At 34.3% G+C, this 71,088-nt stretch overlaps 2 protein-coding genes and 1 long non-coding RNA gene across 6 annotated transcripts in view; 1 reads left to right on the top strand and 2 right to left on the bottom strand.

The window, feature by feature from the left end:
* Positions 1 to 21,795: 21,795 nt before the first annotated feature.
* On the bottom strand, positions 21,796 to 37,764 carry LOC127868790 (uncharacterized). Of its 2 annotated transcripts, XR_008044246.1 has the most exons (8): positions 37,579 to 37,764; positions 36,517 to 36,687; positions 33,968 to 34,138; positions 29,537 to 29,665; positions 26,053 to 26,276; positions 25,526 to 25,682; positions 25,132 to 25,352; positions 21,796 to 24,418 (listed from the first exon to the last, which is right to left on the bottom strand). It is a non-coding gene; the product is annotated as an uncharacterized LOC127868790 (long non-coding RNA). The 2 variants fall into 2 exon arrangements; XR_008044243.1 differs by lacking the exon at positions 37,579 to 37,764 and having other exon boundaries at positions 36,517 to 36,720.
* A 7,905-nt stretch (positions 37,765 to 45,669) lies between these two features.
* On the bottom strand, positions 45,670 to 54,981 carry LOC127868782 (L-rhamnose-binding lectin ELEL-1-like). The gene is made up of 3 exons (XM_052410858.1): positions 54,927 to 54,981; positions 50,346 to 50,421; positions 45,670 to 46,295 (listed from the first exon to the last, which is right to left on the bottom strand). The coding sequence occupies exons 1-3, from the start codon at positions 54,927 to 54,929 to the stop codon at positions 46,006 to 46,008; spliced, it is 369 nt and encodes a 122-aa protein (XP_052266818.1). The 5' UTR covers positions 54,930 to 54,981; the 3' UTR covers positions 45,670 to 46,005.
* Positions 54,982 to 64,111: 9,130 nt separating this feature from the next.
* The window catches only part of LOC127868748 (uncharacterized), a 22,355-nt gene continuing 15,378 nt past the window's right edge, over positions 64,112 to 71,088 (top strand). Inside the window, exons 1-3 of one of the 3 annotated variants that reach the window (XM_052410785.1) lie at positions 64,126 to 64,176; positions 68,758 to 68,777; positions 69,459 to 69,537. The gene's annotated coding sequence lies outside the window, so the exon portion shown is untranslated. Of the gene's footprint in view, positions 64,177 to 68,757; positions 68,778 to 69,458; positions 69,557 to 71,088 lie in introns of all 3 variants that reach the window. The other 2 variants (XM_052410776.1, XM_052410793.1) reach the window with 2 other exon arrangements.

Below are 71,088 nucleotides of genomic sequence, written 5' to 3'. Positions count from 1 at the left end.
ACCTATATTTATTAAAAGTAATTTTATTTTGAAATAAAATATTGTCACGCGTAAAGATGAAGCATTAAACAAAACAATAGTGCCCATCACACAAACATGATGTAAAATAATTATTTTTACAAAGATTTATGTAGATTTGGGTAGATTTGGGAAGATTTGTGGTAGATTTAGGTAGATTTAGGTAATTCGTGTCGCCCAGCAGCGATGCAGGCTAGTTGCAATAATACAACTCCCAGCTATATTGACCCTCCGGGTCGCTGGGCTGTACGTATGTACTCATAAAAGCTCAGAGCATTCAAGAAGAACTACGATGCAGGCCAGGACATTGAGTGCTTGGCCTCATGACAATAATGGAAGTGTTCAAGGAGGTCAGAATACACTAAATAGTTTTCCTGTATAATTCAATGTGAAAGCGACAACTTTAGGCCAAAACAAATGCAACATTTTGCACATAGAGACCCCCATAACCATACCTTTTCTTAAAGGCCATTCTAAGCGGAATCGATTTATGCAATAAAAAAGATATGTCATGTTCAATGCAAGAAAGAACTTGACACAAATCAAAATCGACTGTTTTTGCAACTTTTTTTCCCGGCCGTTTCTTAGTGGAATGTAACCTTTTTCAGTGCGATGGTTTACTATAGTCTTCAAGTTTATCATATTTCCGGGATTCAGTAGTGAACACCTATTCATGCCCTACCATTATCTCCGAAAGATAACACCCGAATAATAGATAAAAGTGTAAAACATGCCTTCCTGTCAACAATGGTATTTTTTTTAGAGAGTACAGCCCGTTTCAACCTTCATGAAACGGTTATTTAGTGTACTGTAACCTAGGACGGCAGTACTCAGAACGCTCAACGTACTGGGAAAACCGTTCTGGGGTTCGGGTCGACGGCTGGCGACTACAACCACGGCCACAAAGGAGCCGCAGCGCGCTAAGGGCGGGAATATATCTGTGTACATTGTCAATACTCCCTGTCCTTTTGAGGGCAACCAGACATGAATTGTCTTTAAATAATTGACAATTAAGGTATCATTGGCAAGCGTGCACTGGTATTTCTGGATCAAAATTATTTCTTTGGCGAATACCCGGGGTAAATTTGATCTACTGTGGCTAAAAATTAAATATGTTCACATCAACGGTCACATGTGCAAAACTGCACATAATAAAGTCGCGAAGACTCAGCGATGGCCTGCAAATACACTTATGAATTGCACACACAAGCCCAGCTGTAAGTCTAAATGTTACCATAAGATAACCACTTTGAATCTGAACTTAAGTGAACTCCAATCACAAACGTCGATGGCTTTGTATACTATGAGGCCGAGGTAATTCTGTTAAAAATGGAGTCAACAGTTGACAAAGACATACAGGCATATACATTTATATTTTTAGCAATTTAAATTTAGAATTAATAATAAAAGAAAGTTGAAACAGTAAAGACACGCGTATTGAAAATAGAAAGCTATTTTTAACATGTATAAATATTTAAAACACTGTTTACCGTTACGTACTTATTTAAGTTAAGTATATAATATACTCAAATTGAAGAATCGTATCTTATTCAAATAAACCTGAATGTTCTAAAAATGTGTATACATATAGCGTTTATTGCTATTACTACAAACAAACAGTTATATATGGAGAGACACTATTGATAATACAATTCTTTTCTCAATTGAGCTGCTTAAAAAATAAATGGTGCAAGATTTTTAATTGTGTTTGCGCTATATATTAGAACTATCTAACATATGTACTGTTGACAAATTCATGCCTTATATATCATTGATATTAATAATTTACTAACGGCTGTAGGAAGCATAATAGCATGTATACAACACAAAGAAACCCTGGCACATCGAATTTGCTGTTCGGGTTTCATATATTGTTATTGCTGTCAAGGAGATGGATCGGCTGGTCATTTTCGACAACGCCTGATTCACACGAAGTCGTCGTTATTGATTTGGCTGTTTAGAATCATTCTGAGACCGGTATAACTGTTTCTGTGTTCATTAAGACCGTTTTCTTCTATTCAATATTATTTAAAACATTACATATTATTTTACTAATTGATTTTTGAATAAAACATAAGTATAAACGAATATGCTGTTTTAAAAGATAATATTGTTGTAATTAATAGTTTTCACAATTAGGTTTTGAAAAAAATGCACGAGCTCCGGATTATTAAAAACACTTCCTAAATGGTTGTTTTTAGAAGACAAACCACCCAGAAATCGAACTTGTTTCAGAATAAATTTATATAAACATACCACAACACATATGGAAAAAACAATCAACAAATTAAAAATCAATTAAAGCAACACATCATATACTAACTAACTTGAAAATTTGTAATTATGAAAAATGCCACTTCACAAATTAAAGAGAGTATGCACGATTTTGTAAAATCGTTATGAATTTACATTAAATGTGTAAAAAAAATTATCATACATATATTTCAATATAAATTAAAATAAAAGTTAAGAAGAACATGTGTCGAAAAATGCGAAATAAGCCAGACATTAAATTCTGAAATCGAAAATGTCTGTTCAGTCGAATTCGCCAGCATGTATATCATGCATGTACAAAGTGAACTTAAATTTAGTTTAAGTGCACATTCGTTCATACGACACAAAGACGCAATTTTGTTTTACGGATCATTTTAATTTCCTGCAACACTATCTATTCATACGACACACGAACACTAACTCCGATCCTATCCTAATAAAACGACGAATGCTTCGATTATTGTAAGCAAAAATGTACGAAATATCTTCGTCACAATCGGCTCGGGGCGCTTATTTGTCTTTGCTGCATTTTAAGAAATTCGTATTAAATGAATATTTTTTCTTGCCTTTTTATCAATATATTGCAATTAAACACATATAAAAATCGCGCATACTCTCTTTAAATTTTTTTTTGTGACTGGAATGAATTAAAAAAAGCACCAATCTTGACGCACTTCGTTTAGTATTTTAGTCCGTTTTTAGTATTCTTAATATTAGCACAAACCGATTACCTCCTTGTGATCAGATACTCTTAAGAAAAGAACTACCAACATTGTATCATAATGGTGGCTGACGAATATCTGGTTATTAAACACAGTTTTTGATATCTCAATATCTTTTCATAGATGTTGTATTGAGCAGTCATTTCGTTGAGTAATTTTACATCAATAACTGTAACTGTTGAATCTATTAGATATGTAATATACATGTATTGTAAAAATTATAAACAATTTTTCCAAAATTAAATGTACCACATACGCATCCCTTCTCAGAATCGTTCAAGCCTGTTGCGCTTTCAGATTCGTATTCTCTGATTGTGTGGGTAACTTATATCCCGCAGATAGATGTTTTGGGACCTGGTATTTGATGTTGCGTTTGGGGTTTGGGTAGCATCGGTCTATGCTTACGCGTCGTACCTCTTTATCATTCAATGTACGCCTTTATTTGCTATTAGTTCCCTGTCATTATTCGGTTATGGGTTCGCCGACCATTTTCTGTGGCATTTTCACGTCTTATTTAGGTGTGGCGTCCATGTCTTACCGTGCAAATACTCGTCAACTGCCTTCTTGTCAGCTCGTCGGTTTAGAAGATGTGTTGAATCTCTAAATGAATCCCATGGTATGCGTTTTCCAGAAGTTACTGCAGTCTTGTTCAGTCGGTAAACAACGGCTTTCATGAAGACCAATACGATTTTCCGCGGATTTTGTTCCTTCATGTATTTGCTCCATGCTATTCCCACAACTTCGTACTTAAATACAACTTCGCTGTAACAGAAACGTTTAAAAGAGTTAAATGCATAGAAATAGGGCCTGTAGGACATGTGAATTATGGGCTGGCAAGCAAACGGATCAATGTTTTTGTCTCTTGCCATGTCATAATTTCTTCGAAAGTAGCCTTGGTGTGCCCCTCCAGCAATAAAATGACTTGTTTATTGCCGTCACCATGTTTATGTGTGTGATTAAATATTTTAAATGTAATCTTTCAACGTGAATGTTGTCGACCATCCCTTTATAACATGGTGACTGTTTGATTATCAGTTCATTCATGAATGTATTATTATGCACGTTTGTGCTAGGTAATGATTTTAATGTTTTCTTAAGTTTTTATGAAAGTTTACATGCAATACATAATAAACCCATTTTGTTCAATAGTTTTAAATGCATAAACAATTTCATTGACTTTAAACTTCGATGCAATTGTTCGAATTTTTTTATTTTCCCCGCCGAATTTTTTTTCGGAGGGGATATAGTAATTGGTCCTGTCCGTCTGTCCGTCCGTCCGTCCGGCTGAAACTTTGTCCGGAGCATAACTCCAAATCTATTCAATGGATTTACTTTGAACTTATAAAATATAAGCAGATGGCAACTAGGAGAAATGCAGTGACCAAGAACCACAACTCGATCTACCTTAGTTTTTGAATTATCTCCTCTTTTATATAATTTTAAAGAAATTTTTTGTCCGGAGCATAACTCTAAATCTACGGAAGTGATTTACTTGAAACTTGAAATATAAACAGATGGCAACTAGGAGAAGTGCAGTGACCAAGAACTATAACTATAATTACCATAGTTTTTTAATTATCTCCCCTTTTATATAATTTTAAAGAAATTTTTTGTCCGGAGCATAACTCTAAATCTACTGAAGGGATTTACTTGAAACTTGAAATAAAAACAGATGGCAAGTAGGAAAAGTGCAGTGACTAAGAACCATAACTCTATCTACCTTAGTTTTTGAATCATCTCCCCTTTTATATAACTTTAGAGTAAATTTTTGTCCGGAGCACAACTCTAAATCTACTGAAGGGATTTAATTGAAACTTCAATCTTAAACAGATGTCAAATAGGAGAAGTGCGGTGACTAAGAACCATAACTCTATCTACCTTAGTGTTTGAATTATATCCTTTTATTTAATTTCAAAGTAATTTTTAGTCCGGAGCATAATGAATTATCTCCGTTAATTTGTTTTTACAAATATTATTCTACTCTCTAAAACAAATGTTGTCATACAAGCAAACACAATCCGGCGGGGATTTGGCACTACTGTGACAAGCTCTTGTTTTTCTTTATTGTTTGAACAATCGTATTATCTGTAACCATTACATATAGGCGGACGTAAGTATGGCGGGAGTTGATGTCCAGATGCACTTGCACACGCGATGAGTGTTGTGGTTGATGAACGTGGCCATTTGAAAGCTTGTCTTTTTCGTAAGAAGGGGCGATCCATTGGGGAGGACAATGCTCGACAGAGATGCCGGTTTCTTTAAGATTATGGATGCACTTTGGCATTTCGTGTTACTCTTATTTCACTACAGCCGTATCTAGGTTATTGGCGTATTGTTAAATAATTTTTGAAGTTGAGTGTGTGGCCCTATTCGACTCCAGCGTTAAAGCTTTGAGGATGGCAATTATGGATTCCCATCGTTTTACAAATCCACAAAGCCAACAGTAAATGATAGGCTTGTCTTGATCGCGTTCCCTAGGTGGTGCGCTTATTCACCAGCCATCCGTTGCATGGCTATATTGCTGAAACCATAGCCAAGTTTTATATAGTTCTCAGCAGGCTCCACCAATCCAAACTCCTTATCCACGGTAATGATAGAATCTTTGAGGTAGATATTCGGTCCCACACGTTCAATGATCCTTCCCCAAAAGTTATTTAGATTTATAAATAAAATCATCATTTTAACAACAAAATTGTGTAAACAAATTCCAATTATCGACGGTGAAAATGTAAAATATAACACGGTTTAGTGGTATTGACACTTAAAAAGATATTCTGTACTACATATCTGTACTCATATGGATAATTGCCAGCAGCACGGCAGAATCAAAAAGAGTATGCGTAACTTGGAAAATGAATGCATGGGCTTGCCTATTTGGGTCCTGTTTGTGTGTGTTTGGCCCTGCGTCCTCCGTCAATTTGTACGCCTCAAGCATTTTGTTGTGTAAATAGTGATACTCATGTCTCTGAATGATTATGTATATAGGTTTTAATTGCTTACATCCCTTGTTCTAAACTTTGTCATTTGCAAATAACAACAACTTCCTAGATACTGTTAGTTGTGTAGACTAATTTTGATTTAAACGCACGAGCATGTATATTACCGATGAAATGTTTTGGTATCGCGAATAAACATAATGATTATTTTTTGTTTAATTCTGCTGAAGCTTTAATCATGTAGGCCTATAACTTTTCAATCGGAACAAAAGGAATACCATTTATGAAACATGCAGAATATTGAAATCAGTAAAACATGAAAAAAGATATGTATGTACTACACGTGTTTATGTTAAAATATTGATTATTTCCAAATAATTACCTAATGTATATTGTTTCCATCCAATAAAGTATATGCGAAGTTCTCCAGACTCTTCAAGAATCACAAGGGTTATTTCATTTTTTTAACCTTTCTTAATTAGTATCGCATTTCAGAAACAAAAAGCAGTATCGCATTTCAGCAACAAAAAGCAGTTTGTATTTTCCTTAACATATTTACTTTTATGATAACGGACAGTGTACCCGACTCTCATGGTGCACAAACTCGTGTTAAAAGTCAATCCAACCTTAGAATTTCAAATAAAAGTTAATGTTCAACTTAAAAACTTTCTAGATTCCGAACACATAAGTGACGACAGTTTTGATTACCTCCTAATTAAGATCCTTAATGCTGGTCGATTCTTACTTTTACCGAAAATACACACACCTGGTAACAATAGACGCCCCATAGTGTAAGGGATTTGCCACCCCACTAAACATATTTTATAATTTGTTGACTACATATGATCTCTAGTTGAAGAACTACCCTCCTAAGTTAAGGACACTACGGAATTCCTTTAAACAGGTATTATCAAACAAAATTCCTAATGACACTTTACTAGTTTCCATGAATAGTAAACATACCACATGAAGACGATTGAAGCATGTAGAGCTGCATTGGATACACGTGGCACAAAAAAATTCCCCAACGGACGACACTTTAGTGAAATTGCTAACATTAATTCTGAAATGTCACAACTTCGAGTTCAATGGCAACCATTACATAAAATCCAAGGCACTGCGTTGGGAACAAAAATGGCACGGGACATCTTGAAGGAAATCTCCTCAAGTCGGTTGATTTTAAACCACATATGTGGTTGCATTGCAACGACAATATTCGCATACCGTGGTGCCAAAGTCAAGAATCACTCAATACTTTTCTTACACAGGAAATCAGTGATAGAGACTATCCGACCGACATACTGATTCCAGTATATCGCTGCAAACGAACCTCAAAATACTACCTTTTCGGAGGTATATCTATGCCAAAAACTTAAGGTATTCCTGTAAATTAATATTTTAATCTTGGCTACACGGGTCCGTACTAAATTCCTATGGTATGATCCAGGGTAAGTAAATTAATATAGGAGGAAAGCGGGGCTCATCCATTAAAACAAGGATACCAGTAAAACTGATGGATGCTCCCCAATGATGCTTTGTCGATATATGGGTTAATTGTGTGGAAAAAAGTGAGACCTTGAGAAAATCTAATATTAGCCTCAGTGACCTTGACCTTGATCCCCAGTGACCTCAAACGTCATCAAACGGTAGAGGTCCATGCAAGGTATATACATGCCAAATATGAAAGAGATCGGTAGAGTATTGAAGGTGCTATGAGAAACTATAACAAAAGTGTGACCGTACGGAAGTACGGAAGTGCGGAAGGACAAACTGGCAACTATATGCTCCCCATATATATATATATATATATATATATATATATATATATATATATATATATATATATATATATATATATATATATAATATATATATATATATATATATATATATATATATATATATATATATATATATATATATATATATATATATACACCTAATTAACTGGCAATTATTCGAGGAGGCTTTCTCGTCTGGTCGGTGCTAAAAATATTCGAGTTGTGAAAAAAGGTGTATATATATACACCTAATTAACTGGCAATTATTCGAGGAGGCTTTCTCGTCTGGTCGGTGCTAAAAATATTCGAGTTGTGAAAAAAGCGCAATCAAGCAGTCAAACGACGCTCGATTAGGTGTGAAGTTAGTTGCAGTTTGAGATACACTGCAAATTGTCATCCTTTGAGAAGCAGATCAAAGCTACACAGTTTTAATGATAATTAAATAATTACCAGCAATCGATAATTATCGCGAAACGTCTTCCGCCATCAGTTCCGGGAAGCTAATGGGTTGCGACAATCTTCAATCATTTACTTTGCGCAACACAAGTCTGACTAATGTACATAAAATGCAAAGTGTGTAGTGATTATGTTGTTTTCCGTGTGTACTTTTTTCATTCGCATGTACGTACCTTGTGTACTTTAAAAAAAAATAATTCTACATGTACAGTGAATATTGATGAGATTTTTCTGATTATATTTATGTTTTGTGTGTATGTTCAAATAATTAAATGAATTTACGATCTTCTTAATTGTTTTGTTTATTATACTGTAACCTTAAGCGATTTTTACAAAAGCCTTTTTTTCTCTAGCACCGTCTTACATGTAAACAAAGCGTTGGTCAGAAGTAAGCATTATCAACCGAGACAGTGAAAACAAATAATACCATGGATTACTCGAAACCTGCGATTACTCGAGCTTCGCTGTCGGTCCCATGCTTCCTCGAGTTATCGCAGTTTTACTATATATATATATATATATATATATATATATATATATATATATATATATATATATATATATATATATATATATATATATATATATATATATATATATATATATATATATGGGAATTACACTAACGCCTTAACTTTATGGTGATAACATATTTTTAGGATGGTTTTAATTGTTTGATAATCTATCAACAATTTCTTTCCCCAAACTTGAAAGATTTTTCGCTTTTGAGATAAAAATGGCTAAATTCAAGGGAACAACTCTCACGAACTAAAAACAATCACCAACGATATGTGTTTCAATATTAGTATCCATAAGTCATATGGTTTTCGTTTAAAGCTATTGATTTAACAAAGCTCTCATAACAATATAAAAGCCAATTTAGACACTTTTAACTTTGTTAAGTTGGTAGTACCTTTACTCGGCGTCTATGGGGGAAACCTAAAGAACGCTCCAAAAGCGAAGATAAACTCTTTGGCCTACCAGTCAATATGTGGAAAAACATTTTCACTACGGCACACGGATCATTCATATGGAAACCATTTTCCAATGAAAGGCTCTATCACATATTTTGAAAATTGTTGTTGTTACGTCTGTTGCCTATACTGTTGTTGTTGGAGCAGCAATTTTCGCATGGTCTGCTTCTCTCAGTTTTGCTCACTTGCTAAAATTTCTCACTGTTATGTTGTACTAGAGACAGCCCACTCATTGATAATAAAACGTTGATAGAAAAGATTAACCCATTTATTATGCCAAGTGGACTATCACATCCTTCTAAATTGGATCAATTTATTTCCAAAATTAGGGATGTCTAGTATATTTATTTCTTTATTTAGAATATTTCTTACAGAAATTCCTTTAAGCAAACAGCGCAGACCCAGATGAGACGCCGCATCATGCATAACCCATTATATTTACAGACATACGTTTTGTCTTAATCAAACTACACACTTTTATGAGAATCTTTTTTACCACCTATGCTTTTGTTTTAATTAATAAAACATATTTTATCCCATTTTCAACGAGACATTGACGGTAAAACACCTTATGGAATATACTAGCCTGTATTCAACCTTGTGGGATATACCTGTCGCGTGCACGGACTACTTTTTACTACTGAATGATTTTTCATAAGAAATAAAGTCAAGAAAACTTTAGCTTCAAAATTATACGACCTTCAACCTTTACATCTAGTCATATGACATAATTTTTCGCCATCCGTATAATGAATCAGCTGATTGATGGCGTCATAAAATGACATACTTATTGCGTCATTTTCCCCAATTTTTGACGATAAACGCGACTTATTTCACATGTACATGTACTGTATATCGACATATTTGAATTGTCAATTTATCACATTTTCCTTATTTCGTGTAATGTGCATTGTTTATAATATATACTTTTGACATTTAATGTACAACAAGCCATACAAATTTCGCACAATTCATAAATAATCTGCAATATTTACTTTCCGATTTAATTCACGTTAGGCATAGAGCTGTGTAAAGTATAAGATGGTAAAAATGGCACCACACTGGAATTCGGAACGTCCCATTTTGTACACGGGTTGTATCCACTCATTTATCTGTTGTGTAATGGAATGTTTTCCATTCTTTGTGCATTTATATATTAAACTATTTTATTGTACAATAAGGGCATTAACCATAGACAAATAAAACATTGTGCAAGTTTAAACATAATTATGTTTGTATGCAGAAATCTGCAAATGCAACCGAGTTTACCAACGGCTATTATTTGATAAACTGCTCCGGTTCATTTTAACAGCAGTAATGTACATAGAGTACATGACGTAGCATGTGACAAAGAAGAAAGTTTATTGAGTTCGTAAACTCATTTGAATATAGTGATAGGATGGCATAAGGGTCTTTATTTAACTATGCTAAAATAATTATTAAAGACCCTAGATGCAAAATCGTCAATTATTGAGTTAAATGGATTATTAGATGGATTTGAAAGGAAAATTAAAGGTAAGTTACTAGTTCGAACGCGTTTTGGTTTATGTTTGTACTTTTGTCGTTCCCTGTTCTCGGGGAAATGATTTTAACATGGGCGCCATTGATGCATCGGATCACACACGGCATACCCATAACATTATGTAAAAACATGTTCTGCGCGTCCTTAAATTCGTCGTGAAGTCGGAAAACGCATTTCCCTGTAGTCAAATAAAGTTTCAGTCGCTGCAATTGTCTGTTTACTCGTCGAAATTGACATCGACATCATTTTGTCAGGAGCAATCGACGCCATATTGTATTTTGATCATTTTCTTTCGAAAAAAAAATGAATTATAGTAAAGTAAAATCTTTTTTTCGCGGTCGTAATGTGTTACAATTCGCATACTGCGTAAAATTGAATCGAGGCATATGGTGATATTTTTACTTGTTTTCCAGTTTGTGTGTGACTTTTTTAAAGACTATTTTGCGCACCAGAACAAATACATTTATATCACTACGCATGGTTACATTCGTTAGATTTTAAGCGCTTTTAAGACTGAATTAAAATTATTGTTAAGGTTAATATTTGATCTCTTTTTGTTAAATGTCACGTTGAAAAAAAATCAAATGGGATAAATAGAATACTAGGATTAGCGTTGAATACAGAGCAGTTTATGTTGCTCGGCTCGAACACCGAAAGCGCTCGCCAAGGCTCGCGCTCCCGGCGTTCTAAGCCTCGCAACATAAACTGCTCTGTATTCAACGCTAACCTAGTATTCTCTATGTACATGTACAGACATTTGACAACCACACAAACTGAAGACAATGTCATAAAGTCTTTTCTCAGCAACCAAGATTCTGTTTGTACACATCTTGTAATTACAGTCAAAATACATCATTAATCATGTTTGTAAATAATTAATACGTAAAACTGTCTGGCAAGTGTACTAATCAATAAAACCTAAGACATATTACAAAGTTACACATATTTTGTAATTAGTATTCTAAATAATATCAGTATTTACCTGTAGCACCACCTGGTGCATCCTTATATAATCGGCATACCTGTTTCCCACTTATTGAATACTTGTAAAGTGCAGTACCAGATGCAATAAACAAGTCACCTTGGTGGTGGGCAATACCTAAACATGCATGTTGTAACTGAAGTTTCCTGGCTGGAATAAGCTGGTTTTGTGTGATTGTGATAAACTGGACATTATGAGTATTACTGTTATCATCATTCACAGTCACTGCCACCTCAGTGGGTGTGATCTGGCACATGTACTGTTGGCAAGTCATCCCCATGTGACTCACAACTTGGTAGAGCTGGTTCAGCAGCTTGATTTTATTATTACTTAAAGTCAATAACCAGGACCCGTCCATCTGAAAGGGCACATAAAGCTGAGATCCTTCATGGAAAATAATCACTTGGAATGCTCAAATTGTGCTCAGACTTCCCCCGGACAGTGAACACCTTGTCAGACATTCCCAGCACTGTCAATGCATTCTGTATTATGTGATTATATTTTACGCTGGCTATGAAGCAGAGCTCCTTATTGTTCCCAATTTTCTGAATGGAGTCAAGGCATTGTGTCATGTCATTCTGAACCCTAATGCAGGTTTGTATACATCTTATAATGGACTCCTTAAGGAAAATAACTTCATTTCTTATTTCTTTCAAACTCCTTTTCTCGAAATCTACAAAAACGGAATATATTTTCATAGTCGGTTATTCCATCTAATGTTCATACTCCTTATCGACAAACTCAGAGTTTATCATCTGACGCATTTCCTCTATTACGTTTCGCTCATGTTCTCTGTATGCTTTTTGCAAAGACTTCTTGCTGGTTTCCTGCTTTTTCTGCATGCTCTTCAGTCGGGAGAGAATGAATTGTATATTCAATGACAGATGATTCATGTCTAATGTTCCCTCTTTGCCACACTCCGATATTGACATTAGCACTGTGCACTGTCTGTAACAAAGGAATAGAGCTTTCAATGAATTGAATATTTCAGTACATGTACAACTACAAGAAATGAAAAGATGTTTACAATCTTAATTATACATACTTTCAAGCAACAGCGAATAGAGTGGGTACATAACTTTAAAGAAGGTTCCAATTCTTAATTAAAAACAAATTATATTACTTATTTTGCGTTACTCAAATGTTATTTAACAATATTAAAACTTGAAAAATTGTAAAATCACATGCACCTTTTTGGTGTTTAAATAGCATGTTTGTATATTTGACATTATCTGATTTTTCAAGGCAAATACCTTTTATTTTTCTATTTAGTGAGTCAAATCTTAATGCTTGTAACATATATTACAGATCGACACACAAATACAGTTTAAAGGTAATAGATGGTCAACCACATTGATAACACAATCGTCATTGTAAAAATGTTTATTTGTAATCAAAACTATTTTATTGAATTACTTTTAATAGTGTTTATTCATATTTATACGATCATCTCTGTTCACAATGCATGTGATAAAGTTCAACGCAAATAGAGCAGCACAGCTGACAATGGCTTTGGCAAAACAGTCTGAGTTTTAAAGTGTATTCGTATGAAGTACCCTTTGGGTGAAAAGAACATACACGCCAACAGCTAAAAATAGATATCACCACTACTGTGATACTTTGTCTGACCCAAAGTGTTTGATAAGAGCTAAATCAAACTGACCAATGAAATAACGTCTTGCAAAACGGCAAATCGGCGAATATTTTAATTGAAGCTTTATTCGTTGTAACTTATGAATTGTCACTTTATGTATATATAATTATAACTAAATAAAGAATTATTAATCTAGGTGACAATTTCAGAAATCTGATTATTTTCCGTTGTCTCAACTTCTGTTCGTTTTTTTACAGACGGATAAGTGTCATAAAACCGGGTATACCGTGAAGGCAGTGGACCATTAAACAAGCGATACAGGATTAATAGCACAATTCTTTAACAATGGATTCCCTATGATCTAATTGCGATAAAGCAGATGATATGCCAATAAGTGTAAGTTAACAAATTAAATGAACGATTCACTAACCATTTATTTACTCAAATCGATAAGTGTGACAAACAGCTTGCGATCTCTATAAAACTCTTTACAAAAATGCTGGTGTACTATGAATAAATCTATATCAACTAAACTAATCAAGTATTATTATTTTATTTTTTTAAAGATCCATGTATGAGAAATTATACATTTGTAGACCACACTCGACATCAAAATACAGGTTGACATGATTTTGATATATGAGAGTCGGTTTGTTACGGGGAAAATGATTGATTGAAAACTGACCCAAACAAATAAATGTAAAAGCAGGCATAAACGTATACAAACAGTCATAATTTGTCACCGCTGTGACAAAATTGTTACCGCCGTGACAAAAAAGATATCACCGCGGTGACACAATTGTCACCGCGGTAACAATTTCGTCACCGCGGTGATATCTATTTTAAGCTGTAGGCGTATTTGTACTTTTTACCCAAATGGTATGGCATATATTTGTGTTTTTTACATGGAATACTTCAATCCTGATCCACGTCCTCTAAAACTTGATTTCGTAATGAAATCCTTGCAAACTGGAGTGCGTAATTATGTTTATAACCCTAACACAAACTATTTTAAAATTGCCATATTGAAAACAATGGCTTTACAAAAGAAACCTTTTTTACTAAAATAACTTGCTAAATAATTATTTTTCAATATATGTGGCATTATCTTGATTGCTCCAAAATATTTTCCCAGTGGTTCGTGTCAGTCAACAGTGTATGTTTTAACTAGCATACTATTGTGAGACGAACTAACAGCAAACCAATGTACACTAAATCTCTTGTGTGACAATTGGGGACATGTTCGTTTACTTAATTTTCACAATACAATTTGGATATGAATACGAGTAAACGCATACAAAAAATGATTAAGATATCGTTCCGACATCTCATCAAAATTATATCTGATTTGTGCATATATTAAATAGATGCCCCAGTTAGAACAGAATTTATTAGTTTAGTTTTGTATTATTGTTAATAATCATATTATACAATGGCATGCTAAATATACACTTTAATTGCAAATACTGTATTCCTTTACCTTAATAATGAGCGGGACTTTTTTTTTCCTTTTTACCTTGACCTGGATCTCATGCAATCCCAATTTATAAGGTATGCTTGTATGCAGATTCAAAATTGACAGGCTAAAACCAGCAAATAAAACACTCAAACCGATATGTTTCTAAATAAGTGTGCGAAATGACACTAATGATGAAAACTGCCAATGAATATTTATGTGCATTTATGAGTTATAAGTATAATAAAATAGATAACTTGGTATCCTCATTCCGATATGATTAATATACATGTTTTAGCCGCCGGCTTTACTAAAAATATTTTTCCTCAACCTTAACTAAAGATAAGAAGAGGGATCATTTTCTTACTTTATGAGTCCCCCCGCCCACTAAAAAAAATTACAAATAGTGTGCTTAAATGCGTTAGATGAGTTATTAACACGAACGTTCGCAAATACAACTGAAAGACTCTGATATGTTTGAAAAAATGTTAATTTCAAAACAACGAATACTAAAATTATGTTGCTCAAAATGACCAAAATAAGAAGTATTGTTATCTTAGTATTACTAACGAAAGGAATGCATTTGTTTCAGGTACCTGTGAATTGTTACAACACAATCAGAGCAGCAAAGGTGACTGTGTTCACCGCAAAACTCTGTCAAAGTTTTATCCTTGTGTACCTCACACTTCTTAAGAAAATCCTCCGCCTCCTTGAAACCTGGCCATTTTTCTTTTTCTTCCCTACTAAATGCCACATGTTTTTTAAACAACTGACTATGACGGATAACACATATTTTACAATATAAGCTTAAACACGTCTCACAATAAATGTAGGCAGATTTATGAAGATTCTACTCCTCACAGGATGTGCAACGAAATACGTCAACCCTAGATGGACGTTTTTCAAAACTAGAAAATGAACCTGTCCCCATTTTGTTATTCTGTGTATAAAGTAAAGCCTTTATGTTTAAAAAGTTTAAGTATATTTTTGGTAAAATGTTTCCACAGAACAGCGCATGCAGCTAGGTTTAAAATGAGCCTACGAAGTAAACATTACTATCACACACAAATCAAGTTCAAAGGCAATATTACGAATGCTTCACAGTCCATTAGTACAGTAACTATGTCAAATTTAATGTGAACTTCAGACTTAAAGTTCACCAAAATGTAAGACAATACTTAGGCATGTAGTTTTTAACGCTGTGTATAAACAGGAAGTAACTCACGGCTTCAATTTTATAAGTTAATGTCAACGTTTAACGTTCAGTATTCTAATAAAAGTTCAATTTATGAATACTTTACAGTTGCACTTTTCATAATTGTAAAAATATTAATTTCCTATTTCTATAATAAACTTTATTACTTCCTGCAATGGAATTGTCAATAGATTCAATTTAAAGTTTAAATAAAATAATATGCATACATGGTTTCTATTTCATCAGGATATTTGCCTCATATTAAAATGAAATATGAAATTGCAGGGCGTCACTGAATTATATAAATTGAGCTATCATTAGAACAAATGTTCTGATCAAATTTCTTAAAGATTGGGGTATAAAAGTGACGTCTATAGAGTTAACAAGGGTTAACTTTTGCCATATAAGAAAAGAAAATCTCCACCGCCAGACGGCGTTGTTTTTCAACGGACAGGAACCCTTTTTAAACCAAGCCCAGATATCATAAAAATCATGTGCTGACCAATGTTCATAAAGATTTGACTAAAATTTGACTTCTAGAGTTATAACAGGATTTTAGTAAAGTCATACACATAAAAATGCACCTCCCTCTAGCGACTACGTTTTTTGAAGAACCATTATCATGTTTGAACTCAGCCGAGCGCAAATTAGAACAAATTTTCAGACCATCAGACCAAGTTGCTTAAATATTTGAACATACATGTGAACTCTACAGAGTTAACAAGGTTTTACTTTAGCCATAAAAGAGAAATGTCCCGCACCCTGCCGGCATGGTTTTTCAACAGACCGGAGCTATTTTAAAACTCATTCAAGATATGATTAGAACAAATATACTGACCAAGTTTCATGATGATTAGACTATAGATGTGACTTTTAGAGTATAAGCAAGGTTTTACTTAAGCCATTTAAGTAAAAATGCCCCAGCCCTGGTAGTCATGTTTTTTAACATACCAATCTCGAACTCATAAAACAAATCATTATAACAAATATTCTGACCAAGTTGATAATTAAATTTTACTAAAGCCATTAAGGAAAACTTTCCCACACCCTGGCGTCAATGTTTTTCAACCAACCGAAACTATTTTCGAACTCATTCACGATATTATTGTCATAAAACTTCTGACGATAGTTTTATGAAGATCAAAACATTAATTAAGCCTATAGAGTGTACACAGGGCAAAGAATGCCGACGAAAGATAGACAACGGACGAGGCTCGCCTGGCAAAATACGATCACGTGGTGCTCAGTGGAGCTAAAAAAGAAGACATATACCCTTGAACAAATTGCATGCAATCGGTTGCATCCAAAAACCTTCCTTCATGATAATCCACCATGCAGGTAAGGAAGAGTAGTGCTAACACGATTGAAACATTCTACCGTGAAAAAAAGACAAAGGACCATAATTCTTCAAATATGTTTTTGATTTTCACAAACTTACATTTTAAAAACTTAAGTTAAAGGAACTTGATTTCATGAACTTCATTCCATTAATCATTTCTTGAAAAGGACATCCAACTGATTACGATTTTTATGAATAGTCATGAGCAGTTATTGAATCTTTGACAAGGACATAGTTATTTGCAGAATCTGACTGTAAATTGCTTTATTTAACACTTAATATTTTTAGACCACAACTTTAATATCATTTAATTAGGTGTACAAGAAATCAAAAATTCAAACTGACAACGAATACATATACTGTGCTTGTAATTCGATTCCATTTCATTAATAGGGCTATTTTGCATGAATGTTTGGAGGGTAAACCTGTAATGAAAGCAATTCAACTTGTTTCAATTTAAATGTACTGACACGACAAAAGATTAATAAAAAGCAGTTATTTAAACATATATTTATGCGGATCAATAAGTTAGAATGGGTATAACCGTATCTTACCATTCTGAAAAACCATATAACTTAAATCTTGATATTGAATATTATGTGCATATCAAACCATGTGTTTATTTGATCGAGGCTATTTTAAATAAATACATTCACTGGTAGAAAAAAGTCAGTTTTGAGCTATGTGAAGTTTTTATAATTGAATAATAATTTCAAATATAATTTGATCATTTAAAAATTTGAAGTTTGTTATATCCGCACAAAATCGAACCGGCTAAACCAATAATGTGTCAATCGTATACTGAAAATAATTATATAAATAAATTATTAGGTCGCGAAAATGTATGAAAGTATCGAAATAACACCATATTTGCAGAGTGCAAAATATTCGCCCCAAACAAGATCTGTATGTTGTAGTAAAGTTTTATTTTATTATGTCCTTATTATGTAACATTAACTGTAATATGTAAATTTTCATAACACAGATGTTTCATAATTAACATAACTGTTATAGTCATTTGCACTTATGATAAGCCTATCAACTAAGAGATAGCCTAAAGAAAGACAACCTGTAAATAATTTTGCAGTAATTATCTCCCTGGTTTAGCTCGCTGACTCAGGTTCTCTAATGTATTTTTAGTTCAGCTCTGGAATTTGTTAGACCCCTTGGTTTCAAAACACTTAAAGGGTAAATACTTCAAAATGCATATTTTTCTAGTATAATGGCATTTTTGGCTAAGTTGTTATTTCATGTGTAAATCTGTAATAATCGTTTTGTCACATTTGCTATCAGTTTGTTGCACATTAATCAATAAAGGGTACTATAACTGATAAGCCATCTTTGAGAAAACCCCTGCAGAGTTCCCCAGAGCTGAGATATTGATAATTGATTATTGGTGTGTTTTTGATAACTGAATGCATGCGTAACTTGCATATTTTAATAGAAGTATGTTGGTTATGTTTAATTTAAATAAAAGTGTTGATTTGAGTGTTTTTATTATGTTTTAATCTATGGGTAGAGATTATATTTTTAACCAATCAAAATGTCTGTAAATGGACTGTTCTGAGGGAAAAAGACTGTTCTGCCAGTGCTCTCAGAACTGTATAAAATAAGCTGTTTGGCTGTTATAATCACTTCTTGATGCTTTCTTAAAAAGGTAACAACTCTAAGTAAAAGGTGGGACATTTTATAAATAATCAATTAATTAAACTCTAAATTATTGTAAGACCAGCGTCAAGACATTTTGGCATTATTTTCCAAATTATTATCATTATTTAGCTAAGTTGTAATTGGCATTTTCTAAATTAGAAAGACTCTTTTGTTCGAAATAACTTTTGTAAATTCTTCTTATTTTTTACATTTGAGTCACTGGAGTTTTCCACTCTCCATAAATTGTGTTTTTTTAGATTAAGTTAGACTTATTTTCTAAACTCAATTTTTGAAGCAACTTCTAGACTCACAGTTACTAATATTTATATCAGTTTTTTTGGCATATTGTGAACTTCTTTTTACATTCATTAAGGTATTTGTTGTATTTTGTTCAGTTTTAACGATACTTAGATTCTTTAGACTTGGCTTGTACCTGTTCTTAATTCTCGGTCGTTGTTCTTGATTTTCCTTGTTCTTAGAATAAAAGTTAGTTATTTTCGTTAAAGCTGCTTTGGTTTTCACTCATAGATTAGTTCTTTGAGTGTATTCAGGCGTATCTGACTGGACGCCTTTAGTTAATTGAATTACAACCAGTCAGTGGTGTCATCCTGACCGGAAATAAGCGTTCTTCAATTAGACTCGATAAATATTTCCGTATTACATAAGTGCTTAAATAACTCGTAACCGTCCCGTGACCGGTTCACTTGCGTAAGCGAACGAGACCGCACTACCACAATTGGTTTACATACCTAGTGTCCATTCTTCTACATTGGTAACAATCATCATGGCTGAGGACAGACTTTGTTCTTAAGTCAGAAATCGTTTTGGAATCAAGAGAAACCGCATTTCCGCATAAACCGATATTTATTTCAAATTTTCATTATTATTTTGAATTTTCAATCAACATATTGCGACCAATACCATTTATATTTTAATAAAAAAAATTAAACAAATCGAGTCTGTTGTGCCTTAACAAGCGTGAAACAGATGCTTTTACGTTAGATATGATGTTTCACAGGATGCCACTATCATGTGCAACAAAAGGCCAATTAATGAACTGATAACAATAACATTGCGGCTTGTTTGAACACAATGTGTTGACTACACATGCTCGAATACTTTACCAAACGTAAAACAGATAAGCAAAGTAAGTATTGAGATTAGCCACTTTGAACAATGTGTAGCCATTTTCGAACATTTGTCGCATTTTTAGACTATGGCGATCGACAAAACGCCTGGATGGCCGTGTGCTTAAACAGACCAAAACCATTCCTTAAATAAGTATGTTGCTGGGAAGTGGATGGGGACGAAACATTTTGACCCATGTTTTTTTCTATTAAGAAATAAATTTAAATAGTTTAACTGTCAAGCGGCAAAATATGTGTCAGTTATAAAATATTATACATTTACATCATTTGATTGGACATATCACCATGTAACACGTATTATCCATATTTTTATTGAATTAGTTTGTTGTAACAAACGAAATTAAACATAAGCATACCACTGGTCATATTCGTTCAAAACTTTAATTTCTACCATTTGTTTTACCTAACACTGCCTGTCACAGTGTGGAACAAATATTTCTTCAACACAACAACAAATAAATTAGCAAAAGTTAATCCATTCATTTTTTTAACTAGATTATTTAATCCGGAATACACTTCGCTTTTGGTCTCCTCGATTTAGGCAAAAACCAGTTATTGCAAACAAAAAAACTTCGTTTTTAAGCATTTAACGTATAATTTCATAAGTACGGCTTTTATTTGTTGATGAACGAGTGTTTTTTAAATTTGCCATACTGCAAATAAAACATCACTTCCGACATTATTGCAGTGTGTGCTATGTGTTGCCGGACTTTATATTTTGTAGGTTCTATCGTGGAAGAAAAACTCGTTTTGGCTTAAATATACATTTATTAATGATATTATATATCACTACCATATGAAATATGTACACTCGATGAAAGTGAAGCATCGAATGAATAATAATATTATAAATAATACACAAAAACAAGAAATGCATGACCCGGTGCATTTTAACGATGACCATTAAAATACAAACACTACAAAATATAACTAAAACAACGATGCATAATGGAAATAATAAAACATAGTTACATGAAACAAATATTAATTAATGACAGTATATATAATTTAAATATCAAAGATGTAAAAACTTTGAAAGTAAATCATTCGATGCACGAGATCGACATTGAACATTTAAGTTCACGGGAAAGGGAGAAGTGATCCGAGTATAAGTCAAATTATAAACGTGCAAATGTGTGGATCAGCTGAACTACATCTATTATCCCATAAAAATCGTGATTTACATTATTTATCCTGTCACATGCCTTTAAAGCAGCCCGATAACCAGGTAACCTAATATCCCAAAAGATATTAGGCTAGATGACCACGTGATCTCAAATATCCGTCAGTTGCTCTCCGCGCATGCGCATGCCTGTACTATTTTCTTTTAATAAAATATACTTTATTTCAATTTAAAAAAAACAACAAAATAAATGTAAAGTACTGTTTGTTTAAACATTATTGTTTGAACGGCATAATTTAGTCTTTGTGTATTGAGTTAATAACAATTGACTCGATTTATGTGTTGTTCAACAAGATGAAAGCTAGCCTAAGCGTTTTGCATGACGTGCGTCACAATTTTTTTTGTTCGAGTGTTTTTTTCCCATATTAAATATTTAAACACAAAATAATCGAAGACTAGATATTTTAGAAACATTTCAACGAATGTTGTAAATGTGACAGGATATATATAATAATAGGTTGGTGACGCGGATGGAGAATGGTTATCTGGCTCGTCGGAGGATCTTATCGGGTTCGCCGAACTTCCTCCGACTTGCCAGATAACCATTCTCCATCCACGTCACCAACCTATTATTCTCTATATATTAACCATGTATAAAGAAAATGGTTTTACAATTAAGCAACACAATGGTAGAGCACTCGCCTTGTAAGCGAGAGGTACTGAGGCCTAGATTGGCTGCGCACTTTTCACGTCCTGCGACCATGGCGCCAAACGTGGGACCGTGGCACAATCAGTTCTCCAAAGAAAGTACCCGTGGGTTCGTCGGGACTCGTGAAGTCGAGTACGTATTCCAACTTGGCAGGGGAGAACGTAACGGTACCGAACGTAAGCGGGCTTAGTGATTTAGAAGTGTTAGAAGCACGGTTAGCTCACCCGGTAGAGTACTGTCTTTGAGAGTGGGAGGTTCGGGAATCGAGTTCCGGACTGGCTTAACACTTTTCATCACCCGGCGACATATGTTTATTATCTTAGAAAAGCCAGGTACCAGGCCTTTTCAATGATTCTTAATAATCAGGTCCAAACCTTTCATCGGACGAACATTAAAATACCTTTTATTGTTTGCACCTATTTTAAGAAAACGACCTTGAATTTTCGACCCGAGATAAAAAATGTTTAAGAAGTATAAAATACTATCAATTGCTCATTCTTATGATATTCTCAGGAAAAAGCACACTTTGTGTAAGGATTGTTTTGGGTGGAGATGTATTGAGAAATAAACGAGCCTTCTCAACAGGCTTTGATTTGACCACAGCTTAGACGTTGATTGCACATAGAATTTCCTATCAGTAATACAAACCGTTTTGTGTTTATTCGCATATTCGCAGGTAGTTTAACGAAGATATGTCATTTGACCAGCTGACGTTAAACAACATTTCCGGTACATTTTAAGTAATCGCTGTTGATCAAGTTCATACTATTTTTTTATACAAGGGCATGATTTGAATACTTATATACGACTCTCCTTTATAAGGCCTATATTAGCGAAAGCCAAACATGCAACGGCAATGAAATAAATGTATTAAGAATAAAAAATCTATCATATTTACATAAAATAATATAAAATAAAAATACATGTTTTGACATTCTAGTATATTTACATTGTTATGACCCCCTTTCTTCTTAAAAAAAAATTGCTTTCATACACGTTAAGTCTAAACAAAAACTGATATTACCATTAAACATTCGTTCTCCAACCTTGCGCTGTATCCCAAGCCATTTTGAAGTATTAATAGAACCCTTTTCGGTAACACTCACAACAACGCTTTTCATATGCATATTTTTCCTGATACAACTTAGTATATTATATTAGTTTATAACAGGATTTAACGGAGAAAAAATGAACAGAGTAATCCAAAGTTTACGCAGCGACATCAAAGTGAAATAGATCAAACTTATTACCAACACAGTTTTGAAAATGAATTGTTTATGACGCAAACCAAAAAGAAACGTTTGACCTTAAGTCTTAAGTCGTGATTTTTGTAAAAATGTTTAGTATATCATATATACGTCATATTACATACATGCGAAACGTGTAGAGTTCGGATAAAACTGAAATATTTATATATAAAAGTTAATTATATTTATATTCGTTACTTCACAAGCAAAATATATGTCCATAACTACTATTGAATTGTCTATTAATTCGCATATTTTATATATTACTGTATCACAAACTGAAAAAAATCTATTCGCGCGCGCATAAACTTAAAACAAAGGGTACATATGGCATTTAACGAATTTAAGTTTGCCGGCTTAGTAGTAGAAAAAGATTCCAGAGCACATCAAGCTGCATTTTAAAAACGTTTGTTTTTAAGCTTGAATATTTATAATCACCCAACTTATTTGTATTGTAACCATTCAATTGCCGTTTTTCCATCATGACTGGTTGCTTTCACCTGCAATTCCGTGCCTCCAAATTGTAACGCAACCTGTACAGCTCGTGTTTTCTGGTCGTCGGGAGAAGACTTTGGTATTTTAACATCAAACTTCCCAACTCACTTGCATCCCTTCTCATCAATATGCGTCGGATCCGTTTTATCAGAGACAAAAACGTGGATTGAAGCTGAACTTTGCGCGTCATCATCTGGGTAGTACGGTTTTTGACCAATCCATTCCCCAAGCTTTACTGTCTGGCCGCGGGAAACGTATTTCCTGAAGCAATTTACAGCCAAGACCTTTCCGCCATCTTCAATCTTGTGATCCGCTCTGTGTCGCTCGTTGAAATTAATCACGCAACCAACGCCGTATGTGTAAGGCATTATTCGTGAATAAATAATGTCTTCCTTCTGTCCAAATGGAACTGCGCCTTTAACGACGGTTATTTCGGCTTGATTTGGTCGCAGTACACGGATTCCTCTTTGGCTAAGCCCATTTCGCAAGGCATTGACCACATAGTCAGACGCGGCAAAACCTCCTACCGCCAATACAGCGGAAATCGGCAAGCCTTCAACGTCCGGATGAGACAAAATGCCGTTGAGAGATTGAAGAATAGTTTTGGTACATTCATCATACAAATCCAAAATAACACCCATAGGAAAATATAGGCGCGAATTGGCAAATTTTATCCCTGGAATATTTGCATTTTGTAATAAATCTTTGATGTTTTGTCTTCATTTGCGTTCCCATATTTTGTTGAGAGGAGCTGGAAGTCGTACATTGAATCGCTCATCCGTGTCCTGTCCCAAAACCTGTATATTGATAACATGAAGAACGGTATCAACGTATTATTATTTTTCTATTATTTATTTTTCTAAACTGTTTGGCTGTGCGAATACGTGACCGAATAACCTTCAAACACGTAGTGAATTTTTTTTTAATGTTCGTCGAATTTGAAGTTCATGTAAACCGTAAAGTAACATACAAATATTGTTTAGTTTTTATTGCGCCTATGATGTCGATTATATTTCACCAAGGCGAAATTTTATTATTTTGATGAAGCATACATATTTTACGAACTTATCATACACATATCATTAGATAGGCAAAATAAGTAGAAGCGTGTAACGATCTCAAACAAATATATTCACGAACTAACACTGGGTTATATAAGTTTTAGAGCTCACAATCGCACTTTATAAATTGTTAATGTCTTAGACAGAAATATTTTCATTTAGACTAACAAAATATGCTGTCCCATTTTTTCTGCGCCTTTGCTCACTCCTTTCTATATAGAAAACAGTTTTTAACTTGTATATTTAAATAGCTGGCTAAATAGTGTCCAAATTCACTTAAAAACTGATCCAAATCAAATTGCTTTTGCATAATATAGTTTGAGCTGTGTGGACGGAAACAAATCTATATCTGAATACTATGAGGCTAAACGACTTGAACAGACGCGAATAGTTAATATAAAATGCCATGATGTGCTAGATATTACTAATCTGGAAAGAAAGTAATGTACCTCACGCTTGGCTGTTTCAAAGTCCGCTTTTAAATCGAAGTAATCTTGAAGGTTTTCTTTGATAAACTCCCCCATGACATCTTGACCTATGATTTGTTCAAGCATTCTGAAAAACTCATCATTAGTTTTCATTCCGCCACACGGCCCACCTCCTGACTTATGCACGTGCTCCAGAGTTTCTGTTTCTCTTACTCGCACAGTGGTGACGTCCACAGTCCCTCCTATGTTGTAAAACATGTTTGAAAACACGACAATACATGACAGTTTTCATTGATTACACGACATATGCTAACCTTTCTTAAATAAAACTATACATATTGACTTAATATAACACCGCAACATTCGTAAGTTATTATTAACTAGAATATAAATGATTAAGTACGACACAAATTACCTCCAATATCGACCACTATGATAACGGAGCCAGGTTTCTTAATGTAACGCAATTGTTGTTCATCGTCCTGAATTTCAAGTTGGTTTCGGGTAAGATGACTGCAGTAGATGGCAGCACATTCGGGTTCTATCGTCAAGTTATTTAACCGAATTCCAGCCTACAAGATGATTCGAATTGATAGCATTTAACAGTAACAAGGAATTGTTTAAATAACAACATTGTTTTTTAAATATATTCCTTAATGAAATACAAAAGTATCTTGCATAAGCGCTTTGTGTTCTAATTGTATTGGCATTGTCCTCTGAACCTGTTCGTCGTCTCATGTTATAGACCAGCTGTATTATTAAATTCGTAAAGACGAATATATGACCAACAACCTATCACACTTAACTCTGTCAAAAATAACAACTGCTCACAACAACTGTGATATGCATTTCCAAATAACGATACGAAAAAGGTTAAATAAGGTTTTATCTGCTTCCAAGGCATTGTTCAAAAAGAATTTCATTAATTTTAATAAGCTTTACCACTTCTCTTGCCGCTTCTCTCATCAAGCCTTTTGCACGATCTGTCCATATGGCAGGGACAGTGATCACCCACTTTGTACATCTTCAATGTACGCCATACCATTCTCTCGCATATTGTTGAGTACGTGTTCTTTAATGTACTGTATTGACCTCCCGAAAACAAGTGTAGCAGGCACATGTCGACCTTTCACATCTTCTATTGTACTATTTGAACTTAAGTTGTCCTGTATTAACTTAATTATGTTTGTTCGATTTTTGCAATATAAACAATGTGTAAAATCTACTTTTCATGTCCAATACTTGTTTATGCCAGTTATAAACATCTATGAAACTTAAACGCACACATAATATATAATTTAATGTATGGAATGTTGCAGTGCCTGATTCGTTAAATGTTTCAACTAAAATCTATACATACCTTCTTTTAAGTTTATATTTTAATATTAAACAAGAGGGCCATGATGGCCCTGTATCGCTTCACTGTTTTTTATGCGAAAAAAACGTGCAATGCGCATGGGTTGAAATAAACTCAAGCATGTGACTTTCTCTTTCTATCCCTCGTCCCACTGGGCGCTTAAAGTTGGAAGGGTTAGCATTTTTATATATGGAAAAAGTTACTACCGTGTTTACTAAACAGACTAAAAAGCCCGGGAATTGTTGCACAGGTCCTTTGCTTATAACGTAGGTACATTTATCTCTCCAAAAGATATTGTCGTTCTTTCTTTTTCACATATTTTTAGATGCTGAAGATCAAATCTATGCATTTGATTTGAAACAGATTCACAAGACCCATATGAATCAAAATGCCTTAACCCTTTACCAAACGACACATTTTGGACTGTCCCAATTTGAAAGAGGTTGCAGACGACAATTAAATTGTAATGGAATCTGAAGGAAATGATCAGGTAGGGTGGAAATAATTGTGATATTTCAATTGCTCACCTTGAGCAATTTCTACTTTTATCACAATTATTTATAAAGTCGTCAGCTAAAAACCTGTAAAATCCTGTTAGTGTTTGGCAAAGGGTTAATAATCTCTGGTTCCTTCTTAAGAGCCTTTCACACATTTATAACAAATACAATAGTAGCATCTTTCTTTGTAAAGCACCATCTCAAAATATAACAAGGGCTGTTTGTAAAACATACATGCTCCCATATGGGCTGTCAGTTGTAGTGGCAGCCATTGTGTGAATACGTTATTTGGCACTGTGACCTTGACCTTTGACCTAAAAAACAATAGGGGTCATCTGCGAGTCATGATCAATGTACCTATGACGTTTCATGATCCTAGGCGTATTAGCTTTCTTGAGTTATCATCCGGAAACCATTTTACTGTGTAAAGTCACCGTGACCTTGACCTTTGACCTAGTGACCTGAACGTCAATAGGGGTCATCTGCTAGTCATGATTAATGTACCTATTAAGTTTCATGATCCTAAGCGTAAGCCTTCTTGAGTTATCATCCGGAAACCATTTTTCTAAGTTGAGTCACCGTGACCTTGACCTTTGACCTAGTGAGATTAAAATCAATAGGGGTCATCTGCGAGTCATGATTAATGTACCTATGAAGTTTCATGATCCTAGGCATAAGCGTTCTTGAATTATCATCCAGAAACCATTTTACTATTTTGGGTCGTCGTTACCTTGACCTTTGACCTAGTTACCTAAAAATAAATAGCGGTCATCTGCGAGTCATGATCAATGTACCTTTGAAGTTTCATGATCCTAGGCATAAGCGTTCTTGAATTATCATCCGGAAACCATTTTACTATTTTGGGTCACCGTGACCTTGACCTTTGACCTATTAACCTGAAAATCAATAGGAGGTCATCTGCGAGTCATGAACAAATTTGGTAGAGGACTATTAGATATCACTACATACCAAATTTAGTAGCCCTAGGCTCTATTATTATGAACAAGTAGATTTTTAAAGTTTGCACAAAATAGGCCTTATTTAAGCATATGTTCATTTTTGTGACCCCCGGGGCAGGGTCAAATTTGTCCCCAGGGGCATAATTTGAAGAAACTAAGTAGAGACCTATTAGATGTCACTACATACCGAATTTGGTAGAAATAGGCCCAATGGTTATGTACAAGAAGATTTTTAAAGTTTGCACAAAATGGGCCCAATATAAGCATATGTTCAATTGTGTGACCCCTGGGGAAAAGTCAAATTTTATCCCAGGGGCTTAATTTGAACAAACTTGGTAGAGGACTATTAGATGTCATTACATGCCAAATTTGGTAGCCCTATGCCATACTGTTATGGACAAAATATTTTTCAAGTTTGCACAAAAAAGGCCTTATGTAAGCAAATTTGCAATTTTTGACCCCCCAGGGCAGGGTCAAATTTGACCCCAGGGGCGTAATTTGAAGAAACTTGGTAGAGAACTATAAGATGTCACTACATACCAAATTTGGGAGCCCTAGGCCCTATGGTTATGGACAAGAAGATTTCTAAAGTTTTCACAAAATAGGCCTTATATAAGCAAATTTTCTATTTTTTGACCCCCCTGGGGCAGGGTCAAATTTGACCCCAGGGGCGTAATTTGAAGAAACTTGGTAGAGGACTATAAGATGTCACTACATACCAAATTTGGTAGCCCTAGGCCCAATGGTTATGGACAAGAACATTTTTTTAAGGTTTCACAAAATAGGCCTTATATATGCAAATTTTCAATTTTTTGACCCCCCGGGGCAGGGTCAAATTTGACCCCAGGGGCATAATTTGAAGAAACTTGGTAGAGGACTATAAGATGTCACTACATACTAAATTTAGTAGCCCTAGGCCCAATGGTTATGGACAAGAATATTTTTTAAGTTTTCACAAAATAGGCCTTATATAAGCAAATTTTCAATTTTTGACCCCCCGGGACAGGGTCAAATTTGACCCCAGGAGCATAATTTGAACAAATTTGGACAGGTTTACCCCCAGGAACATTCCTGAGAAATTTCATCAGAATTGGACCAGTAGTTTAGGAGAGGAAAATGTATAAAGAAAAAGTTAACGCACGGACGCACGCACGCACGCACGCACGACGGACACAGGACCATGACATAAGCTAAAAATGTATGATACAAAAGTTATTAAAAGATGGTTTTATTTATGTATTCATTCTTATAAAATTGAATTTAACTTGTAGTTGTTAATACTACAGTAATGACGAAATTTTAGTAAAATGCATTATGTTTATGGAACTAAAGACATATTAATAGAATACTATGCACAATGCATATATTTGTGTCAATCGACTGATTGTCTATACAAAACTACCATAAAAAAGATACTCACAACACAAAGCAATAAATGATTAACGATTGTGGCACCGCACTGAAACGGGCAATTACATTAGCGTATTGTATAAACTAGTTCAAAGACAATTTGAATACAAGCTGATCAAACACGCGAAGTCATATCATTATTTAAGCTCGTCACTGTCATTTTCGTTTCTATTTCAAGAACTATCTTGTTTCAGTCTACTTACACGATTGTGGTAAAGAGTCATTTTAAAGCCCTCGAAATAGTACCAGTTGTCGCCATCCTTCTCGTTTGTATGAATGGTTCTGAACTTGCGTTGTGCTGCATATCCAAACTCTCCCAGCAAAAGGTCAGGCTTTGTCATACCAAAACATATGCCAAATGTACAGATTGCATTTGATCAATTAACGAGGTAACACGAGGTTTTACGCGCGAAGATTTAGATAGGGACTCAAATTCCTTGTTAACTGAATTTATAAAAACGTTAATCAATTTGATAATAAGTGTGATTCCAATATAAACAAAATTGTAAAAGACAATAAATATCTGAAAAAGGTAAACGCAGAATTAACTGAACAAGTCAGCAGCCTAACAGAAAGGTCAACACCATGGAAGGCAAGCTAATGCATCGTTAATAAGACATGAGAATCTTGAGCAAAACGTCAAGAAACACAACCTGAATGTTTTCAATCGAGAAACGATTGTAACGATACGCATACACAAACAGAAGCGAAACTACTTTACACTATTTATAGGCAATTGAATATTACAGAAAATGAGAACTCTTTGATTTGATAGTAAAGCAATTCTGTGAAGAATTCGATATTGTATGTATATGCGAAACATGGCAGCTGAACAATGACGAATTCAGTACGCTTTTGACAGTTCAAGAATCGGTACTCGGGGCAACAGAGGTGCTGATGGAGTACCAGTCTTCATAAAACCGTGGTTAATTAAAATTATATGAAAGTATTTATAAGGTATTGAACACAAGTTCATGAAAATATATATTTTTTATTCACGTATATTGCTCCGATCTTTATATGACAATGCAAACAGCAACGGAATCGAATGATTGTATGAAATATATGTTTAATAGAATCTGAACTAGGAGACCTAATGTTTCACATTGGTTGCGATTTAAATGCGCGGATAAAGGACTTTTCAGACTATATTGACGAAGATGACATTTTAACTATTTTTATAATGGCAATGTTCCGTACCCAAAGATGACTTTTGTATGAGGCGTAAAAGCAGGGACAGCAGGCATAACTCTTTCGCCCTTTCGCTAATAGACTTGTGTTGCACCAACGAGGTTCATATACAATTGCAGATGCCCATGGTAACTTTACGGGAACAGCAAGTGGTGGATCTAGCAAAATTGACTATTTTATAGCGTTCATGGCACTTTTTAAGGTAATAATTATCTTCTAAGTTGACACTGAAGACGTTTCGGACCATTTGCCTAAAGTCTCGTTAATAGCATTAGACACTAGAATGCGTTGAGGGCGATCAACTAGATATAAACGATGTATACCGAAAACCGTTCGACATGTTCAACTGGCAAGAGTCTACAAAAGCTGTCTTTGAACACACTTTCGAAGAATTATTTGACTTGGGTATGAATACCACTGGTATGAATATGGAAAAAGTCTGAATGGCAGTGTGACATTAGTTAGAAACGCTGGTAAATTTGTGACGCGCTCTTATCCAAGACCTAAAACAAACAAACGCAATACCAGTACAAATAAACATACGCTGCACTAACTCTAAACATGATTAAGACCTATATATTACAAGTAAAAATGTGTTCAAAAACTTATGTCACGCAAAATGTATGTCTCTTAAGAGGCAACTGAGATATGTGCTGATTGATATTAGTAAAAGCCCTAGGTATTTTACGGATAAATATTGAAAATGCTAGTGACAAAGAGTACTGCAACACTGACGTTATTGATCCAGATAATTGGAGGAAATATTTTGATTTATGACACTAATGATGGTCATATTTACGAAATGTATTAAATTCTAAAAGAGCAATTAGACACTAGTATATATAATACTGCGGAGTCACTGATAATGCAATTTTGACCAGCTCAAATCATTACAAAGCTACGTTGCTTTAGGACTAGACGGGACATGTATAGATTGAACAACGATACAATACACATACATTGCCATAAATAAATGTGTCTTGTTCTGAGAAAACTGGGCTTAATTCATTTGCGTAAAGTGTCGTCCATGATTAGCCTGTGCAGTCCGCACAGGCTAATCAGGGACGACACTTTCCGCTTAAACTTTATTTTCGGTAAGAAGGGACTTCCTTCAACCAAAAATACCATTAAAGCGGAAAGTGTCGTCCCTGATTAGCCTGTGCGGACTGCACAGGCTAATCTGGGACGACACTTAACGCACATGAATTAAGCCCAGTTTTCACAGAACAAGACACAATTTTGCGTCAGTTCAAGCGCGATGTTTACGCTCTTTGTCAACTACCTTGTCATTCACTTGAAGCAACACTGCTTAAGAAGAATCTTTAAATCGAACTAAGTAGGTGAAATACAGGCACTGTTAATTGCAGACGGCTTTGCAACATCCGTCGAAACCCCTTTCAAACTGCAGATACAGATAAATTGCATAAAGAAATTCTTCGAATCCGCGGCTATGCGGCTTAATTTGGACAAATCGAAAATTATGGTGTTTAGAAATGGTGGTCCATTTAGACGGTAATAGTAAGGTTTTTTAACAAATTATAAAACGGCTTTTGGAGTCGTTTCGTTTTCAGGCATCTAAGGTCCATCCGTACACCTACATTTTGCTGGACGAAAACAAAGAATACGTTATCCATACAAGGAAAATAATAAGCCGACTCAATCTTTTGTTACCAAACATGTTTGGCAAATCCACCACCGCGAAGCATTTAAATTATTCGATACAATCGTCGAAGCTATATTTCTGTATTCTGCGCAATAGAAAGCGTACAAATTTCAGTTTTGCAAGAGGTTAGCATGTTAGAATCAAAACGTAACAAACATATCAGCGAAAGCAGAATGTGTACATTTACCGCTAAACGTTTACTATATGTTCAAGTATGTAAAATACTGGGTAACTCTGACACAGATAGCTACTTTGAGATACCCTTAGTTGTTGTACTTAACGATACGGCGCTTAGTTGACGTTAGTCGAGTAACGCGGGCTATGTAAGACATGTTCTATTTTTGTTCGAGTGTGGTCACACCTGGATTCCTGATAAACTTGCAAATATTGTTGCCTTGTTAAACAAAATCCATAACAGACTGTTGACTGTGTAAAGCAAAACCTTTTAGTGGATATAAATAATTGTGCAAAAGGCTAATATTATAAATTCTTTAAAAGCTTGATTGAGTCAGACCGATTCTTATCTACTCAAATGTCACATTGTTAAAGGCACCGTTTATCCAAACTCGTATATTGAGTATATTTTGGACGATACTGTTCAATTCGAAAATATGGTACTTAATAAATTGATAACACTCGCCTCCTTCGATATTGGTTAAAATACGTGTAACTTATATCTATAAATAATATTCGTTTTCACTTAAGACGTCTAACCATTACTGTTACTAATATTGTAAACAATGCATATACTCATGATTACTGCAGGTATGTTTGTATATGTTGCCGGAGGCCTATCAGTACAAATAAAACTATTGCAATTGTCATTCTCATTGTTATTCTATTTGATGTTATGAAATAATATAAAGTTACAAAAGAGTACTTACAGAAGTACTCATGTGCTTAAAATAGTTTTGTTGTTTGTATACTGGTCACACATTATACTAAGCATGTGTAGTTCAAAAAAGTCCGATATAATTCCGGACTTTCTGTAAAAAATATATTATGAAAATAAGATGTTAACGATGTAATAAAAAGTGAGCAGTATCGTGATTTAAAGGCTCGTTAAAGGTGGCAAATCCAATCATTATTCATATAAATTGTTCTAATTTTTACCGGATTTCAGGTACTCTTAACACAACTTTGGCATAACACACACAACTTTGGTGAAACGTTTTCAAGAATTATGGAAGATATACCCGTTTCATAATTTGAAGAAATGTTTACAACTTTGCAATTTCCGTACATTTTCGCTATCTCCGATGTTTCCCGGCTTCTTTCGTAGAGTACGCAAATGATGACGTAGTACAAACAACACAATATAATCGTAAACAAAGAAAGGAAACATGAGTTCGGTAAGATATTTTTGTGTTAAACAATATTTTGATTTACATGGAATTGCATCATGCATACTTGTTTTAATATATGTTTCATTGTCTTGATTGTAATTGCGACTTTGCAAAAATACTAATTGTGATACAAAATGTCTCGTGCCGACCAAAATTTGTTATCGGAAGTCCGGCTCCCAGTTCTAAGTGCAGATGACATATGCCAGTAAGTGAAAATAATTATATTTGAATCAGAAATATGGGAAGAATTGCCGTACAAATAATTTCATGACCAATTCCCAGTTATTTCGCCGGAAAGGGGATCGAACCTTCAGTTGAAGTTGTAGTCCAGCTCCAAATGATCTTATCGACCAGGCAATACACCATGTGGCAAAACATTTAATTGCATTATATCTTAGGTATTATAATATAAAACAAAATGTATCACAATTTACCTTCAATAGTAGTGCTGTTTGGGTTTTGTTCGCAGATTGTCCACCGTGTTTCCAACGCGTGTTGATATGCATTTCCAATGGCTTGTTTTCAAATTCTGACAAAAACTGGTATGCGTATCCACTTGCAAAAGAACCGAAGTCGATCGCTATCACAAGGCGTGCAGCTGCTGACTGAAACAGGCAATGCATTATATTTTATATTCGAAAATATAGTAGCACGATTGATCAAACGCATACTTACGCTTACATTTAATAGACAAAAGACGTAAATGAAAACTATCAACCGGATGTGCTTGTGTTGACTTTCGCTAACGACGTGGCAAATCGGAAGATACTTTGGTTCAAACTTATTTATATTTATAACTAGTATAGCAAGTTATTTTATGAAAATTGTCTTTGTAAGATAATGTAGAATAAGCTGTGATTGTTAATGGGTTTGAAATTGACCGGTTTGCAGTTAAACTTGAGTTCTCTCTGATGCTTTTCAATACATGTATTTGCAAGAACTATTTGACACTTAATGCTTTATAATCGAAACATATCATTACATCTTTTCCGGGCTTATATGAGCGAGAGGAAGAGATAGATAGACAGATAGACAGATAGATAGATAGATAGATAGATAGATAGATAGATAGATAGATAGATAGATAGATAGATAGATAGATAGATAGATAGATAGATAGATAGATAGATAGATAGATAGATAGAGAGATAGATAGATAGAGAGAGTGAAGGAGAAATAGGCAGAGGCAGAGTGAAAGAGGGATAGAGAGGGAAGAGAGAGAGAGAGAGAGAGAGAGAGAGAGAGAGAGAGAGAGAGAGAGAGCGAGAGAGAGAGAGAGCGAGAGCGCTGCAGAGAGCTCGATCGCTCATCGCAGAGAAAGGGAGAGAAAAAGAGAGAGAGACAGACCGAGGGATAGAGAAGATCTAAGACAAACCAACCAAGAAGATGAAGAGAGAGAGAAAATGGAGCAGAGAGAAGAGACTCTCTCGAAGCGCGAGAGAGAGCTCTCTCGAATGAGAGCTCGATCTGAGAGAGATGGAGAGAGAACAGAGACCTCTCCCCCTCTCTAGAGATCTCTCTCTCTCTCTCTCTCTCTCTCTCTCTCTCTCTCTCTCTCTCTCTCTCTCTCTCTCTCTCTCTCTCTCGATCTAGAGAGAGCTTCTCTAGCTTCTCTCTCTCTAGATTCTCTAGAACATAGATAGACAGAGACAAGATAGCCATAGAGAGACAGAGAGAGACAATAGAGAGAGACAGAGAGAGAGAGAAGCGACCTCAGAGAGCAGAGCGCGCGCGCGAGAGAGAGATAGACAGAGAGAGAGAGAGAGAGAGAGAGAGAGATCGAGATAGAGAGAGAGAGAGAGATAAGATAGAGAGAGAGAGATAGAGAGAGAGAGAGAGATAGAGAGCTCTCTCTCGATCTATAGAGAAGATAGAGAGCTCTCTCCTCTCTCTCGATCTCTCTTCTCTCCCTCTCTCTCTCTCTCTCTTCTCTCTCTCTCTCTCTCTCTCTCTCTCTCTCTCTCTCCTCTACTCTCTCTCGAGAGATAGAGCATCCAGACATATACAACGAGAGAGAGAGCAACACCAGACAGAGACAGATAGACGAGACAGACAGACAGAGACAGAGAGACAGAGAGAGAGAGACTGACAGACAGACAGACAGGCGGGCGGGCGGGCGGGCATGCAGGCAGGCATGCAGGTAGAGGGAGGGAGAAAGTTTGGCGCGCCTATCAACAATTGAAATGTGTTAAACCGTCTTTTGGCTGTGATATTTATATTTCTTGTGTTGTACATTTTTTATGTTCTGTCAAGACGATATCAAATAATAATTTACCAACTGATAGTGTTTATTTTCCTAATCGATACTTTGCACATATAAGTCAGGCTTAAAATGAGGAAATATCACTATATGGATAAAAGGATAACTAATTTATATTGAATCAAATACTGTTATAGATTTAAATATATAATAACAATATCACTAATAATGTGTTACATTTGTACTTATTTAACGAAACTGTACTGTGGGAAAGAGGTATTAACACACATTTTTAAACTCGTTGGAGATTCGAAAAGTTTAGGGGAATGCAATATACAAAGTAATACGTAATAACAACGCAATTTTGTTGAGTTATTGACGACGTAAACTAGTGCTTAGAAATTCCGTAAAATTAAGAGCCATGATTGTAATTCCTAGCATAGTCCTAACAACATCTTAACTATTTTTTTTCATAAAAACATTTTTATTGTTAATAACGAATTTAATTCTGTATATGGTTAATTACACTAAAATATGTTTAATAAGGTGCACTACTGTACAACTGTATTTTAGTGAAATAAAATATACATCCTCCGTATCAGAACATGTATAATGGGTGTATCACAGCTTTAAGTCTTACATAAGTATAACTGGAATCACCTTCTTTATCCATACAATGGTATTCAATCGGTTTAAATCTATTTTACTCTTAAAACTTCCCATATAATTTCATAAAAAACTCACCAATAACTATCATAAAGTTCAAGGGATTGCAAATCATACCTTATTCAACTTCACAAGTTGTACATTTGCTGATTCAGAAGTGGACGAAGTGGCAAGTTCGTGAGCAGGGATTTGTGACGAAAATATTTGTCCCATTTTGTCGCCGCTGTGAGTTGCACTTGTTGTATTGATGGTGTGTTTTAGGAAATCATCATTGGATGGTCGTTAATACTGTTTGTTTTATTAGAAAAACAAGATTGGAAATAAATCGATGTAAATATTTAGAACCATTCGAGTTTTGAGGTAGATAGAAACTACGTTCATGTATATCATAAGAATACCATTCCTCTTTTTGTTACGATAACACATTTAAGTTCAAACTTGTATCGCGATTTTTAAGGAAAGCTCATTAAGATATGGGCTTATATCTAATAGTGTCTAAACATTTTTGATGACAATGTATTTTTATTATTTGACAGCTTGCGAAAATATATTACCTATACTGTTAATTATCATATATCACAACACGGTAAACCGCGGTAATCTTATTGTCAAACTATAGCATTTGCATAAATGGTCTTCACGATAGTTAACATTGAATCAAACCGGTAGTCTGAGCGGGCTAATTGGTGGCGTAAATTGAATATTGTTTAAGTTAAGGTAATGACTGAATAAGCGTTTTTTAGCTATTAGTAATTTATAACTCGTAGGTGTCATCGCAATCACTGTTTTATGAACACTATTTATTCCTTTTCTTTCATTGGTGCAATAGTTTATTTTGTTTCACATTTACGTTAATCAATATTGAACTTTTTGTGAGTTCTTATATATTCGCAGCGTGATTGATTGCATCTACTGACGAACGATGACATTGTTGGTATTAATGTAATGTTAAGATATTTTTTTCTTAACATCTTTCCAGGTTAGCCCAAATTCCATAATCGTATCTCAAACACTTACACTCCTTTTATTTTTAATGAAAACGAATGCGTTTCAGCTTAAATTCATACGCTTAACCACTTCCATTAGTTTTCGGAAAGTTGTCGGACCCATTTTCGTTGTTCCTTTTTTCTTAAAATAGAAAATATAACACACGAAACAATTAAATACTAAACTATTTACCTTTTTTCCCAATAAATGGTTTTCAGAAAAATAGAGATTCCAATGTTAGCGAAACATTAACAGTTTAAATGTCCACTTTCTTAGTAATTTGCTAAGGTTTTAATACACTCGGTTTTGTTTTCGATTTTGCGAGACTCTATGTACATTTGTGTAAGTTAATGTTGAAACTGGGTTAACATATCAAGCTATCGTTATATGATATGCTTAATGTATTGATGTGTTTGTTTTTAACTGTGTAAACCTGCCATCTATTTTAAAAGCTCAAGTATTTTACAGCATGATGAAATGATACGAGGTAGAATGGCGTTGTTTAACTTGTAATAAACAATTGTAATATCACACTATTGGTTTTAGGACATTAAAATCAAGCATGTTTTCCCATTCATCAGTAAGTTTACAATTAAAGAAATGACACTTACCTTTAAGACGTATTTCTCATTAATAATCATGCATAAACACATATATAACTATGTATTCGCTTTGAACGCAGAAGTTAACAGCTATAAATAGCAACACTTAATAATGTCGCCCACTGTAAGATTATGTCATTCAATAGTCTATTTCAATACAGTGTGTCATATGAACCAATCACAGGCAATACATCGAACGATTTCAATACAATCAAATTCCACGTGAAAAGGTTTGAAAAGAATATAATAAATAAATAAATTATAAGGTTTTCCGACAAAATGTTAATCATTGAGCAAATCGTTTCAAAATAGATTATCGTGTTGGAATCATAAGCAGTCAATATGCGTGCTAAGCTAAGGTTATATACTCATGTACTCCTATAAATATGAGGTCGATTTTCATCGACCTCATATCGTTTAACGTTATTTTGCAATAGCATCGTTCCGACATGAATTCATGTCGAAAGCTTTAACGGCACCAAATTCATATAACAGCACAGAATAATCATGCAATAAATTATTAAACATTAAATATAAACATTATTTTACTAATTGCATTAGAAGAATGTCTATACAAACTTACAAGAAATGATAGTCCAGACCTTAAAACACTACCACTGTTCAAATTCCATATTGTTGCTATATAGCACTGTGTAAATTGAAAGTTGTATAATGTTACCTCATTGGTCGGTTATAAATACATTGCTTCTCTCTATATAGTATTTAGACGAAAATAATAATTTACGTGGAATGTCATATTAGTTTTCCATTAAAACTTTGATCTTGCCGTGTGTGTTTATGGACGTTATTAATTATGTTATAGTTATTTTTGTATTTCATTAAGAATTAGAACATATAGCCCTTTTTGTTAACTGTTTTTAGCAAACGATTCGCGGCTTATTAAGTTAAGCACGGAAAATAGTTAAAGCGACACTTTTATTTAAAGGTTTAATGTGAACAATACTTAGGGGTGTTGCGGCAGTTTATTTAACCGAGGATATATTTATAGCAACACCGATGTTATTATCACAACCCAATAGATTTGTTATCAGAATCATCACAAATTAATGACAGAGTAGGTTCATAATAGGTACTCAGTGGTTCGATCCCAGGTGCGGTTAACTTTTTTTAAATACTTTTTTTTCTTTCTTTTATTTCATTCTTGTTTTTTTTCCATGAGCTTTTTAGTCCTGTTGTGTGCATTAATCAATTTTAAGTATTTAATCAGAAAATTTAAAACATGCCGAAATCTGTCAACAAGTCCCTGTTATTGATGATTAAGGTCGAGTTTGATACTGTATGGTCTTATGTTTGTGATTAAATATTGTATTAGTGTTGTTGTGTTTTAGTAAGCCGTTGTGATCCCAATTAAGATTATAAGCAATATATATATTTTTTTGAATATCTCTAACAGTCTATGTACCGGTACTTGGGTTTCGCCTAATTGCTGTATTGTATGAAATTTGACACAGACGGTAGGGATAGTTAAACAAAAAAAATCTCTGTTTAAAGTACGGTGACCCCCTTTTTATTTTTGTCTTATGATAACAATACGTAGATGAACATATTTGAGCAGTTTCGCAAAAAGTTATTAGATAGAACTTTTTAAAATTCCATTTTTGTGGTTAAAATAGTAAAACATTGATGTGTGTTGGGGTGACATAAACATTATAAAAATTAAATTACTTCAAATTTAACTTGTGTTCTCCATTTTTTTGGTTGTTTGTGGTTTAATTAAATGGTATATGAAATGTATTAGCTTATATAATATCTACATGTTGCCAATTTCATAGGTTATTAATCATTTTTATGCAATTAGAGATTTTTCAGTTTTAATGAAAAAGTACATGTTATAAAATGGTGAATAAAATCAAAACAAGGCCGGTGACCCTATGTTTTTATTCCATTTTTCATATAGTATTTGTATGTAGTACTTGAATAAAAATTTTGAGCAAAAGTTATTAGATGGAAAAAAATCAGCAAACCTGCAGCAACACCCCTTAAATGAAAGCTTTTTTGGTATTAATATATTTTATTGACATGTTAAATTCGATACTTGAAAAGGTGCTTAGTCTTTAAAAAGATGTCGCCGATATTGTTAATTTCAATAACTGTTAATATTCTCAATGTTGTATAAGAAATTGAATAGTTTCACTGAGTTGTATTCCCGCCTAAAATCCGATATCGTAAAACGCGCAACGGTTAAGAATAAGGTTTGAATAAGTTTACGTATTCAGATCCGAATATCAGCAGCTGTGCAAGCTGGGGAGCCCCGTTTTGGCTTTAACAACCGCAAGCGAAACAACATACCTTTTTAAGTCTTGCACTTAGACTCCCTGATCACAGAAATAACATTGAAATCCCCAAACCAAGATAATATTTGTATTTAGAGTAAGGAGTATGCACAAGAGTTAAATTGGTTGATAGAACGAGAAAGGGTAAGTTATCTAAAGGATTTAAGTATAGTGTATGTCCATTAATACAGTGTCGGAGAAAGTTTTCGCTTTTAATTAACTATTTGATTATCAGTTTTATGTTTCGATGATTATTATGTCTCACTCATAATGAGCTTCTCCACCTTTATTCATGATTTAAATTATGTTCATGTACGTTTATGTATGTTTTGTTTACTTGTGAGTGTGTGCGTGTGAGCATTGGGCTGGTTCGTATTTCTGCATTTTTGTTTTCTTTTTGTTGACTTCTTATGAAAATATGTTGTTCTCGTGGGCCTCATATGGCGTATTAGATCGAAATAAACACCTACCATATATTCTTTAAAAATGTTTTATTAAAGGGGCCTTTTCACAGATTTTTGGCGTGTTTTGAAGTTTGTCATTAAATGCTTTATATTGATAAATATAAGCATTGGATCTAAAAAGCTCCAGTAAACAATCAAGAATAAAATTTAAAAAAAGGGAAAAAAAAGTAGCCCGCATCAGGGCTCGAACCAGTGACCCCCGGAGCCCTGGAGTAAAAACCAATTAGACCGCTCGGCCATCCTGCCAAGTATGTTTAAGCGACCTATTTTAAACTTTATATAAACAATCTTCGTAGTTTCACAAAAATAAACGACAACAACAGAATTCTCCAAATTATTCAATCGTTTCGCGTTGCAACGCTTTATAATTTTCAGGTTTTTAAATCGCCAAAAGATGCGTATAATGGCTATATTAGACCATGGTAAATGTTCAGTAATACTGTTTCCTCACAAAACTCATAACTAAAACGAAAATTTGCAAATCTGAAACAACTTTTTTCAAGTTTGTCAATTTACCAAAACGTGAAAAGATCCCTTTAAGTATTATTCCGTGTTTGCTGTCAAACACAGTTTTATTAAAGAATACATTTCATAACGTTGCGCAACAATTAATGATGCATACAACTGGTAGTTTTAACACACACACACATATAGGTTTCATTTAATTAATGAGTACAGAAAGCTAAAAAGTGATGTCGTTTGTTGTACAACAACAATTGGTTATGTGTAACCTATTCAAAAAATAATTTCGTTCAAGATAATTCAATGTAATTCTATAAACGATAAACACACTTCGTGTGTTGTGTATGTTTATTTATAAAATGTACGAAAGTGGTTTAAAAGCACATTTTTTACACATTTAAGAGGTAATCGCTCACATTTATGTCTAATTAATGCTAATTTTATGCATTAGCAAAGATTTAACGAGAAAAACTGAAGTTTAAGTTGAAATCAATTTGCTATAGGAAAACGACGTTAGGCGTTTAGACGTAATCGGTAGATTACGTCTAATTATTCTGACTAATACTCATGTAGTACATGATATGTTCTAGCGCTTCAAACAAAATAAATATATTTCGGAAAATTGAAACAATTAATCTTGCTATAATATAAAATTAATATAAATGAAACATAACATAGTTGTACTTCTTCCTTTAAAATCTATAATCTCTCTCTCTCTCTCTCGCTCACGCTCTCGCTCTCTGCTCTCTCTCTCTCTCTCTCTCTCTCTACTCTCTCTCTCTCTCTCTCCTCTCTCTCTCTCTCTCTCTCTCTCTCTCTCTCTCTCTCTCTCCCTTTCTCTCTCTCTCTCTCTCTCTCTCTCTCCTTTTTTGTTCTCTCTCTCTCTCTCTTCTCTCTCTCTCTCTTCTCCTTTTTGTTTAGAAGTATTACTAACGTTTAGAGCATGATTAAATTTAAAGCAACCAGTTAAATTATTTAAAGTATATACTGAAATAGTTTATGGATATGCCAATTCACTTAAGGAGTACTTTTGAATAATATGTGAACGTATCTTTGAAGGGAATAAGAAAACTACCGACAGGGATTCAAAGTAATCAGTGCGATTTCAATGCAAACAAGTGTGTACACGTAAACAGATAGTAAGCAACCACCTTTGGAAAAGGGGATTCAGATTCCTGCTTTATGCTGACCTTGATGACCCAACAGAGTGCTTACTGGCAAACACAATACTACGGCTTGTAGGGACATGTCTTTGATTATCTAATAATACGAGAATCATTGTCACAAAGAATATGTAATTTGATGGAAAAACGTTCCTGTAATAAAACGTTGCCAGCTCACTGAACGTATTCCATTTTCTAGAAAATATGTCATTTCACAAGCATATGTAAATATTTCGTTAAACCTTTGCAAATAATTGGTTTCACAACATACATAATATGTAATTAAGAATTGTCATATTTTATATGCAAATTTATATAGATAAAAAACGGAGCTACAAACAGCGCATATTTATAAGAAACTGGCCAACATATTTTACTTAAATAACTATTGACCGAGTCTTCAAATAATTATAACCTGAGATGTTATTACATAACGTTGTTACAAATACATATAGAAGTCAATAAGTTTCACCTAGAGTGAGAAATACCATTCAATAAACTGCACGAACACTACATTATATTTCTATTGATGTTTTTCTCTATAAAGGAATAAACATATGATTAACTTTAAATTAATATTCTGCACATATTTAATTTAGTTTGCGTATGTTGGAAATTCACTACACCAACACATGACGGAGTATGGAATGACTTAAACGAGACATATACATGTGCCGTGTGAATTTTTAGCGTGATGCACGAGCGTCGATAATCCGCTTATGTCCGTCTGACATATCATTTGGCAGGTATAGGTCATTTTGACAAGGGAAGTACTATTGTTCCGTTTTCCGGATGATTTTTATGCAATGCTTTCAGAAATTGAGCTGATTGTTTTGGCATGCAACTCTACATACACGCCCTTCAGTAAGGTATGCCGGTCTGTTGAATTTTGGTGTATTTATGGGCCAATGTTTTCCGGATATTTTTTACTCAGCGCTTTCAGATATTGACATGATTGTTGTATATGCATGACCAACATATGGAGTGTAAAATTCGCTCTAGTTCGTTAATTTTTGATGAATATGCAGGCTTTTGACTGATCTAAATTTTTGCCAAGGGAAGTAACAAGCTTTAAAGTAGAAAATTTTAAATCTTTCATTTGGCAGGAGCGGTCGTTTTTACAAGGGAAGTACTATTTTGTAAATCAGCTTCAATTAATAGAATTTAAAAGGCATAGAGATTTGAAACAAAAGTGAAAAAAAACATTTCCATATAATAACTGTTTTCCGGATTTTTTAGGCAACGCTTTCAAGATATTGAGCTGATTTTTGGTAAGCAAATCTACATACTTGCCGAACAGATGAAAATGGAATTTCATTCCGGTCCATCGATTTGTGGTTAAGTTATGGGCATTGGACTTAAAAATATTCTCTATAATAACTGTTTTCCGGAGTTTTTTACGCAACGCTATTATATATTTAGCTTAATTTATGAACGTGAGTCTACCTATATGACCTACATATGAAGTGTGAAATAAGTTCTGGTCCATCTATTTTGGGCGACGTTATAGGCCTTGGACTTTGACATTTCATCATAATTACTGTTTTCCGGAGTTTTGTTAACATAACACTTTCAGCTGTTGAGATGATTTTTGGTATGTGAATCCACCTACATGACCTACAGATGAAGTGTGAAATTTGTTCAGATCAATAGATTTTTGGTTAAGTTATGGGCATTGAAATTCCAATTTTATTCTACAATAACCTCTTTCCGGAGTTTTATTCACGCTTTCATATATTGAGCTCATGGTATGTGAGTTTACCTACATGGGCTACAGACGAAGTGTGAAATCCGTTGCGGTCCATTGATTTTTATCGAAGTATTGGCTTTGGACTTTTTTAGGCAACACTTTCAGATATTGAGCTGATTATTTGGTATTTGAGTATACCAACATGACTTCCAGATGAAGTGTAAGTTTCGTTGTGGTCCATTGATTTTGGGGACTTCAAAGCGCGAAGCGTCCCAGGACCTACCGTTCTCGACATGGTGCTACAAGGCGACAACAAGGTTCACATGCCGGATCATGCAGGATATGATCCGTGTGGATCCGGCATTTATATGGGATTGGGGCTGTGAATGTAAAGCGTGGAGAGGATAACAGTATAATCGAAATTAAATGAACGGTTAGGGTACAGGTACAAGTAATACATCGGAGAATGCCATAAAAAACATTTACAGAGACTGCTGCTCATATAGACACATATTCCAAATGTTAACATGCTTGGTCGAATACAGTTTAAATTTGTTGTTTCGAAACAATGTATCTTTTATTTGTGGCTTTCTGTTTTAACGGAGAGAACGATGACACAACGGAAAGGGTTCATTCTGGGTTATAAATAACGGATAGGGTACAAACAGCTTTTACAGTGTGATTTGTACTCTGGACAACGAAGTGTCATAGACAAATAGTGTTTTGTTTCTACCAAGATCCTAGTTTTTTGGCAGTATTTGTTAAAGCAAATGTATACGAACTACATAAGTTTTATATAAAGTTCGACTATCATTTTTAAAGTTCAATCAATTGAGTGTATCATGGATGCGATCCTGACGCACATAAACCATTAAGTCATGTGTTTTATCCAATATCTACACGTTTGGTAACGCCCATCACATATTCATTTCAAACCAAAGATAACCAATCGTTCCCATCTATGACAATTTCACGTAACTAAAATGAATGGTATCGTTTGTGAATTTAACATGGTTTTAAGGTGGCAACTGGATTTGTTTCCAAATGTTAATGTATTTTTTTCTCCAGAATCAAGACCATTCCGGGGTAAGTCTTATCCATGTATGATACATGATCTCCAGTTTTTAACCAAGTCCTTAACACGTCACAAAGCGTGATGAAAACTAAAGACTCGTGGAATTTCATAAAAACTTATTACTAATTATTGATCGCACTTGTTTTTTTATGAAATTCCAAGAGTGTTAAGTTTTATTATGCTGCGGTATTTTTACATGAACTTGTTTTAAACAAATACATATGAGTAACTGAATACTATGTCACCCATGTGAAATCATATAACAGCAGATGGTTGAAATAAAATTTAATATAAAACCTTACTAAAATTTAAAGTTGGCTCCTGTGGGATCTACGTTTTCAAGCCGTCAAACTTTCCCTTCAAATCCAGACTACTAGCTACGGACCATGTAAGATATCAGTTTATCATCGATTCACCAATAAACTGAAACAATATTCAAAAAAAGAGACTGGAGCGAACGTAAAGATCGGCAAGCAATTCGTATCGACCAACAGTCTTTGCACAATGTTAGTGAAAGTTCTTCGGTATTTTGTATGTTTTGCAATTACGAAGGATTATTAAAAGAAACGTAATGTCTCTGATAAAAATGTTGTTTTTCTCAGGATACTAGTCATGACAGGATTGGAAGGATGACTCTACTACGGGGCGTATGTTGAGAACAAACACCCATGGGGTTCGCTTGATTTGAAATATACAGTGTCAATGTTACGTACTTTCAGCTAATTGACAAGAACTACCAAAATGACTGTTATTTAATCTTTATAAGTTATGGCTTGTTAAAATAGGTAAATATTTAAATTTTCAGAAACAGCGCGAGATGTAAACCATTTCACAAGGTTTACGCCAATTCGGAATGTGTCCGTAATGCCTTAGTAGCCGTCGCATTTGTAGCGGACCTCCAGATACTTGTAGGTACCGAAGCAGGGGTCTCCAAATATAGAGTTGGTGGCTTCAAGAGTGCACGACTTTTTATCCTGGCAGCATCGCTTAACAATCGACAGGCTCCTTGGTTCCCGGCAGTTATCAGTGAGTATGTATGGATTGTGGCAGGTTCCTCTGTTAGTCCTACCGTAATTCGCCGACAAAATGTTGAGATTTAAACCCGGCGGGCAATTTAGTGTTTCTCTGTTGTTTTCGCAGATTATCTCAGTTCTTGGTTCTGTAGCAAAACAGTATTTTAGTCAATATAAATCATAAAGATAGATAAGTGTTTGCTACTTTTCGATACAGGATTTAAATTACTAAGCCCGGGTTATATTTCAGTTATAAACAATCTACAACGCACGATTGCCTATCCTATCTAGTTATTTCGAATCATTCACAAAAAGCCGTTGCACAAAGAGTGAGGCGGTTACCATGCTTGTATTCTAAATGGTAGATAAACAGTAAACTGATTGCGGATTCTCGTCGAATAAACGTGTACCGAATTGATTTAACTCGGAACTCGTGCGCTGTGGGTTTTCCGATTTCTGAGCGCGCACGGTAGGTACAAACAATTTTTACTATAGTAATGATCAGTAACGTCGATGTCCGATTTGCTTAAAGTCTAAATACACTGTTCAGATGTACAGCCGCCTATACGAATGGGTCCAGAAGCTAAGATCCTTAGACACGAAAAACAGACTTTGTTAGCTGTATGATAATGAATGAACATATACAAACGGATTGGCATATGCAATATTTCTTCTGAAACACATTATTCATGTTCTTTTTTTTTCGGCATACTTTATAGATATAGCAAATAAAAGTAATGTATGTTAAAGCTCGTTAGTGATGTGCATTCTCATCTTAAAGTCTTAGTCTTTAGCGAATAATTTTCGTTACTTTTCAAATTAGATTAAAGAAAAGCATCACAATAGAGCTATATCAATAGACATATAAATATCCAACTGATATGGAACGATATATTAGTTCTAGTACTACGAATGGACTGAGAATAGTAAGGTTGTTGTTGTTTGGTACTTGTCTATTTGATTTTAAATATATTTGAATAGTATAATATATATATATGATGGAGTCAATGTCTTGGTAGTCGTTTACAAACTTTCATTAAAACTGCATGCTCAGGCCTACGCACAGTATATGCAATGACATAGTTACGTGACCGAAGCTGTGTACGTGTACATGCAGCATTATATCGTGTTACATAGTATTCCTATCAATTAAACACGATCGAGATTAGTTCATCTAAAGAAAAATGATTCAACCATAGTATTTTTTTATCAACTATAACGAACGTTTGAGCAGAAAAAGTGGTGTTTACAATTCAGCGATAAGAGAAATTATTGATTCACTCTCTTTTAAAATATTCTAGTCAGCTTTTGTTTGTTCCTACCGCGCGTGCTCAAATATCGGAAACCCCAGATTGGAACATTGGGGCATTATTAATGTTTATTGTTGCTTTGCACATGATCTTTGTTGAATTAGTGCTGTATAAGGAGGAACTTAACTTTTTTTCTCTCGTATTTATTTAGTAGAAAATAACCACCGTGTCACGTAATCGTTCATAGTTCATGGTCGACACATAGTTTCTAGCAATGTTCATTACTCTTAAATTACTGGTGTGTAGCCTATGATTCGATTTCTCGTCATGCGCGTATTGCCATGATGACGAGATTTGCATTAACTACCATTTTCTCGTGTCGCGCATGGGACAAGTCCGTCCCTCTCTATTAATGCTGGTTTCTTTGCATAATGTAGGATAAAATATTTAACAACACATATATCAGTTTCTAGTCCAATTTAATGTCTAACATACTTAACATTTTCAGTTATTCAAATACAGTCTGATAGCTACATGACCGTATCTTTCTCGATCCGTTCGCCTCCAAGTCTAAACGCTAACTCTATTTCCGTTTAACATTTGCCCCGTGAAACTCAGTTATGAATCCCATTGGTGAGTGTTCTATACGTGCTTGTTGCTGGTTGGCTAGATTACTAAAGATACTGAATCAATGAAGGCCTGGGAACGGGATAAACAAACCACCCAAATATTTACAAGCTTTATCCAACCTTTTGATGAGAGATTTAACTGTATAAACACTTTTGCTTGAGCAATACAAACATACCCGGCCTTGTGTCAACTATACTATTCTTTAATATGTCCCTCATCGATAAGCTTATTTGTACATATGTGCACTTTGTGACTGTCATGTTTACTGGCCCTTTTGATAAAATGTTTAATATTTCTTACATAAGGTAAACCCACTTCAATATTTCTTACATGAGGTAAACCTACATATTCCACCTACAATTTCTAACCATAATGTGACAATCGAAACAAGTGATACAATAAGCATGTCTGTATACATTTTGAAGCCTATATAACGCTCAAAATCAACATAAATTTCGTAATGTATTTCGTAAAATAAAGACAACACCTAAACAATTAGTGTTTCTTATAGCAATAGTCACAGTTTCAACGCTAGATGTTGTATGATTACATAGATTTTTTGTAGATAGCAAATGCTGGTTTTTATTTATTTGTGAGACAATTAATTCCATTTTAATTTCCCGCGAGTATATCTATTCATACGACACACGAACAGTAATATGGTACAATGTTAGTGTTCATGTTTCGTATGAATATATATTGTTGCGGGAAATTAAAATAGGATTAAATATGCAAAACAATAATAAAACGAGCATTTTGTATCTACAAATATCTATTTTACCAGGCCACATCTGGCGTTGAAATTTCGGCAATTGCCATAAGGAACACTGTTTTTTAATTGTTTAACTTTATTTTACGGAATATTGTACGAAATTTTTGTAGTTATAGGGCTTTAAAAGTACCGTCAACCTGGACGACGAAGAACAAAAAAGTTGTAAAATACCGTATTTTTTACAATTATTAGTTTACATTGATTAAAATATCACGACATGACTTGAACAAAGACCATATTTTCAGTATACTCGGTAATACAATTTCGCGATATAAAATCACACTATAAATAACGCAAGTAGATTTATCATGATATATATAAAATACATAAAATTCACTACGCATGCACAATTTGCATTCCTGGGTTTAACACGTGACGATGGTGATAAATTTACTAGTGTTAAATGGTAGTTACCTGGTACCGGTACCCAGTACAATTTATTACCGATTTAATATCAGCTTGCTCTCACAAAATAAGGAATAACGGAGATATCGGCGAATAAAACGATATATTTTCAAAAGTTTGATTACTCTTTTAATATTAATTTATTGACAAATATAAAAAGACTTGCTTAGTCCCTCTTTTTAAACATTCCTCTTGTGTCAATATTATAGTGATGGGATATGTAAGAAAAATACAAACAATGCCTTTTTTTCGAACAACGCACTAAATGTTATTGGAGCATGCGCCTTCAAAAGAGCCCTACCTTTTTATATATAGACACATGACAATATTTTGTATTATATTTAATGTATTAAGACGATGTACATTTGTATAAGTCTTAATAAACCGCCTGTTCTGTTCTGTTATGTTCTTTAACTGATAGTTTTACCCATATACACGCCCTTTCTGAATAGTGAGCATTTATAAAATTTTAGTATAATTACTGTTGTTCCGCGATCACAAAAAGTTTCCCGGACACAACTTTATATGAGCTGTGCTCTGTGAAAAGGGGGTAAATTGTGCGTAAATTGTAGTTCCAGATTAGTCTATGCAGTCTGTATGATATTTTTTGTTTCAATAATTTTGTTTTAGCAAAAACTGAGTTTTTGCGAAAAGTGTCGTCCCTGATTAGCCTGCGCGGACTGCACAGGCTTATATGGGACTACAATTTACGCACATTCATTAAACCCCCGTTTCACAAAGCACGGCTCAATTATATTTTTGAAGTAACGAATAAATAGCGTTTATTCTGGAGTTCTATTTTGCGTGCTTGAATGTAATTCAGGCAATCAAACGATCTTTAGTGACTCAATGGCAATTTCTTTTATTGTCGTTTTGCCATACTATAAATATATACTACTCAAAATTTGCTAAAGATAACTTTTTATTTTCACATTATTTTCAATTTAATTTACATTAGTAATTGCAGGTTTTGATATTAGAATGTGTGTTTTTTATTATATTTTTTTTATGTATTGATTTATCATTGATGCATGACGCTGGCCGAATCTAGCTAGGGGTGAACTTCAAATTATACATACTATAAAAAGTGATCCTTAGCTAATTTTGAGTAGTATATTTGACTAGCTGACATCGCTTACCTCTTGGATTGCCGTAATACGTCCCTCCGATACAATGCATTATACTGACGACCACAGCTAGAACAAGTATCTGGGCCTGCAAGATTTTGAAGACATGTGTTAGCCCATACAATTGTTTCACAAATCATACCTTCACTTATGTCAAGAATGGGTAATCATTCTTGCACGAATGGTTGATCATTCTTGCACATTATATACTAAACTCTGTGCAAAAAACATAATTACAATAATGAACATAAAAACATGTTACACATGAGATTTACCATGAAACTTATGTGAAAGTGAAAGTATATGTAAACAGTATGCTAATTGGCATAAATATAAGCTTTCAAGCAAAGAATTAGATACGGTTCTTGCTTTAATTTAAACATATTTTATTTCCATAAGAATGACATTTATACAAATTTACACATTTAGTCCATACAAACACAACGGAAAAAGGGTTAGACATATAGTTCTACAACATTTTCGAGGGTCTTTCCCTTGGGAAAGATTTAACTTATTTTGATGGCGACATACATGCACACATTATAATGATGTCATTAACAGATATTATTATAATGAAGAAAGGTATAATAATAATAACAATACTTATATAATATTACTACTAATTATACTAAAAATTATAATATCCATGCTTCTAATGATAATATTAAACGATAGTTATAAAAATACAAATAATTAAAGTAAGAAGTTTTAAGTCCTGCCAAGAATAAAAATATTGTTTATTAAGTTATAACTACATGTGTCGTATTAATATATTTGTGAGCTTTCCTAAAAAAGAAGGTGTTGTTCATTTATCTAGCGAGGGCTTACCAAAAAGGAGCAGTTCCTAATTAAGGGGAAAAAATGGTCGTAGTGCAGTAAAGAGCTATTCGCAGCAAACGGTAATTAGGACAATAAAAATAGTAATGTTGAACAATGTCAACCCCATGGCCGCACGTACAAAAGAAAGTGTTAGCTGAATGCTAATTAAAAAGGTGTGATTTTAAGTTGCAGTTATTTCGTAAACGGGCATGTACAGTCGATGAGTTGCTATCTCCGGTGTTAAAGTACTGGGGATAGTCGTCGCATAAATTATTTAATTCTTTTACTGAAGATTTAAATTTTGCGATGGTGTGAATTTTTCGGAAAGCCTTTTGTAAGGTATTTCATTAATTAATAGCAGATGGTAAAATGGAGCGTGGATTAATTAAAGTTCTTCTTGATAGAGTAATAAAGCCTTCCTCGTTGCTAAGATTTCGAGATGACTGTTCATGAACTGCTTGTGGAAGAAGGTTTGTTGGGTAATTTGGATATTAAAGTGATATTAGGGGCATTTTTTCACTGTTGAATTGAGCTGAAAAGAATTAACATGTCAAAAGAGTTTTTTTAAAATGTGGTTACTGACCAATTATCTGCAACTCATATTGCTACCAGTTGTTTATAAAAAAAATATATATTATATTCGATATTTAACACTCACCCAGTCCTCTAAGCCGAAATGATCCGTAAAACAAAATAGTGCCTTTGCGTCGTATGAACGAATCTGCACTTAAGCTTGATTTAGATTCACATTGTAAATCGAATCATTTCTGGCGTCAGTTGTCAAAACGAAAGTACGGTTGATATTCAAATGCATTATTTGTCTATTTCCGGGATATTGTTTTAGCATGTTGATGCTGCATGAACAAATATAAGTGCATATGGAGTGAAAACACCAAAAATAAACAACGGTTGCGATAGACACCTATAAACTGTTAGATGACCATAATACCACTTTAAGTTCTACGGATCATTATACCCCCACCAACGAAGTTTAGGGGGATATATAGGAGTGAACTTGTCTGTCGGTCGGTCGGTCTGTCTGTATGTCTGTCGGTCCGTATTAAGTGTCCGCTCTCTAATTCAAGTAGTATTCATCCGATCTTCACCAAATTTGGTCAGAAAATGTATCTACATGATGCCTAGGCCAAGTTCGAACATGGGCCTTGCCGGGTAAAAAACTAGGTCACGGGGTCACTTAGTGCGTTTTAAACACTGAGCATGCTGTCCTCTCTCTTATTCAAGTGGTTTTCATCCGATCTTCGTCAAACTTGGTCAGAAGTTGTATCTAGATGATCTTAAGGCCAAGTTCAAACATGGGCCTTGCCGGGTCATAAACTAGGTCACGGGGTCACTTAGTGCGTTTAAACATTCAGCATGTTGTCCGCTCTCTAATTCAAGTAGTTTTCATCCGATCTTCACGAAACTTGGTCAGAAGTTGTATCTAGATGATCTTAAGGCCAAGTTCGAACATGGGCCTTGCCGAGTCAAAAACTAGGTCACGGGGTCACTTAGTACGTAGTACACATTGAGCATGGTGTCCGCTCTCTATTTCAAGTAAATTAAATCCGATCTTCACCACACTTGGTCAGTAGTTGTAACTAGATGATGTGTAGGTCAAGTTCGAACATGGGCCATGCCGGGTCAAAAACAAGGTCACGGGGTCACTCGGTGTGTTTTAAACCTCACCATGTTGTCCGCTCTCTAATTCAAGTAGTTTTTATCCAACCTTCACCAAAATTGATCAGAAGTTGTATCTTGATAATGTCTAGGGAAAGTTTGAATATGGGTCATGCCGGGTCAGAAACAAAGTCACTAGGTCACTTAGTGCGTTTTAAACATCACAATGTTGTCCGCTCTCTAATTCTAGTAGTTTGCATCTAATTTTCACCAAACTTGGTCGAAAGTTGTATCTAGATGATGTCTAGGTCAAGTTTGAATATGGGTCATGCCGAGTCAAAAACAAGGTCACGGGGTATCTTAGTGCGTTTTAAACCTCACCATGTTTTCCGCTTTCTAATTCAAGTAGTTTTCATCCAATCATCACCAAACTTGGTCACACGTTTTATCTAAATGATCTCTAGGACAAGTTTGAACATGGGCGATTCCGGGCCTAAAACTAGGTCACGGGGTCACATAGTGCGTTTTTTAACATTCAACATGGTGTCCGCCCTATAGTTCAAGTAGTTTACATGCGATCTTTACCAAACTTGGTCAGAAGTTTAATGGAGATGATTTTAAGGCCAAGTTAGAACATGGGCCTTTCTGGGTCAAAAACTAGGTCAAGGGGTCACTTAGTGCATTTTAAAAATTGAGCATGGTGTCCGCTGTTTTTTGTGAAGACGACATGCAAAATATGTGTCAATGCGGCATGTGGGGGTATTCGTCACGTCTTTGACAAAACTCTAGTTGTAATTTCCTGCCACGATATCTATTCGTACGACACACGAACACTAACTCCGATTCTAATAAAAAGACGAATGCTTCGGTTATTGTAGGAAAATATTTACGAAATATCGTCGTTACAATCGGCTCGGGCGCTAATTTGTCTGCTGCATTTTATGAAATTCGTCTTCAATATATTTTTATGCCCCCGGTAGGGTGGCATATAGTATTTAACTGTCTGGCCGTCAGTCCGTCCGAAAACTTTAACATTGGCCATAACTTTTTGCAATATTGAAGATAGCAACTTCATATTTGGCATGCAAGTGTATCTCATGGAGCTGCTAATTTTGAATGGTGAAATATCAAGGTAAAGGTCATCCTTCAAGGTCACAAGTCAAAAAAATACAATCCAAGGGAATTAATAAGCTTTAAAAGGGAGATAATTTCTAAACCTGCCAAATGATATATTGAAATTTTATTTCAAAACGGCGCAATATGAGGCATTGTTTTATGACAAACACATTTCTTGTTCTTGCCTATTTTGTGTTATTGTAACATATGTTTATCAATATATAACAATTTAACACATATAAAAATCGTATAATCTCGCTTTAATTGACATCACGAGTGAGAATGAGAGTGAAGTAGATTACATACACGAATATAACATTAAACAACCAAATGCACACATAATACAATAACCCGCAAAAAGGGCATATGATTATATCACAAACATTTTTTAAAGAAAAACAGCACTGCCTCAGTTTATCCGAAGTAAAATAATATACATTACTTAAAAATGTGTAGGTTATGTATATACAAGATATTGATCGGATAGAGGCCCTTTTTATTTAAAAAGCTAAAATACAAAGCTAACTTCGACATAGTTCATGATTATAACGTGGAAACATGTGGACGTATTTTTTATAACGGAACAGCATTTTGAGAAAATGTTGAAAAGTAAAAGAAGAAATATTCATGTTAAAGACATGCCGCGTTAGCAAAATTAATTTTGGATAACAAACGGTTGTTACAAGCATACTTTGAGTACAAACAATTTGAAAATGAGTAAAAGAACATTATAAAACTACAAGAATACAATACGTGTGAATATTAACTGAGTGTCAAGAGGCAATAATTTCTGATTTCAAATAAGAATTGTTTTTCCAATGAACCATCCTTATTGTAATGATTAGGAGTTAATGATATCAGGATCCGGTAGAAGCAATCATACAATTTACCACAGTATAAAAGCATATAGTTCACCCTTCTTACAGCAGAAAAACTCTTCTGCCATCGTATATCATCATATAATACACCTAAATGTAAAGAATTATAAGATGCATATTATAAATATGTGTGTTACAAAAACTAACCTCAAACTGTACATACCATGTTTTTTAATCTTCAATGGTGCTATACGAAAGGTGCTCCGAGAAAATGTGTGCTCCATATCAAAAGTTGCGCCTTATATAGAGTAATTCCATCCACAAGAAAGGAGGCATGTAGAATATCAGACGCGTGTTTTGCTTCTTGTTTTTAACTACCTTATTTATTTCGTACATCTCTCAATAATAACAAACATACGTCACAGCTGTGAATTGGTTTATACTTTTTCACTCAGCTTTATTTCGATTAAATATATCCCGTATAATCAAAGGTTTTTAACCCAAGATATAACGAGGGGAATAACCACTGGAAACACGATAATAAGTTGACGAGGCATGTGTTCCACATTTTATGCGTCCAAAACATGATGAAGGTATACGTAAATCATGTAATTATATGCTTACATTGAATTAATCTTAGATATTATGAAGTTTATTCCTATGTCCATATAAGATAATCCATTGACGAGACTAGTGTGCCGCATGTTTTTCGTTCTAAAGCATGTTGTAGATACATGTTTGTCATGTAATGATGTCCTTACAAGGAATATCGAATTATAAAACTGAGATATGGCCGGATTGTTCATTCTGGTCTGCGTTAGAAAGTGAGTGCATGCGTCCACAAAATGTACTTTACTTCCAACACGCTTGCAAAGCAAAATAAGACAAGGGTGATTTGTAAGCAGCACAAGCATGTTTCAACTATCACGGATATTTATCTTTTGAATCTGTGTTCAAAAATCATTTTAAGGAACTCTCGAAAGTTTAAAATGTAACACTAGAAGCATTTGAACTTAAAACAGGGATGGTGCAAAATTCTTATGGATCTCCATAACAAGCGTTTAAACTGTCCCCTCGTTTTAAAAGAAATATAACGTATGTTTGTCAAATAACTGCATAATTTGTCCATTTAATTTATTCAATTTTCTTTTGTATTGGATACTGTTAATGCTATAATTACTTTATTTCTTTCAAATGTAATTTTCATTTAAAGCTTGCAACGCTATTTTTAAAACCCAAACATTTTCCCAATAAGTATAGCTGAATCATAGTTGAGATGCATTCAGCCAGATTCCGTTTCTCGATCATTGCGCTGGTATTTAAGGTTAAGGAGGTGGTATGCTTGACATTTGAGCCGCGCTCTGAGAAAAAATAGGCTTTATGCATGTGCGTAAAGTGTCGTCCCAGATTAGCCTGTGCAGACCGCACAGGCTAATCAGGGACGACACTTTTCGCATCAGCTTGATTTTTGGTAAGGAGGGACTTCCTTGAAACTAAAAATACCATAACAGCGTAAAGTGACGTCCCTGATTAGCCTGTGCGGACTGCACAGGCTAATCTGGGACGACACTTTACGCACATGCATTTTTCCCAGTTTTTTCAGAACGCGGCTCATTTTATTCGGTCGATGCCAGGTCCGGTAATCTTCGCCACAGTATAGTATAAGCTTTTGTAACATGACTACTGCACGACGTCCTATGAGTGTGTCTACATAAAGTTAAAAAATGCTGTCTCCTATCTCGTCACTTGCATTTATATACGAAAGGACCAAGATGCCCCTGGCTGTGAACAATTCTGAATAGATGCTTTTAAAATGTCAATGTGTCCGCTTAACATTCGATGTCAATACATATTGCTTGACTCTACATTCAGCTGAGACATTTTAATCCACACAAAAAATTGTAACCTGCACATCCTAGCTTTTTATTGAATCCTATCACTTGTGATACTCAGATATGTAATCCTACCTTGCTCTAGAAAATTAATCAAGGGTTAATACTAATTATGTATATAAACCAACAATAACTATTATAAATATACTGTACTTCGCCTTAACATCCGCTACCATGGGATGGCGCATCAATTGTGACACCTCATAACGGTTTACATTATTGTTATCGGATTAACAATGATTGTAACAGGTTAACACACACAACTAAAAATGTCAATAACGTTTATCTTTATTTAAATGTATTTAGCAATTATGTCTTGAAAATAAACATATTATTTTGAACATTTTTGACGATAACGAAACTTTTGAACGACATTGATACAGCTTGTTAAAACATGTACGTGTTATTTCACAATGATTCGTAAATATTTTATACGATTTCAATGCATTAAGATCCGCCAATAATTAATCCGTAGTTTGCGCGTTTTTAAAAGAAGACAGTGGGGGTGCCTTGTTAGTTGAAACCTATTTATTTTAGCTCATTTGAAACGTTCTCGAGCCCGTTTTCTGGGAATAAAACCAGTACTTGGTGTCTATAGCGGAGATCTAAAGGACGCTCCAGTGGGAATCGAACCCGTGAATTTCCGGTCGCTGGGCGGACACCATATTCACTAAGCCACGGCGACCTTGTAAAAATAATGCATAAATGAAAATGACTGTTCCATGACGGTGACCGATTTATGTTGTGTTGCATGTTTTGTCTTGTATTGTATAGGCAAAAAACAGTTGCATTTAATAAAAACCTAGCAATATATATATTACACAGATTTTTCATTTTGAGTTTCATTATTGTTATATAACACTAATTTTTTATCGAATGGTTGACTATCATGGACGCTTGTCATATACTTATGCGTTTATATGACAATTACGTAATAAAAATATATCATAAATAGTTTTACAATGGATAGCTATGAAACATAAACTACTAACACTTGCATGCACCGTCTAACTCCCGTTATGAAACGATGATATATTACATGTGTACACCTAAAGGGAGACAACCTGAGGCCCCAAGCACCTTCAGATGTGCACATCACTATAGAAATACAAGAATGCCGTGTCGTGGAAATTTTAAATAAATCTATGAGATGCGCAGAACCAAGACGTCAACCTTAACCAGGAGTAGTCGGTGAAGAGTATCTTGAATTTAACGTAAATAGATATAAAGACCCTCTTATCATGAGGGATGTTTTGTTTTAATACCTTAAGTACTAAGTGAGTTATGCTTTGCACGAGACAATTTACGATCAGAAAGCTGAGTATTTTGATAAGATTTGTAAAGCATCCGATTTTTTTGTGTCGTTGTTTTTGTAGCACGATTGGAATATCTGTAAAGAAAATGAGTCAAGAAATAGACTTCCACTTGTGCTGAGCATGATGGACTTTCATAATCGTTTACAGTTAACTAATTAATGCATTACATAAACATTGCCATAATTATAAAACTGGGTTTTGCTTGTGTTGCAGTGGGTTTAATTGGCGGCATTATATCCGTTGTCGTGGTGATTATAACCGTATCCGTAATAATCTGTGTCGTTGTTAAACGGTATGTATATTGTAATAGTTGGGTTGTAAAGACCATCCTAGACCTCGGGGTATTATTTATAATTTAAGTGTAAATTTGTCAACATAATGTTTAGTACAACAACAACATAACAATAAAATGATATAAGTTATCTTAATTAATACTGGTAATATATGTTAAGAATGCTTTTACATTGGTAAAGGAGGAGAGACCGAGTAAGAGACATCAGGAGGCTAAACAGTGTTCAATAGAGTTATTGACGTCAAATAACGAAAGTAAACCTCCATGCGACGTTTACTCTGTATCAGCTAAGGTTAATATTCGAAAGCTTATAGATTCCGTGAAATATGGGGCTGTAAACAAACGTCAAATAAGCAATCAGGAATCATCAACCCGCAATATCCCTATCAATTCGATAAAAAAACACTCGAATATAACGGAAATAACATTGTTCAGTGACAAAATGCACACTTCCTGTCATCATAGTTACGACAGTATTGCATGCGTCCTCAAGGAAGCTACATCAGACGATGACTATAACAGACTGAATGAAATAACGGAGACGGAGTACGTTAACAAAATAGACAATGTACACAGCCATGTTCAAGGCAGTGATAACGACATATACGACCATACGGCGGATGCCCCGGAGATGCATGATAGACGGTCTTCGTATTCACATGTAAAGTGGCCATTCCCTCCATCAGGACACCTGCATGGCACTGAACACGATATATCGAATATGTATGACCATACAACGGATGACTACGGGGATTCCTGATAAGCGGGATTTGTATTCCAATGTTGGCGGGTCTTTCACGTCATCATTTCATCGATCTGATAACGGAAACAATACATTGTATATCTGATGTGTAATATAACATAGTTTAGAGACGTTTTATAGATCGGATTTGTACTCAAGTGTCATGTGAATACCTAAGTGATACCTAAAAAAATATCTAACAAGCAAGTGTAAAATTAGTGATAAAGATGATGTATTAATACAGTACAAATGTGTGTGATTTCGTTTGAAAATGGCGAGCCATATGCAGCGGAAATATATAAGTGTTACAAAAAATAATATTTATATCGATTAACAATTTAACAAAGTGGTAATCGAGAATACAACAAGGTTAAGTGGGTTAAAACACTTGATTTAAAACCAGCATTAAGAGTGGGCCTCCAAATAATGTAAGACGAGGTGCAGCTGTGTTGTAAAGATAATATGAATACGTAGTGTTATTTTGTAGCATTTGATAACAAGTATTATTGTTACCCAATATATGAATTTTACGATTACATCTGCAACAGCGTATGTTTAAGGACCTTTTGAATATACACGTAATTACACAATTATAGATTTGCAACTGGAAATGTAACACCATAAAACACAACAAATATAGTGATTGTAGTTCATGACCATTTATTTTTCGCATTTTCATACTTTATCATAGTCCATTTAGTTTAAAATAATATATTGTATTAATACACTACAGCAAAATGTGCGAACAATATAATCTGATTTTTTTTTGCATACAATGGGTTTTATATCAAATGAGATAAAAGACGGCAAACTTTGCGAAAGGTAGTGTCTAACAGAAACATTTAAGCAAGTTTTCCACGACATAAGCCAGTTTCATCTGTAAAACTAAACAATCGACCATAAATGTTAACTACTAATCTCAATCACACGGAATCGCACGAGCGTATGACATGTTTTCTTAATTAACAGTAACAACTGGAATACAGAGATGGTTTATCATTCTATTAATAAGCAGTTAATTACTTTTTAATAAATGTCGTTTAACAGTGCATACTGGTTTGAAGGTAACACTTTTTATCAAAGCAGAAACAATATACTTTAATAAATCCCATCCTAAATTTAAAAAGGGATCACAACAGTTAAAACCTTTGAAAAGCTGATAATTTGTTTGATCAAATTTCCAAAACAACATGGTAATGGGTAAGTTTGAATCTTGTATAAATATATATTTGTCTTGTGTCTGTCACTCAATAATACCTGAGCATATTGATCTAACTAAAAATAATAATGTAATTTAAATAATTCCTATTAAGTTTGCTTATGCGCTAAACTTAATTGCACAAATCTTTTCAAACCCAGTAACAAACCTATTTAATCGAACTCGGAAAATCACAATTCCTTTTTTATAAGTACGGACACATGTTCGGAAGTGATTGCTACAAGCTATCCAAAACTACACTCTATTGACTACATACACTTCATAAGCGGTTGAGGGACGTTAAAGCTCAGTTCATAATATTTGAAGGTCTTTCGGCAAACATAATACAAATACTGAAAGTTGTTCGGCAAGTCGAGCCCTTTTTCATCATCATTGTTCTTTGGTGACTCGCCGACAGACAACTGATATATATTATATTGATTGAATACAACCCTGAGTGAAAGATGAGGTAACACAAAAAAACACCATTACAAATTGGGCAACATTATTATGTTTATTTTAAATACATATACATTTCAAATTGATATTTGGTATTACAAGACGACCATGGTATACCCCAATAATACCGACCGATTGACGGGCGAACGTTAAATATTTGATATGACAGTTTGTACACGTACACTTATAGATATAGGTGAGTTTGTAAATCGGCATAATGTGATGCCACATTGATCGTTTTATACAATCATGATTCAAACAATTAGGTCAAGTTGATTAGAAAAAGTAAAGTTAATCTACAAACAATTAATGCAAACCAATGTCAATATAAACTAAGATGAACTGATGCAGAAATCATTTAATCACTCACAAAAAGTCATTAAATCTGCAATCCAGTGTACTTACAAGTTAACTTGGTTAGATAAATCATATTTTACCATATTGAACATGATTAATGAAATCTATAATCAAGGTTTATATGCTTGTTCATTAGATAAAGTATTTTGCGAAATAATGTTTTACCATATTAAAAAAACAATCCGCATATTTACAGTCCATAACATTTTAACATTTACAAAAGTTGCCTGTCTGAAAAATACTAGGCTTGGGTATTGCCGATCGGGCTATTGTATACATGCATGTGTATATGTTCAAGAAACTCATGTCTTGCCACAACGAAAATGTTTCATTTATTCACAGTTAAAAATTTATGAATTTACATTTTACAAACATACATGTACAATGTCTAGGGAACTCGTTGTATATCTACATAATAACAAACATACATACACATCTTATTAACGAAATCATGTCATACAACTATAGTTCGTAAGAATCAGTTCAAACGATATCATCCAATGCAATTTAAACAAGTGTTAGTTTCTATCGACGTTAACGACGTTTTTACCCGTCGTTCACTCATTTTAATACGAAGTGCATATGTTCTTGATAATGCATAAATATTCGTTCCAAAAGCCACAGGATGTAATACCATGAACTAAATTGCATTTTTTTCTATCCTTTGACGTTCTTAAAGTGTCTGGCGCGCTGTAACAAACCACTATTAAATATGGAAATAATGTTCAACTGTTTTATTTTTAATACTCCAGGAGGCCTAACAGTGTTATTGCTCTATAGCACACACTAAAATCAAAGCATAGGCCTCATGTTAACGCTTAATTTGCTTTAATTGATCACAGAACAATGATGCATTGATTAAATCGCAAACAATCCGAAAAAAAGCGCATTTTAATGAGAATATGCGTATTTGTGAAATGCACAGGCTGAAACACGCCTTATACAATCGCTAAAGAAAACATTTTTGTGCATCCTATTGTAACAAAGCATACTTATTCTACGACCCAATGTGTATTTAGAGTAACGCAACGCTTAAATGTAATTAAACTTTTATATGAGGTTACTTTTAAGGATGTTAAATTAACTGCAGTCTCCGTGAAATAAAGTCTAATTGATTGAAGGCTAGTCATGTTCAAAACTGTTATGAAAAGATATCGTTATTGATGCGCGTGGACAAAAAAGGGTGAGGTAAAGATAAAAATAGTTATCTTGCATAAGTTAAAAAATACAGGCTTTCAATACTTAAATTGTGTTTGAATAGAATTACGACTCTTTTCAAAGCAGTTTTATTTAATTTATTTTTCAGTTGTATACTTTGCGTTATGTCTAGATGTGAAACCGTGCTAAATTGTTGTTAAACTAGGTTATTAAAGTGTGTTTTGAACCGTTTTTTTCTGGTAGATTCCTCTTCTTTCACAACTTAATGATGGGTTTTACAGCGTAAGACTTCACAACATCAGGACATCACCTCGTGGGTTGCTGACAACTTTTTTGGTCATCCGTTTCTCTGTAACGACGAATCTGGAAATCAAAGCAGCAAAGATGCTCCCCGGCCACAATGTACAGAAGCGTCCTACATCCATTACGAAGAGCCAGCATGGGCGACATGAGGAATACAAAAAGACCGATGGCAGAAAAATAAGGAAGCTTGACAATATCAATGACCTAATCACACTTTATGGAAGCAATTTAAACCAAGTAAGTTCCGTCCCTTTTTCTTGACGGAAGGCAATGTGCGAGTTTACTTATGATGAAAAGTCAACGGGGAACTCACAATTACTAAACAGCCATTTAAGAGCCCCATAAAGTAGTTCAACAGAAATGTTTGCAGAGCTGTAAGGTCGATAATAAATATCCGCTGAAGAAATTGATGTTGAACATTTACAAAAGTTGCCTGTCTGGAAAATACAAGGCTTGGGTATTGCCGATTGGGCCATTGTCAACATCACTGACCTCTTCGTGTACAACGTTCTAATAGCAACAGAATCGCCATAGAGACAAAACAACAGGAAAACAAAAAGATGAGTTAGTGTTCGACGAGTTGTCATCAGATTCGTCATTGACAGCGATTTAAGCGAGCTTCAGCTGTGCATTACGTCTTTCAGAGATGTTAAAATCACAGACAGACATATTACACAAGATGACTAGGGAGAAAAAATAATCGTGAACATAGGTAAGAAATGGTAAGCAATAAGGCAGTAGATGAAACTGAGGGCAGTATATTTTTAGGCTTAACTACGTAGTATCAACGTTTATTGTGTGTGCAAATTAATTTTATCCAGCCGAAATAAATCGTACTTCCTGTAACAATAATTTGTTTGTCAAATAAGCCTTCCGTACATTTAAACAACGGCATCACGTGTACTCACTAAATACACACTAAAAGAATACTCAGATAATTGAAGATGTATCTTTTTTGAAAACAAATTGGATACACTAAAGCATCTTCGGACGATTAAGGTAAATTAAAAGTTTAACATTCGTGTGAGTCTGTTTTTCGATAGTCTGTTTAAGCTCAACGCAAGATTGAAATTATACAATGTACCGTTCTATATTTAAGATTGCCTCACGCCAGGTTCTTGTAAATTAAACAGTGTAAACTGGCGCGAGATATAATACTGAGATATTTATGACAAAGAAAGACAATCAATAGGTTACGTTGAACGGTCTTTAAATGATGAACAGCCCCGCATACACAGCTTAAAGTACGGCCACTCGCTGACCATTTAAACTGCATACTATGCAGTAAGCAAGCCAACCTAGAAGATCAAGTGTCTTCAATCAACACAGCGTTTACAGAAGACAAATACAGACGGGGACTTTAAAATGTGCTCTGTGAGGCTGCAGTGGCTAAAGACAGAAGACGGAATGGAGAAAATACACCTACAAAAAGCACTGTGTTCACGAACTTTGATGAATACATAATATCAAAGTATGGCTTTGTTCAAAGTTTTTTTTATATATACTAATAAAATAAGTGGTTAAGTTTTTTTTTTAAAGAGACACTTATCAAACTAAATGACATAATGATTGTTAACAGCTTTGAGAGAGTAGGGTTACACTTTTAATACAGTAGCACGCTTTGTTTAAAACACTTCCCTGAAGATATGATATCTTATCTAAAGTCTCGAGTTCACTTACCGCCTATTGTACACAGTCCGCAGTGCGAACGTCTTCGGAGATAGTCGGTTGATTGGCACATCTTGTAAATAATCAGGTAAATCTATGTTTTACATTCAATTTATTGTCAATATTTACAGTATTTTATAAAAGTAAAATGTAAATATATGTACACAGTCGAAACCCGATGGCTCGAACTCGTCGGGACCGGCAAAAATAGTTCGAGTCATCCGGAATGCGAGCCATCCGATTTCTTATAAACTTTTGTTTACGAACAAGTATGCAGTACATTTTCACCTCCAGTTGAAGAGTACACATATTGCTTAAACTCCGTACTACTTCGCACTACTTACTGCTTTTGAATTCATAAGTTAATAAGAAACAAATAGGGTAAATGTCTATATACTTAATACTTTAATTTATGAAAAATTAAAAACAGTTACAAATACAATTAACAAATAGCATTGAGTAAATATCAGCAAGTTTTAGCGCAGCACATTTTAAGATAACACAGAGCACTAAAGAACGAAACATGCATCCGCACTATATACACATTACATACAATACAGAAGTACATTCCTTTATTTATTTATATTTTTTTAAGAATGGCATTATGTCTGTCTGTGTTTCGTTCCGTAGCTCTCGTCGAGAAACGAAGCTTTTTAGCGATTGAGCCGTTGCAGCCATTATGAATAAGCATCTACAAGAACGTCAGGTCTTATATAAAATGTCATATTTTACGCAAATCAATTAACGATTGAGTCGATGACATGTTAGCAAACAGGTGTTCAATCAATTATTGCGTGCCTTTAATCAAGCGGTCATAATCGATTTACAGTTTATGCAACCGGAGTTAAATCAATTTGTGCGTGCCTTTAATCAAGCGGTCCTAATCAAATAATACTTTTTAGCACCCGAAGCGAGTTCGAGCCATCCGAACAAAAGAACGTGTGAAAATTGTATCCGTAAAAAACGTTCGAGCCATCCGATAGTTCGAGCCAAGCGAGTTCGAGCCATCCGACAAAATTTTATATGACTATTTAGGCATACAAAATCGGTGCTTTGATGCGAGTTCGAGCCAACCGGAAATTCGAGCCAAGCGAGTTCGAGCAATCGGGTTTCGACTGTATTAAAATGGAAACCTATATTTAGTAAGAAAATACTAAATACATAATTTTACATTTGATTGTATAATGACAATTTTAAAGCAGTCGCAGAACTGTCTACAACGATATATGCAAAACACAATCATGTGTTACTAGCTTAAATGTTAAGAACATACCCTGGTCTAACCACCTGGGGAAACTTAATAAACTCTTGTGTATGAAGTGTCCGACAGTAGCTTAGGTTTGCATATTTGCTGCCTCCACATTCGGTGTTTGTATTTAAGGCCAAGGTTATATTGTTGAGATTTAATCAGTGCCCGCTTTCTTATTTGCGATGCACTATGTAAAATGACTCGCATCAGAGCATCAGACCCGAAGCACCAACACGCTCAATATGAAAATCCATAAAGATGGTCGGCCTGGTGCGTCTTAATTTGTCGCAATTTGATATTGCGCTTTTTATCGTTAAAAGACGCGCTTTGTATCCACCAACCGACATGAACATCTATACATATTCGCGCCGATACCAACAATCATATATTTGTCTGACATCTTGTCACAAACTAGTGTCCCGTAGTCACTATTCTAACACTATTTTTTTTAAAGAAGACAAGTCTCTGAATAATTTCTAAGTGCTATTTATTCTTTTTCTTAAGTATAGTACAATGGCAAGTGATTCAAAACTATCAGTCTATCAGAGTGTTCTCTAGATCTGAGGTGCAGAATGAATGCTTACAACAACTACACAGCATTTTATTCTCAAGAAAATAAACATAAAATTTAGATATGTCTTATCCCATTCTTGGTTGGTTAACTGTTCTCTTCCCCTCATTTTCTAAACCCACCCCTTCGAATAACCCTTGTTGATTGGATGAATCGCTCATGCCTCTACCACATGTCACAGTAGAAGAGTGCAATACACAATTATTACTTTGGGAACATGAGACCTCATTTCATTAGCATACTTGATCATACAAACAGATGCTCTCTATGGACAACCCACATTGGTAATATGAAACATAACACTTCTTTAATCGATTATGCATACCCCGATACACATTCGATACACATTCAATCCGAACTTGTATCGTTATGTATCTTGGGAATTTGGAATAACCTTTATATAATTATCATATCTGAATTATGTATTGGTTTGAAGTAATATTGACCTACGAGCCAAATTGTTAATCAAGAACTAAGACCATGTCAACAGATGTTCCCGATAATTGAACTACATTGGAGAAATGAAGCCATACTTCCATAATCAATTTTTCAAACTTCATTACATCTTATCCGAAGATTCTATTTCCTAAATTAGTTTATTTATACAACAACAACAACAACAACAACAGCAACACAATAATTTACAATGAGCTAAATTCTGTTATTATTTATATATTATAATGTCCATTTATATGTCCATTTATATATTACAATGTACAATAATGTACATTATGTTACAGAGGTGCAAAAGAGCATGATACGCCGCAAATAATATCGTGGCATTGTTATTTACCAACTATAGAGGTAAATCACTATGTTCATAGTAAACAGGGCAAAACTGACCGAAACCACTATTTGATGGTATTCTAAAAATTGCTTCGATTTAATCATACACAAATGTTGAGTGTGAAGCATTCCATCAAAACTTTGGAAACAAAGAAGGGTACTTGTTAGTTGTTGTATTTCTGATATAATTTTGAATGGAACTTAACCTTATAGTTTTCAGAATTAGGGATTGTTATGTAGAAACTCTGAGGGTATATAACTGAAGCTTAGATAATATGTCAATTCAGATTGTGTTTAAAAATAACTGTATACTTGAAGAAATATTACATAGTACTTAATGTACACAGACTGTTGGTTATCCCCTACTTATTTATGATGAGTTTGATAAATCTAGTTCTGTATATTTTCAAGACAGAAAATGTTATATGTGTATCGAAACACAAAAGATTGCTGCAAAACTTTCTAGGATTTAAAGACAAAAACAGAGTTAATTTTCATATTTCTAAAACATTTAATGATCCATAGACATAATAGAATCTTACAAATTGCAAGTGTTGAGTACAAAAATAACGTTCATATATATTGATTGAATCTTCTATATTGTGTAATGTTCATAACAAGAAATATAATGAACGATATATCATATTCTGTTGTTTTTATTAAACCAAATTTCTTAACGAACACTCCAAATCAAAGCATATTCAAGTCTTGGCTGAAGTTTAAGAAATTTAAACAGTCTTGGCAAAAATACCTAGGTAGTTCATAATACAACCCTGACAATGACGAAGATATGTGCGTACATATGACCTTTATCACTGAACGACCAGATATATCTTATGAGCTGGATTTTGATAATAGATAACTTGCGGGGTTGTATATCTAGATAATGTAAAGCGATAACTGACCTATCTGCATGGTTAAATAAATACAGCGGAGATCTATTTGGACTTCAAAACCATTTATCAAATATTTAAACAGATGTTTAAGCCCGGCATAGTATTGCGATGAATGGGTTCAGCGTTTACGATGTATGCGGTGTTGGGGAATCCATAATATGCTTTGTAAATATTCATCCGACACATACACACACAATTTGGTCCTGTTACATATAAGAGTACACAAGTCGGCACTGGCTTTGTGCTAGGATTAAGAAATAAAAATAATTGATCCCTCATGTTGATTTGCGGTATATATACATTTTAAAAGAAGGTAGAATTGATAAAACATACAATGTAGCCCAACTAATAGAATTAATTGAATATATGAAACAAGATAGAATACTTACAGCATTACAAAGGTAAACACAGTAATACGGTTGAACATTAAGCTCGGTTTAAACATAAAACATTATCTATAATCAACACTGTTCAACTCTTATTTTCAAAATAATCAATCAAAATTTCTTAATACGATTAGTACAACGTCTTCTTCTACTTATACTACTCTTACAAAAAAGTAGCGTCTACCAATACTTCCAATACATCTTCGACCGGTTTAAATAAAGCTGGATCATATGGGAAGTTGATTTTAATAAAACATATTAGTATATATTGACGTGTACGGATACAGGGCAATCGGAAGTTTGATCACAATGTAGAAAACATCCCATATACATGACTTGTATACATGATATTATTGGCATTTGTCTCTGTTGAACATAATTGTGTCTTTGTGTCGTAGGAACAAATCTACATGATAAACTACATTTAGACTCACATGGTACATTGAATCATGAATTTCACAGGCGTCTGTTTATTACACAATTTTAATATACGTAAATTATCAATTTCATTTATATCATAAACACCGCGGGCGCCAGTCTAAAGCACATGGCATAAATCAGCGGGAAGTTGTTTATGTGGCTGCAGGTTTGTACAAGACAATAGTTCTATTGTGAATTCGCACCGGAGAATCGTTAACGCATATCTGTATATACCCATGAAGAAGTCATACGACCCACTTTCACTGTTGCAATCTTTATGCATAGGTCATTGGTTTTATATCGTTCAATTTTCATTTTATTTCATCTCTGATAGGTGTTTCTTGTTAGATTTATTTTTTAGCAATCGCATAAACAACAAAGGTATGTAATATGGATCCTTTACACCCATAATTGCTCCTTCTTCCTGTATTTGCGCGATGATGATCTGAAATATTAACTTTATGACGCTATATTTTTAAATCTTTTTCTATAACGAAGGAATGTAGTAGATACTTGTTAGTAGTTTCATTTCATCGTGCCTCAAAAAGTCGTAACTCTCTTGCTCTGGTATCTTTCCTACCATTGAGTAATTAAATGATAATTAAATTGAATGCGTTTTAATTCCCTTTTATTGTTGTTTAATTTGAGTTACAATGCTATGAGGTTACTTTTTATTAACACTTAAATGTAACATGAATATTGCTGGGCCAAGTGTGAGGTTGAGCGTTCTAAAACCGGTTTAAACCCCCAATGCTTTGCATTGACCGTTCCAAGGCGGTGACCCCAGCTTTATTCTTATTTGTGTTTATGTTGTTTTGTATTGTGCTGTTTTGTACCGTTTGGGCAATTGGTCACTTGCCTTAAGTAAAGGACCAACTGATTGTTTATGATAATAATTCAATACTGCTCCAGCAGCTGGAGTTTCACTTCTTTATATTGTAGAAATAAAGGGAAATAGGAAGGTGGGACTTACCATTTATTTGATATGGATTTTCATAGGTAGAAAAGCACTTTACATGTTGCCTTGTTTATTATAGATTTACGATTTGAACTGTATTATAGATTTAAACTGGGTGCATTTGAGTCCTGGCAATGGCAAGTGACGAGTCTTCGGATTCCCTGCCATCCTGCAGCGAGGAAGTTAACGTCGAGAAGAAAAGGTCTCAAGCCCGGCTTATTCAGTAGATACGCATGGATTGAAAATGAACAAGCCCGTTTGTAAAGCAACATTTTCACGAAATACGTAAAAGCCTTAACAGTGATATGAAGTTCCAAATAATCAAGATCAAAGTAAAGTTTGATTTACAAATAGGCTTTCACATTCTTCCCTTAGGACAGAAGTTTGCTATGGCTCTGTATACTGTGGTAAATGGAAGTGGATAACTAAATTAGTACCGTTTATACGCTTTTAAATCATATTCACGATGAATTTGACATCGACAAGGAAACGTTCGAGTCATTGTAATTGTCAAACATCCAATTTTGTCAGTTGAACGTGATTTGATTCATGTAATTCAACCGAAATGACTTTTAGCTTGAAAAAAGCATTTCTGACAAAGTACATGGTAATGGCGTTACAAAATAATATATTGTTATCTCTGTGCAAATTAGATTAAGAAGTATACATGTATAAAATACATTTGACACAACCTTTTCGGCTATTTCGTCCTGAAACATTCTTTAACACTAATAAACAAGAGATGTGTTTGTCAGAAACACAATGCCCCCTAATGCGCCGCTTTTTTTACCTTTGACCATGAAGGATGACCTTGACCTTGACCTTTCACCACTCAAAATGTGCAGCGTCATGAGATACACACGCATGTTAAATATCAAGTTGCTCTGTTCAATATTTCAAAAGTTATTGCAAAACTTTAATGTAAGGTTAAAGTTTTTTGTGTGTGTTTTTTTACCTTTGACCTTAAAGGATGACCTTGACCTTGACCTTTTACCACTCAAAATGTGCAGCTCCATGAGATACACATGCATGCCAAATATCAAGTTGCTATGTTCAATATTTCAAGTTATTGCAAAACTTTAATGTAAGGTTAAAGTTTTGATGACATAATGACAGAATGAAGGAATGACGGAATGACAGACAGACAGGCCAAAAACAATATACCCCCAATCTTTCGATCCGGGGGCATAAAAAGGTGAGTTAATTCAAATCTGTTTAAATCTTGCATTAACTATTTTAGATTAGCCTAGTAAAATGACTGTTCAAGAGAATGACATCATGAAAAATACATTATTTTGCATAAAGCAAAGATGTCAGAATGGCTTATTAAAATTACATTCAAAGTTTATTAATCTCTAGCTTAAAATAAGATTGCTGTTTAATGGTTAAAGGTACACCTGAAGTAAACATTTGCATAAAAGTTGATTTAACAACTTGAGTTAATGACTGTATACCATAAAACCAAATATAAAAAAGTTAAAAACAATGAGTTTAAACAGACTGAATTCCGTGTGCACACGATGGCAAACATTTTCTTAAAGTGTACACTTTCTTAATGATGCCTTAAATCGTTTGAGTGCTTGTAATTTAAAAGATGTTTTGAATGTTTTTGAACTTTTATATTGTCCTACAATCTTCATCAGTCACTTAAATCGTATGTATACTACACAAAAGGACGTGTATATGGCTACGACAACACATTGTATTTGACTATTTTATCGCAAAATAAAGATA

Source organism: Dreissena polymorpha, chromosome 1 (assembly GCF_020536995.1).
Source record: "Dreissena polymorpha isolate Duluth1 chromosome 1, UMN_Dpol_1.0, whole genome shotgun sequence".
NCBI classification, from domain to species: domain Eukaryota; kingdom Metazoa; phylum Mollusca; class Bivalvia; order Myida; family Dreissenidae; genus Dreissena; species Dreissena polymorpha.
This window is presented reverse-complemented; position numbering and strand designations above follow the sequence as displayed.

Excerpts from the sequence above, each read along its gene's own strand:
- LOC127868782 (XM_052410858.1), bottom strand. Across the intron at positions 46,296-50,345 it reads GTATTACGGCAATCCAAGAG|AACCAAGAACTGAGATAATC; the intron begins GTAAGCGATGTC and ends GTTTTGCTACAG.